This window comes from Rhineura floridana, chromosome 1 (assembly GCF_030035675.1).
Source record: "Rhineura floridana isolate rRhiFlo1 chromosome 1, rRhiFlo1.hap2, whole genome shotgun sequence".
In the NCBI taxonomy this organism is placed as follows: Eukaryota; Metazoa; Chordata; class Lepidosauria; order Squamata; family Rhineuridae; genus Rhineura; species Rhineura floridana.
This window is the reverse complement of record NC_084480.1, coordinates 218,851,525-218,923,613: the sequence shown is the minus strand read 5'-3', so window position 1 is coordinate 218,923,613 and position 72,089 is coordinate 218,851,525. Positions and strand designations below refer to the sequence as shown.

General features: G+C 40.3%; 1 protein-coding gene across 1 annotated transcript; it reads left to right on the top strand.

Moving 5' to 3' along the window:
- Nucleotides 1-19,202: 19,202 nt before the first annotated feature.
- Nucleotides 19,203-34,064, top strand: PRL (prolactin). The gene is made up of 5 exons (XM_061588483.1): nucleotides 19,203-19,236; nucleotides 20,931-21,112; nucleotides 28,785-28,892; nucleotides 31,349-31,528; nucleotides 33,639-34,064. The coding sequence occupies exons 1-5, from the start codon at nucleotides 19,209-19,211 to the stop codon at nucleotides 33,828-33,830; spliced, it is 690 nt and encodes a 229-aa protein (XP_061444467.1). The 5' UTR covers nucleotides 19,203-19,208; the 3' UTR covers nucleotides 33,831-34,064.
- The last annotated feature ends 38,025 nt before the right edge of the window (nucleotides 34,065-72,089 follow it).

Sequence of the window (72,089 nt, the reverse complement as noted above, 5' to 3'; positions counted from 1 at the left end):
TGAGCTTCTAGAAGGAAAAGCAGGATATATTTGTAATAAATGAATACATAATGCAGATCACAAACCTGTGAACAATGGGATGATATCTGATCAAGTCATATTCAGAGTGGACTCAGTGAAATTGATGGATTTAAATTAGACAATTATTATTATTATTATTATTATTATAAATATATTAATTACTTATATAATTAACAACAACAACAACAACATGCCCTTTATTACCCATAGGGTGGGTTACAACAGTTTAATATTAAATATTAAAAAATAATATTAAAAACAATTAAAACACTGGACTAGCTTAAGTCCATTGATTTCAATGGATCTACTTCAATGGTCGCCAAGGTGGTGCTCTCCCAGAAGTTGTTGGAGTATAACTCCCATCCTCACTGACCATTGGCCATGCTGGCTGGGGTTGATGGAAGCTGGAGTCCAACACCTGGAGGACACCACCTTAGCTACCCCATGCAAATTCATTCCGGTTACATGAGAATTTTCTCCAAATCTTATATTTACAGACTTCAAAATGCCTACGAGCGAGCCTTGAATGGAAAGCCTTGGGAAAGTGTCCATCCTTGCTACTTTTTTTACTAGACAGATATTTTTAAAAATTTCTCAGAGGCAAAACGGAAGTGTTTGGTCCGCAAAGCCATCCTGGATCTGGGATTTTTTTTATTTCTCTCTTTAAATGAGGATCTTGCTATAAAGGCTTCGACACAAGCAAGAAGCAAAACTGCTAAAGACCCCTTTCAAGGTTGGCTGCCCTTTTTGTGCTTGTCCTCTGCCTCTTCTCTCAGAAAAGTCTGGATCATTTGCATTCCAAAAGCAAGAGGAGGGAGTCGGCTGTTTGCACCTCTGACAACCTTGTCTTTGGTGACAGTCACAGGTGCAGGCAATAAACAAACCTGCCCCCAAGAATTGGCCCAGCAGGGTCCTCTTCACAAGACTGCAAAGGGACATCCTAAAACTCAGCTGGGTTACAAACAGAATTGAGGAAGGAGAGACCATTGCACCCTTTTTTCATTTTTCTCTTCCAGACCCCATTTTCTTGAATTGAGAAAACACACCGAAGTCACTTTGAAGTCAAAGTCACAGAGGATGCTTGAATTGGAACATTATTGATTTCCATACAGCTCTCCTTTTTCCGCAGTGCGGATGTGCATCTGTCAGAACTGCCTTTGATCTGTCTTGTTCACCAGAGCAATATATAGATTTAAAAAGCAATCGCTATATATGAACTTGGCTGGTGAAAAAGGATGGTTTGCCTGTCTCAAGACCGTGAACCAGTGTACATTCCTGAAAGCTCTTTTCAGCCTCTCTCTCAGCCAAAGCAGATTTCTGGAAGGGGGAAGTCAAAGGTCACCAACTGTCAAAACACAACAAAAATTGCATAGTGCTCCTGTGAGTTAACAAGAGAATAGATATTTTTCTCAAAACTGAACCCCTTAGAATAACTTACAAATTCTAAAGGGGTAGGGTTTTTCCCCCTTTAATTTTTAAATTCTTACAAGCCACAGAGCAAGCAACACAGAAAGCCTGATGCACATAAAAAACTCCAGGGTTGTGTTTTTTTTAAAATCTCCAGATCCTCAACTGCCAAAAAGCAAACTCTGTGCAAACCCCAGTTCTCCAGATGGTTTCATAAATGCAGAAATCCATAAATCTTCCTTTCATGTTTCCCGTTTCTGAAAGAGATTTATGTATTTATCTATCCTTTCATTCAGCTAGCCTTTGGGTATGGGGCTTGCAAACCCTTAACAATCTCTTTTTAGCTTGCAGTCTGTGCTTCTGTACATTCTGTTGGAAACAACCCATCTAGTCACCAGCAAGCTCCAAGCATGACTTCATCCTTCAGAACAAATTGCTGTGAAAAGAGCCTCACAGGAAGGAGGGCTGTATGTCTATTTTTAAACACACTGCCTGTCTCAGAGCTCTAAAGAGCAATAAGAAAAGTTCAGTCATTCAGGGCCTCTTAGTGTGTCCTCTCTCCCTTTTGACTAGGCTTCCAGGAGGCAATTCCTCTGTTAGGAGAAGGGGAAAAGAGACATAGAGGAATCCTGGGGAGGGGACAGACTCCATTTAAACTTAGTGGCCATAATCTAACACAGAAGAAGGCATGCCAAATTCTGTTTTCGGTTGGGCAATTCAAGCATCCAGGTGCTCACATCATCCAGGTCTGTCGCACATGGTGTTGCCTCAGAGTATAAAGCTGAGGGATTGCAGTATAGCAGGCTGGGAAAGCCTACAATTGGAAAGTGTCTTTCATAATCTCATTCCTAACATGTGTAAGCCAAAAATGGATCTTCTACACCAAAAGATTATGTCACTTTCACTTTTTGTAAAAATCACAAATAATACACTTAGGGCGGTATCCAATGCACTTGTTCCATTAGAGCAAGGATTTCCATTTGTGCAACAGAACTCTCCCCCCCCCCCGAGCTCACAGCCTGATCTCTCTCCAAATCTGCTCCGGAGGGTTGGGGGAACCCCAGGACAAATTTAGGGGGGCATGTGTGAGGCACAGGGAGAGGAGATGGAGGGGAAATCCCACTGCACAGCCAAAAGTCCTTGTGCTAACAGAAGAAGTACACCAGGTACCATCCATAGTTGCAAAAGTCAAAACATTTTGAACATGTGCACGTGGGAAGTCATTGCTCATAAAATGACTTCAGCTGATGCCTATGCAGAAGCGATGTTTTGGAACAAGGGGCAATGCTTTAAAATAAGTGGCATCCTTTAAGGCAGGGATGGGGAACGTGTGGCCTTCCAGTTGTTGCTGGACTCTAAATCCTGTCAGCCCCAGCCAATGGTCAGGAATGATGGGAGCTGTAGTCCAACAATATCTGGAGGACCACAGTTTCCCCAGCCCTGCTTTAAAGTTGAGGATATCTGGCAAAAGCTGGGGACTTGTTAAGAAACTCTAACTCATGGCACACAGTGTGAAATGCTGTCCAAAAAGCATATGATATTATTGAATTAAAATGTGCCCCATTTAAAATGGTAGAAAATATATACAATGCATATATTATTTTCAGATCAAGTACAATTTTAGGAGGTATTACCCAAAAGGAATGCTCCTTCTATGATGCCTCCTATGACATACACAAGCATCATCTAAAAATGAAGCACATTTTTTGCTCCAAAATAATTGTTCATATGCAAATGTATTCAAATTTAGGTGCCAATCCAATACATGTCTACTCAGAAGTAAGCTCCATTGGATTCAATGAGACTTACTCCCAGACAAGTGGGTATTGGGTTGCAGCCTTAAATCTATTATCCAATTAGATAAAACTTACACAATGTATTGATTAAGGCTACAATCCTAATCATGTCTCCCCAGTGGGGCTTACTTCCAGGTAAGTGGGGTTAAGACTGTAGCCTAAAATGTCTTTACCTGGAAACAAACCTACTATTCCATGAAAGATACAATTACAAAGAGTCTTGCACTATTTATATTGGAAAAGGAAAATCATCACTGACCACTTCTTGCCTAAAACAGCACATGAATTCACCACTGGAAAAGAAGATTACAAATTTTTAAAATGGCATGAGATGTTGTTTTGAAAAGGATAAAAATGTTTGTTTTCACACATTTTCAGTAAACAAGCATTTTGATATGTATGATTGAAAAGGGTCTGTGATAAGGAAATGGGCTAAAAAGAATTTTAACAGAATAACATTGTTAAAAGACTGTTTGCAAGGTAATGGAGAGGGTGCTTAGAAACCTAAGAGGCTATTTGGAAAAGACGGCTTCTGAATCCTTAAGCGAAACACAGACACATATGCTGTGTTATTTCTCTGCACCAGTTCACTCTCTGCCCACAGTAAACCCAGTCTACAGGTACCTACTTTTTACAGGGAATAATATTAGCAATGCCATTGTATTCTCTTTACTGCATCATGCTTTAACACTGCAAACTTGCCTATCCAAGTTCTCAGCAGAGGAGATATGAAATGTATAAAAAGGTTGTGAAGGTGAACAAGCCCTGGTTTGATGAGATGCAAAAACATTCATTAGAGAAGTGGCTGAAGAAAATGACACCTATTTAATGAATTTTTAAACTCAAAACTGTTAAGCAGCAATCCCTTTTTAATGTAATTGACCTTTAAAGCAGGAGCTAGCTCTGGGTTATGCTCTTGCTAAAAGGACATTGTGGAGCGTATCATTTCTGTGTCTCTTTAGCTGTGCATGAAGAGACATTCTTGCCTTAGATAGCAATTATGGACTCAGGGAAGCTTGGTTACAATTTGCAAGGCCCAGACTCTGGCCTGTAAGTTGCAGTGATTATTCTTTGTTAACAAAAAGATCAGGAAAACCTGGACCACACAGCTACTTCACTGAAAGAGCAGAGCATTCTCAGATCTGTCAACACTTGAAAAAGCAGACAAAATTGATTTAGATTTTTCCTTCTGACCTAGAGCGGGATCCAATTTCACATTGGGCAGTTGTTATAACTTTTTAAAGTTAGGTATGTTCTTTCTTTATAAGAGCCCTTTAATGCCTCCAGTCAAGCTTCTAAGTATAAACTCTTATTTCTTTACCCTTTTCTTTATAACCTGCCTTTGCATTTCTCTTGTATTGTACCTTTCCTTTTCAAAGTATGCCAGTCTTTAATGGCCTCAATAATGCAATATGAACCAACTGTAAGGCGTCAAGCCCCTGTTAGAGAAATCCTCTTCGGAGAATGACCGGAGTTTCCCGAGGTCAACATCACAGATGAGCAGCCCATGTCAAGGGATCACGAGGAAGAGCAGGGGGATCCAGAGCCCTCCGGGAACTCGGCAACCCAACCTCCTCCTCCTCAAGACATAGATACCACCACAGATTTGGAGGCGGAAACCAAGCACCTACCAATCCTAGGGAGTGCAGGTGCTTAAAGGTACAAGCTCACTAGACACCAAAGTGCCAAAGGGAGGAACAAGGACTCCTTGGGAGTAAAGGGATATTCATGAATAAGCCAGGATGGCCTGCAGTTTGCTCTGGGTGGGCTCTGAAGGCTCTGCCTTAAAAGCCTTCAGGTTCAGGCATAGAGCCCTGGAACAAACGTGTTTGCTCCAGCTCCCTGATTTGTGGATTCCTGTCTGCCTACCTGATTCCCCTTTGGAGTGAATGCCTTTGACCTTGCTTCTTGCCCCTGCGTTTGAACGTCAGACTGCTGTCAGGCTGTGATGCTGGTACTGTCCATTATTAACTTGCAGCTGCTCTGCCTGGGTGCCACCTGCAGCCGGACATAAATGGCATGCGCAAGGAACAAATGTTTAGCTTAGACAAGAACACTCGGCTGCTAGGAAAGAAGCAACATGAGCTTTATCACAAAGCTTGCAAAACAAAACTGCTTGAAGATGCAGGCCAAAGCCCAAGGTGCCAAATCTCACAGATGAAAGGAAGAGCACTTTTCCAGCCAGGCCCCTATAAGTGTGACCTCAGTCTGGAAGAACATGCCAGGATCAGCACATACCCAATCCCGGTGTTAGGAGACTGAGGCATCTCTGACAATGTGCTGGCAGCTTGCAGTCAAGATAACAAATAGTGGGAAAGAGGCTTGAGCACCTTATCCCGATAGCTGGGAGGGCAGAAGGCGGCATTTTGCAGGGGGGGGGAGTGAGAGAGAGAGAAAGAGAGAGAGAGATGCACGCACTCATTCAGTATGGAGGAGCATAGATTCCAGTGATATGTGCTCTTATGCACTAGCTGGCCTGTTCACATGTTATGTAGCTCCAGGTGGATGAATAGTTCAAGAGAGAAAGAGAACTCTGATTTTTCTGAACTATATTCAATAAACATGGTTTTGTTACTTTATCACCAGTAATTTGTTTGTTTGTTTGAGTTTGGGCTTTTTGCACAACACAGTCAGAAGAGCCACCACCATCCTTAGCTGAATCAAGGAAGTTCAAGAACTGCCTTCTTCCTCCCTTTCTCCTCTACAGTGATGCATTAGAGCAGAGTTGGGAAACCTGTGGCCTTTCAGATGTTTTTGAAACATTACATTTGAAACATTGACTATTAAATTTCTGTCCCACCCTTCCTACCAGAAGGAGCCCGGGGCGGCAAACAAGAGACAACACACTACAAACATCTTAAAAACAAAACATCTTAAAAACATCTTAAAAATAAAAAAGCTCTAATACTGATGACTATGGCTGATGGGAGTTGGAGTCCAACAACATCTAGAGGACCACAGGCTCCCCATCCTTGCAGCAGAGAGAGGCAGCCACAAAGAGCCAGGACCTGGAGCCTCTGCCCTCATTAGCACTGAGTGAAGAACTTATCAGTTTCTTCAACCGTTCTTTGATTAAGCCATCACCCTTGTCACTATGACACAGGCTTAGATAAAAAAGATTAGAAGTAAGACTATGGTAGAAAAAATCTACTACTAACTCTTAGCACTTGTGAAGTCAAGGCCATTTTGAAAAAAGGGTGATTCTAGGGGAATAAGAAAAGAGGCTGTCCAGCAGCTTAGAACATACAAAGAGTCCTATCTGATCAGACTGAAGGCACATCTCGCCTATCATTTCTGTTCTCACTGTGACCAATCAGGTGCCCCGGGGAATCCCACAAGCAGGACATGAATGCAACAGCACTCTCCCCACTTGCAATTCCCAGCAACTGGTATTCTGATGCATATAGTTTGTGATACTGTACATAGCCATCATGGCTAGTAGCCATTGATAGCCTTAAGGTAAAAGTAAAGGTGTCCCTGCACTTATAATGGGAGTCGTTTCCGACTCTTAGGGTGACATCTTGCGACATTTACTAGGCAGACCGTATATATGGGGTGGGATTGCCAGTTCCTTCCCCGGCCTTTCTTTACCCCTCCGGCATATGCCGGGTACTCATTTTACTGACCACGGATGGATGGAAGGCTGAGTGGACCTCGACCCCTTTTACTGGAGATTCGACTTCTTCCTTCCATTGGAATCGCACTCCGGCCATGAGCAGAGCTTTGGCTGTGTTACCGCCGCTTACCACTCTGCGCCACAGAGGGTCTTATTGATAGCCTTATCCTCCTTGTATTTGTCTAATTCTCTTTTAAAGCCATCCAAGTTGGTGGCCATCACTGTATCTCATGGGAGCGAATTCCATAGTTTAACTATGTGCTGTGTTATGTGCACCTGGTTGGCCACTGTGAGAACAGGATGCTGGACTAGATGGGCCACTGGCCTGATCCAGCAGGCTCTTCTTATGTTCTTATGTTTATGTTCTTATTTTCTTTCATCTCTCCTGAATCTTCCAACATTCAGCTTCATTGGATGACCCTGGACTCGGGTATTATGAAAGGAGAAAAACTCATCTCTATCCACTTTCTCCACACCATGCATAATTTTAAACACCTCTATCATGTCCCCCTTACTTGCTTTTTTGTAAATGAAAAAATAACAAATGTTTCTTTTTTTTATTTATTTAATATTTGTTTTATATCCCTCCTGTCCTCCCAGCAGGAGCCCAAGGCAGCAGACAAAAGGAATAAAAAACACTTTAAAACATAATAAAAACAAGACTTTAAAATACATTAAAGCTTTCAAGATATCTTTTTTTTAAAAAAGGTTAAAAACATATTGTTAAAAAATATTTTAAAACATATTAAAAAGCAATTCCAACACAGATGCAGACTGGGATAGGTCTCAACCTAAAGGGCTTGTTGAAAGAGGAAAGTCTTCAAAAGGCGCCAAAAAGATAGCAGAGATGGCACCTGCCTAGGGAGGGAATTCCACAGGGTAGGTGCTGCCACACTAAAGGTCAGTTTCCTATGTTGTACAGAATGGACCTCCTGATAAGATGGTATCTGCAGGAGGCCCTCACCTACAGAGCGCAGTGATCGACAGGGTATATAAGGTATCCTGGTCCCAAACTGTTTAGGGCTTTGTACACCAAAACTAGACCCTTGAACTTGGCCTGGTAGCAAATGGGCAGCCAGTGCAATTCTTTCAGCAGTGGGGTAACATGTTGGCGATACCCTGCTCCAGTGAGCAGTCTTGCTGCCGCATTTTGCACCAGCTGCAGCTTCCGGACCAACCTCGAGGGCAGCCCCACATAGAGTGCATTACAGTAATCCAGACTGGAGGTTAACAGTACATGGACAACAGTGGTCAGGCTATCCTGGTCCAGAAACGGCCACAGCTGTCTTACCAGCCGAAGCTGGTAAAAGTAGGGTTGCCATATTCCAGTTCCACAAATGCAGGCAGGCTAATTTGCATATTATTTGCATATTATGCAAATTATTTGCATATTAATATTTGGATTGTCCAGTTGTTTTGTTTTTGTGCCTAGGAATTACCACCAAAAACTGGGGAAAGATGTGAGAAATCTTTTTTTTAAAAGCAACATTTTCAGCCTTAAATGCCTAGACTCTAGTTTCCAACACTATGGAATATTTATTGATTGATTAAGAGGATTTATATCCTGCCCTTCTGCTGTTAAAAACAGAGCTCAGCACAGCTTACAAGTATAATAAAAACAATAAAAATACACAATCAATATAAAAACATAACAAAAACACAAAATAGCAGCAAACATAAAGTAAGTCAGGGCAGCAGTATGGTTAACCTTTGCTGGTCATTGACCAAAATAAACGTATTTACATTTTTTAGTATGGTTAACCATTACATATACGCTATATTTCAGAGATGTGGTGGGTGGAGAAAAACAAGAAGCCAAAATGTTAGGAAAAGGAGTCTTTCACACCACATGCTCAGTTCTAAATACTGTTGCAGCAAGTTTTACAAGTTCCTCCAGTATTCCACTGGTGCAGGCACTCAGACATTCAAAGTATCTGTATGTTTCTTAGGTTTTATAAAAGCAGAGCTTTGCTTAACTCAAAATTTCTTCTCCCTTTGATCAACCACATCTACACAGGTTCCACCTCCCTACTCAAAATGAAACTGGGCCTGGAAGTGTGCAACAACCCCACACATACCTTGCTAATTAGATTACCAATGCCAGGATGTCTGCCTTATTGACTACTCTCCTGCTCCCCCCCCCAATGGGCATCATGAAAGACCCAGTCCTGGGCTCAGAAAGAAAATAAATATCTGGTCCTCTTCAAAGTACTCATACGCCTCTTGTTTTAATTAAAATAATAATTATAAATTCTTGCTCTTATCACTAATGAGAGTTAATTACCTTGCATATGCTGCTGTTGCTTCTATGGCTGTAACGGAGTGAGGTTAAAGATAAGTGAAATGCAAATAGGAAAAAAACAACACAAAAGGCAGTAACACTTTCCTAAATGTAATACCATACCAACCGCAACAAGATTCCTATGAGAAAGGCAGAAAACTCAGCATCCCACAACCAGTCAGGATTCATAACCAAAAACCCAAACTAAAAAAATCCTAGCAGCCAGTCAGCCAAGGTCACAGAAATCCCCATGCAGCACAACCTGACCTGGGGACTGCAGTTAATGCAGAATGCTGCAGCACAATTGCTGACATGAGTGAGATCCTATCAGCACATAATACCTCTGCTCTGAAATCTGCATTGATTGCTGATTTGCTACCAGGCCAAGTTCAAGCTGTGTTTTCCATGTTATGGGTGCAACTTAGTACAGTACTTGTTCTGCTCTTGTAAGAAATCAGTCCTGTAAAGTGGCAGCACCTATGCTTTGGAACTCCTTGCCTATTGACATTAGGCAGACGCCTCTTTTCAGCACCTGCTAAAATCAGTTTTCTTGAGGCAAGCCTCTCCAGGCATGTGGAAGTTATTGTGTTTTTAAATCTGTTTTTAACTCATTGTTGGTTTTATTATTTTGAATGTTTTTAAGTATCTGTCCTTAACGCTTTTGCCAATAATTTTATTGTTTTAATTCTTTCTGTAAACCGCTTTGAGATTTTTTTTTACAATAAATCGGTATATAAATGTTGTAAATAAAAATACATAAATAAATGTTGGAGTCACTGTGGCCCTTGAGTCTCTTCCCACTTTTAGGAACCAAGGAATCTGCCTTATACTGATTCAGGCCATTTCGTACCATGATTTCTTAAATGCAACACCATACCAACCACAACAAGATTCCTATGAGTAAGGCAGAAAACTAAGCATCTCACAACCAGTCGGGATTCCTAACCAAAAACCAAAAATATGATAAATGAAGAAATATTTATATAAGCATGACTATCAAATATATTTATTATTTACACAAACTGTAAAGATATTTATAGTGCAATCCTAGGTTTATTTATTCAGAAGCAAGTCCCAGTGTATTCAGTGGGGCTTACTCAAACAGGGACAGAAATGCAACCTCAAGTGATAAGCAACTTTATTCACACAACCCAAAGTTCCAAATCATGCCACTTTACGCTGTTTTGCAACTGTTTATACTTGTTTTATGGTTATTGGATTTTAAATGGCTTTATTTCTTGTTGTGAGCTGCCTTGGTTTCCAACCCTACCTCACAGAGTTGTTGGAAACACTCCATACATGCACACGCACACACACTGCAGATGTATAAATAAATACAGCCCAAACCAGTTGGTCATTGCAGAAATATCAGTATTAGTTTTTTTAAAATAAGTATTAGTTTCCGACAGAATAAAAACTGTAATACCTAAGTAAGCCCTGACTACTTGCTTTAAAATAGGACTGGAGGGGAGGGGGACAGAAGGAGTTAGAACACAAACACAATTCTTTTTTACATTCACTCCAAAGTCCCATTGATTTTCAGCACATTCATAACCATGTCTACTCAAAAGTAAGTCCTATTGAATTCAATGGGATTTACTGTGGGCATATGGGATTAGCATTGCTTTTACAAAAGCAAGTATTGGGAAGCTTTTCAAAACACTGCCCAGGATCTGACTCCTGCACACAAGAGGAAAAAAAACTGAAATGTATATACTTACCCAATTTATGAGATTTTCAGATAAACGGGGGGAAACCACCATTTTCTTGCATTGCAATGAGGTTTTCTAGACACTGCCTCAGGTCAACCAAATGCAACCCTGGCTTCACTGATTGGCTGCAATCCTGAACGGGCGGGGTTAAAGCTACAAAGTGCTATGCAGTACTGTTTAAAAAAAGATTTAACCGTCGGGGGGCAGCTGACGTTTTTATGTATATCTCGAGAACCGGACCACCTAGAAACTTTTTTTTTAATTAAAGCTGAGAATCCGGGCCACCTAAGGGGCTAAATGGGCACCAGGTGGCATGCAAAGAATCTGGGTAAAACCCAGCTAACTGGGCAATATGACAACCCTAGGTAAAAGGCACTCGTAGCCACTGAGGTCACCTGGGCCTTTAGCAACAAAGATGGATCCAGGAGCACCCCCAGGCTATGGACCTGCTGTTTCAGAGGGAGTACAACCCCATCCAAAGAGGGCAACTGACCAATTATCTGAACTCGGGAGCCACCAACCCACAGTGCCTCCATCTTGCTAGGATTCAGACTCAGTTTATTGGCCCTCATCCAGCCCACCACAGAGTCCAGGCAGCAGTCCAGGGCTTGCACAGCCTTTCTCGATTCAGATGTTACGGAGCAATAGTGCTGGGTACCATCAGCGTACTGCTGACACCTCGCCCCAAATCTCCTGATGACTGCTCCCAAGGGTTTCATATAGTTGTTAAACAGCATTGGGAACAGGATGGTACCCTGCGGATCAATGCTGTGATCTTTCCTTGTCGAGGAATTGTTCAAGCCCCATTAACTTTTTGGTTGCCCATTGCTGAACCTTTTTCAGTTCTATAATATCCTTTTTGGGGTGTGGTGACCAGACCAGTGCACAGTATTTCACAGTACAGATGTCTATAGTAGCATTATCATACTGGCAGTTTTATTTTCAGTCCCTTTTCTAATGATTGGTAACATGGAATTCACAGCTGCCGCATACTGGGTAAATATTTTCACTAAGCTATTCACCATAACCCCAAGATTTTTCTTGGTCATTTTCCACCAGTTTAGACCCCAGAGGCATGGGGTGGGGAACCTTTTCAGCTTAGCAGGCTCGATCCTGAGCTCCCATACCCTGGTAGACCATTTTGTTTGGTGGGTGGGGGCTGCCCACCTGTCAGTCACCTAACATCACAATGATGTCATATGACCTGTTTTTCCTTTGTAGTGCAGCTTGAAATCAAGCTTCACTGGAAAGGAACTTTGGGAGCTCTCAGGTGGATACCCAATATCACTTACCCTTGCAGCGTCCATGCTGGTTCTTCTTTAGCCAGACCTGTCATTCTACAGGCTTGCTAATTCTATATTTAATAAAACTTTCCACCAGTATTCTCAGAACAGATGTTAAGCAGACTGAAATTTCCCAGGTGCCCCTTGGGTCTCTTTAAAAAAGAAATTATGGTACAGTGGTCACGTTCCAATCCTTAGGTATGGGGACAAGTTACCTATTTTTGTTAGAAAATCAACAGTTTCACATTTGAGTTCTTCTTGAGTTCTCTTGGACCTGTTGGCTTGTTTGTTTTTAATTTGTTGCTAAGGCCTAGAACCTGGTCTCTTCTCACCACTATTTGCTTCAGTCCCTCAGGCTCTCTCCCTGAGAATGTTAGTTCAGACAGCTCTACATCTTCCACTGTGAAGACAGATGCAAAGAATTCATTCAGCTACTCTGCACTGTCTTCCTCCTTCAGCGAACCCTTGTCATCCAAAAGTCTAACTGTATCTCTAGCCTGCTTCTACTATATTTGCTTTTGTTTGCCGTCCTGGGCTCCTGCTGGGTGGAAGGGCGGGATATAAATCAAATAATTAAGAAACAAACAAATTAATTTTTTTTAATAATTTTTGGACTTTATGTTTTTAGTATGTGTTACTGTATATTTATTCTTTTTTTCCCCTTTATTATCTGTTTGCATTTATTTTGCCAAAGTTTGTGTTTCTTTCTGTTTCCCACATTTGGACAAGATGTCCGTTTTCTGAAGGAAGCCTTCTTGCCACTAGTCGCATGCTTGGGTCTGCTCATTAGCTATGCTGGCATTCTCTTGGCCTTTGGGGTACCTTTCCTGATTTGAAGCATACATTCTACCTAAACTTTTATTATTATGGTTTTGAATATCCCTCAAGCATTCTGGAGGGATTTGACTCTTTTGACGTTCCTTTTCAGGTTTCTTTTTACCAATCCTCTTTCTTTTTTTGAAGTTTTCTCTTGAGAATCAAATATTGGCATATAAATTGAATTTTATCACACCATAGTTACTGTTCCTAGTCAGTTCCACAACACTTACACCTTGCACCAGGTTCTGGGCACCACTGAAGATTAATTCCAGGACTGCCTCTTCTCTGGTCGGTTCCATGCCCAATTGTTCTTAAGCACGCTCCTTCTTCCAAATCTTGTACAACCAAAGGCCTCACTTAGCTTGGCCAATAACAGTCTTCCTTGGTGGCTGCAAATCCTCAGCGTGATTTTCATGGCCTCAACCAATTTGACTGGAAGAGTTCTCAACCAATCAGGGCCCAGCAAATACTGCAATAAAGATGAAACCCTTCACTGGTGCTCTATGCTGGCTAAATGGTTGAAGCATCTGGTAGTTTAGGAGTGTTGGAACTCTCTTTCCCTGTAGTGAATGCAAAAGCCCTTGCAGCTGGTTGAATCCCATGTACTACATATGACAGTTTCAGCAATTGCCAAGAGCTTTGGCTATGGGGCGGTATGCAAGTATAATAAATAAATAAATAAATAAATACCTAAACATCAAGAGGAAATCTTTGAATATAATTTCTCAACCTCTTTTTAAAAAACAAAATCTAGCACAGCACTGTTTTTCCTTCCTTTAGGTTTTATCTGAATTATACCACTGACCTTTGTGTAGAGCAACCAAGTATTTATTTATTCTTTATCTCTCTGTTCTGACAGTCATTTTGAAAAAATACTCTTAAAATGTCAAGATCCTTTATATGGAGAGGGATAGGGGAAGAGCCACTTGCATTATTTACCAACACACATCCACGTGCATAAAAGAAATCAAACCACTCCCCCCCATTCATTTTTTATGAAAGTCCCAGATCTCAGAGATTATGGTGAGCAATTAGAACGGGAAGAAGCAGCTTCCATTCTAATTGACACAGCTGGAGTTGTTTTAGATAAAATCAAAGCAAAAAAAGCCAGTATACTGTATTATTTACCTGTTCAAAGTCTGTTGGTTACATGTAGAATTCTTTATTTTATATTTTTAATGCTAGCTATGTGGAAAGTTAATAAAGTAAGTAAATCAGTGATAAATCCAACATAAAGGCACAGATAATTGATCTTCTGTCCTATGAAATAAATTTTCAGAAATTCTGACTGGGAGAGCATAAATGGTAAAAGATCTAAGCTCTACTCATGCATAGGGCATTGCTCTCTAGTGTAGATATAGGGAGGAGTCTTTTAGGCTCAAACCCAACATCCCAGCTCCTTCCTCCCCAAACTGTATGGGGAAGAGGCCATTGGCCAGTGGTAGAACATCCGCTTTGCATGCTGTAGGTCCCTGGTTCAATCCCAACATCTCCACATAGAGCAGAGATAAAACCCCGTCTGAAGTCCTGAAGAGCTGCTGGCAGTCAGTGCAGTAATACTGAGCCAGATGAACCAATGGACCAAGGCCTATGTTCTTCCTATGTATGTTGTCTGCAGTTGTCTGCAAAGAAACTCCATTGCTCAAGATGTTGCTTGCACATCTGGGATCCACGCCATCGGGACTTCCAACAATGTCAGGGACAGATCTTGGATCTGCAGGATCTACAGCCACCAGATGTGCCCATGGATTGAGCTGACTTAGTGAATTTTCCTTCCATGGTAGTCTGTGGGAGAAAGAAAAACTCAAAAACAAAAAAGGAGCAAAATAAGCAAACGGAGCCCCTTGTCTCGTGCCCAAGAGCTGCCAGGGCTTGGGATGTGGTGGACAAATTGCTATGGTATCTGTCCCACCCCATGATAGGATTGCAGCTTCAGGTCACTTCTGTACAACCTGTATGTTGAACGTTCATTCTCATTTGTTTGCACAAAGTTTGTGGGGATATTATACAATGTTGACTGTTTATTGAGCATTCATTCTGATTTGTTTGCAGGGAAGTTTTACAACATTGCATCTAGCACTTGTTATCCTATACTTACCAGTACATTTCCCCATCACTTTCCTTACCACAGACGGTCTGATTTGGGAGAGGGGAGCAGATTTGTTGCATTAAGAGCACCAAATCCACTTTAATTGCGCAACCTTCATGTGCCACTATGGGACAGAATCCGATCCAAAAAACAGCAAGAATCTGGGAACAGCCTTAGCTAGTTTAGACACAAGCATAGAATTATACATTTTATTTTTCCATTTCTCAAACAGTAGGAATGGATGTTGTTCTCCATTTTACAGCAAAGTTTGCTCTGGCCAACATATGCATCAGGGATGGGAACCTGTGACCCTCCAGATGTCCTTGGAATCCAATTCCTATCAGCCTGTAGTCAGCACAGCCAATGGGCAAGGATGCCGGGAATTGTAGTCCAACAACATCTGAAGGGCCACAGATTCCCCATCCCTGATATTTGTGACAATTTCATGTTATTGAAAAGTTCCTTGAACAAGTTGACAAAAGTTAAACTTATTTGTATTATTGATTTATCGTACTTACTATTTTTAGCCAATACACCCTTGCTCATTCACAGTTCCACATATGAATATAGCTTCGTCACCATCTTTCATTCTAGAGTTTGGCCCTGGAGCATCACTATCTTCGCCCCTGAGCATTTGTTGTCATCTGCGGGGATTCATCTACCTACGCAAGCAGTTCTAAAATCACTAGGGATTCAGGGTTCCATGCACACCTGTTACGTAAGTTTGGAGGGAAATATTCATTAAATGAGCTGAAGTTCTGAAAATTAATTAAAATTATTCTGTATTCATTTGATTTCCAAATCTCTGTCATACGTATTGGTAAAGAAGATCTGGAAACTGGATGAGAGGCGTTGCTGGCTAATATATGCACACAGATGGCTCCCGCACATGAAGGATGCAGGAAGGGGAGGAGGAGGGATGGCATAAATGAGCTTCCACATCTGGCAACAAAATATAAAAATGTTCAAATAAGAACACAGGAAGCTGCCTTATACCAAGTCAGACAACTAGCCCATCTAGCTCAGTTCTATCTACACTGACTAGCAGCAGCTCTCCAGGGTTGGGGGCAGGGGTCTCTTCTGGTTCTACCTAGAGATGCCAGGGATTGAACCTGGGACCTTCTGCCTGCAAACCAGATGATTCACCACTGCACCATGGCCCTTCCCCAAATATTAGAGTGACAGGTTTTTTATTTGCTCTGGTTGGTTGTACTGCCTTCAAGTCGATCCCGACTTATGGGGTTTTCATAGTAAGCTGTATTCAGAGGGAGTTTACCATTGCCTTCCTCTGAGGCTGAGAGGCAGTGACTGACCCAAGGTCACCCAGTGAACTTCATGGCTGTGTGGGGATTCGAACCCTGCTCTCCCAGGTCGCATTCCAATACCTTAACCACTACACCACACTGGCTCTCATTTGCTCTAGCCCACCATAATATGAGAGCATGATCCAGGACAGTATTCTGAAGGACAAGGGTTGCTGAATGACCCATCTAAACTGTCCTGGCCTACCCTTGTGTCTTTACAGCAAAATGAGTTTTTTTTAAAAAATCAGTATATTTCATAGCAAAGTGGGTATAATCCCAATAAAGACCTTATTTTCTGACCATATTACACTGTTCTTGTTTAATTTGCACTGGCTTCTGATTCATTTCTGGCCCCAATCCATGGGGCTGGTTGTCATAATGATAATAATATTATGTTGATTTTGTCAGGAAAGTGACTCAAAGCAACTTACAGAAACAAACATTAAAAATAAGTATAAAACCAAGAGTAAAAAACAACCTAAAATGCTTACCAATAACATGTTGAAAAGGCCACTCCAACTCAACCCAAGCAGAAGAAGAGGCCACAAACATACTTCACCCCTCAAATTAAAGTCCAAAACCCAGGGTGAATAAAAATATTGATGCCTAGCGCCTAAAAACCGATAGTGATGGCACCAAGTAGGCCCTATTACTGATGAAGCTGGGGCCACAATATTTGAAGGCTTGCCTCCCAACACATGAGAGCTGCCCATCAGGTGACAGAGGCTGCAAGGCATGGCTTTTTCGGTGGCAGCTCCCCAACTGGGGAATTCCTCCCAAGCAAAATTAGACTGGCTCCTTCTGGATGGGCAGTAAAAACGTTTTCATTTTGCCCTGGCTTTTAATGTGTTTTTCAAGATATGTTTTTGTTTATATGTTTTATTGTGTCTTGAATGTTCTTTTTAAGTGTATTGATGTTTTATTGTGGTAAATCGCCTTGGGGGCTCTTTTAAAGCTAAAAGGCAGTACAGAAATGTACACACATACACAGAGTATGTATATATCTATAGGCACATCTGGTATAATATTAAACTTTTTTTTGAGTCTGCAAACAGTCCCTGACCCATTTTATGCATCCTGTCACCACCTAAAATTGCTCCATTCTTCTATTCCTTGAGAGTTCCTTCCTTCCTGTTCATTTCCTCTTTATTTTCCACAGCTTTTTAAAGTGGGTTTCCCTATTTCGATATTGTTTAATTTGAAAGGGACAATATTTCTATTTTTAAAAAATAATTTCTTTTTTACTTTTTTTCTAGTTGGGTAGCTCTGACCCCCCCATCTCTCTCTCTCTCTCTCTGTGGCACATTTCAAGTCAGAAAAGCATTACTTTTGCTTGTTTTTCCAAATTACTTCAACACACAAATTTGTTCTGGTTTTTTGTATGATGAAGGGTTCTTGTGAATGACCTAAGCTGTGTCTTAAACTGGCCTGATGCAACCTTTTTTCCCTCTAGGATTTTTCAGGAAGTGTTCATCGATCCAGCCAACCAGTTTAAGACATGCAAACCCACTGGAACTATGAAGCAATGTTGACATCAATGTGCAAATAGTAGTGGGCATCCCACCCACCCCATCCCCAGTGAACTGAATGAAGTTGATGATGTTTACATAGTTGTAACTCTGCACATGATATATTTAGCCTGTATGGAAATAAGAAAGGCCAGACCATTGAGCACTGATGTTGTGTGTTCCTGGTGACACTCCACCGTCTCCATCAAAAAGCAGATTGCCCTGCTGTGCACCAGCTGCAGTTTTGCAATGGACTTCAAGGGCAACCTCCTGCAGACATCATTGTGAAGGCTAAAAGCTCAAAGGCACAGATGATGGTTTCAAGGTGTGGTTGCAGAACAAGAGATTGGCCTTCTTACCACAAAAAACTCATGAAAAATACTTTACCTTTTCCATACCCTGAAGGTCCCTGGTGAATCCTGGTACATCCATCCCAAGCCACTGAGCACTTTTTTGGTTTTTATTAAAGTTAGACCTTTTTACCTGAATCTCATCTTCACCCTTTGTCAATTTCATTGAGCTCTCACACACCAGGATCCAAACTATAGCCAGAAGCAGCAAGTATGCACAATGAGTTGGATGATACCCTAGTAACACAAGTGCATCAGACACTAGCCAGGAATAAATTATTCCTTACTTCAAATTTCTTCCTGCTTATTCAGCTTTCACATGCAAATAATTATATCATTTTCTCTTCACTTTTTTTTAAAAAAAAACACTATCAAGAGATAAACTGTTCCACTGTTGTGTTAATCTTATAGTTCTATAAGCATTTTTCAGCATTTGGCTACAAAGATACTGGTAATCAAATTAAGATCTAAACACACTGTCAGTTCAGGTTCTTTTTCTTTCACTTTCCTTAGCAGAGAGTTAAACTTCACTGTTTAGTATACAGCACACCCTTTTTAAAAAAGATAACACACTTAGCTTAAAGAACATTCTTCGCATCTCTCATTCATAGATATTCTATATTCCCAATTTCATAATTTCCTTCTCCAGTCTTCTCTGATTGATTCTTGTAACCACATAAAATTTAAGGTGAATCAAGAGATATCCAGATCTGTTTATCATTTACAGGATTTTAACAGCAGAACTTGTCTACTGGCTCTTCTAGCCAACTTAATTAATTAGGATCCTTCCTAGAGCCCACAAAATCTTGCTGAATATGAATGGGCTAATAAGGGCCATTTGATGTTTGTAATTATGAACTTTAATCCTGTTGATGGGCAAAGTGACCCGCAAAGGGGGTGCAAAACCTGCTGCATTTATAGATGGGCACCAAAGTGTATATAAAGATGGAATCTAAAGGTGACAACAATTACATCTTCCATCTTCTGTTTGACAAAGCAAGTCAACAGTGATATTTCTTACCATGACCCACAAGAAGGCTTCATTGAAAGGTATGTGTTTGCCACTCTTATGGACTTTTTTTCATTTAGATTAAGCAGAAATTTTAAATTGAATAAGCACGGAGAAGCACAACATAAGTAGTTTGCACTCTGCAATGGCAGTACAGTATTGGGAATAAGAACACAGGGGGAAATCTCCTTAGAATTTCTGCAGAAATCCTACAAAAAGAACTGCACAAGATTACATTGTGCATTAGAGAACATCCTGGTGAATCATGGCCCATATAGGTTTTGACGCTATACCTTATGCATTCTGCACTACGGTGAGCATCAGTTATTCTCAGTTCTTATATCCAACAAAACATTAAAATGTAATTTGCTATAATTATGCTTTTTCATTAAATTTAATGGAATATAATGTACCCATTGTTCCTTCACCTTGCTGCAACCTGAGATCTGTTTCGCAACTCACAGAATCTAACCTAACTAACAGTGCACTCCTATGCATGCCTACTCAACTGAAGTCTCATTGAGTTCAGCTGGATTTACTCTTATGTAAGTGTACAAAGGATTGCTGCCTTACAATATGAAAACTGCAGACTCTGTGGTTTTCCTTCTCCTCAGCATTATCTTTCCCTTTTTTCTTTTCTTAACCGCAAAAAAAGATTTCTAGTGAGCTCAAACGTTTGCTCACTACTTTGTGGCATTATAATTGGTTGGTATCAATAAAGATATAGTGGCATTCTTGCTGTTTGGATCATAACTGTGCAGAGGATCATGGCCAATCAACCCCAGTAAAGGTCTTCCAGATCCAAATCTGACCAACTTCACACCAATAGCCAGAATGCAAAATGTTGAAAATTCACTATATATAGGGTTGTAGCCAATGCTAGCCCTAATCAGAGTAGACCTTAGTTGGCTATAACACTCTCTCTGTGTGTACAATAATATCAGTAGATATACATATTATTGAGTTCAGAGCATAGGAAGCCTAGTTGTTAATACTGGCCAGTATTGTATTGACTAGCGATGGCTCCCTAGAGTTCCCTGTATGTCACCTTTCTCCTGGCGGTCCCACGGACAGAACCCTGGACCTTCTGCATGTAAAGGATGTGCAGTAAGCCTGAGCTGTGGCTTTTCCTAAGAATGGACCCACATTTAAACATTTAAAATCAAAACATTTGCATTTAAGTGGTCAGTTTTTTGCTGCACTTCTTGTATAGCAAAGGTACGGGGGCCATTTATCATCAATGTACAGATTTATCAGGTACTAATTTTAAAGATTTTGTAATGGTGAAAATGTCTTAAAGTATAAGCAGTGCTTGCAGAACTGTTCTTCTGCATAAGTTCTCTTGAAGGAATTCCAGTCCACTACACTTTTTTGTAGGCCTGTTACATATGCAGAAGAGTTTAAACAGCAGAATTGCTGAAAATGTGCAGACAGAATCCCAGCACAATCAAAATCTCCCTCAAATTTAATTTAAACACCATATGTTTGCAGAGAAAAAAGCCACCCTTGGGAAAAGCCAGCAAGAAAGGGGCTCAACTTATTTTTCCACACTCTTACATTTATGCAAATATAATTATGTATCTATATTTACATTGTGAAAAAGTTAGTTTCTTCACATATGGTTGTTCAATGAAGTCAAGAATTAAAGTAGGCAGAAGAAATGTAGAATACTGATTTCCCATTTGCTTTTTTGACTTTCTGGACACCTAGTTTTTGCTTTCTTTTACCTTAACAGGTGTGTTGCTGGCCATCCTCCTGATGACTTATATGTTCCTGACAAGGAAGGGTGTAACTTCTTCACCTATCTGTCCCAATGGGTCTGACAGTTGCCAGGTCTCCCTTGGGGATCTTTTTGACCGTGCTGTTAAACTCTCACACTATATCCACTCTCTGTCTGCGGAAATGTTCAATGAATTTGTAAGTACCCAAGCCTTTAATTTAATACACCCTTCCATAGAATGTACTCTAATTTAAAGATGACATGAAGAAACAGCAAGCCCAATAGAAAAAACAAGTTTGGGCAAATTGCTATTAGTGATTGACTTTGTTTCATTTTGCCTCAGTTTCTGAATAGGAAATAATAAATGTATGGTGTACTTACTGAGTATGGTTGCATCTGTACCATACATTTAAAGTACTATTATTATATCACTCTAAACAGTCATGGTTTACCCCAACATGTCCTGGAAAATGTTGTTTCTTAAGGGTGCTGAGAGTTGTTAGGAGACTCTTATTCCACTCACAAAGCTACTGTATTCCCAGAGTTCCCTGGGAAGAGGGATTGATTGTTAGATGGTATCTGACTAAGTCATACTCAGAACAGACCCACTGAAATCAATGGGATTTATTGTATTTTCAGACCACCCTTCATCCTGTAGCATCCCAGAGTGATGTACAAATAATATCATAAATACAAATAACATGGTGTTAAATTAAAACAAGATAAAAAACCACAACATGGAGCCATAAAACTATTCAGCAGTAGATATAAAAATATACATTAAGAGTTGCACTTCCCACCCATCCCTCTCAAAATGCCTGTGTGAAGGTCATCAGTGAGGGATACAGGTATACCTCTAGAGGGAAGGAGTCACGACTAACTTACATTCACCAATTTCACTGATCCTCCTCCAGTGGTGACTGGTGCCCACTGGGACTGGTGGGGGCAGAAGGCAGGGATTCCAATAGTAGATGGAACCACAGCCAATTATAAGTGGAGCCAATGAATTTTAGTTTTGCCCCATCTCTTTCCTGCTGAGTTCTGCAAGGGCAACACTGAAACTAAGGGATTGGAAGCTGACAGACAGTGCCACCCCCTGGACTGGTTGTAAGTAAGAAGGCAGGCAAGTGGGAGTTGGCTGAGGTTGGTGGACCAGTGCCACATTAATTAATTAATTTTTATTTTTAACAAAAGGGGGAGAAAAGGATTATTAAAAAATGAAAAGAAAAATAACACTTTAATAATAAACCACCATCAACTCACATTAAGGATACAATAACCATCAGTACGTCCATCTTAAGTTAAACATATAAATTAATATAAGCCCCCCAGAAGTCCAAACAGGTATCTACACAAAATTGATGTCTTTAAGGAATAGGTTCAAATGTAGCCATGGGACTAAAGTTCTCAAGCCGTTGGTGATAGACAGTGGTCTCCTGTAAGAATGACTTAGCTGGATGCCACCCATTATCAAGAAAGTCCAATTGGATAAGACTGCCTTGAATGTAAACCGTCAATAGATCGTACCCATCTTGAGTAAAGATTCACAAACTATCTGTGTATCAGTCATCAAACCCCTATAAATAAATTGCTTTAAGTAAATATATCAATCTTTTTTTTCTCAATGCTTTATTTATTTATTGACTTCTGATTTGTCGTAGATCAGCTATACAAATATAATACTTATCAAACCTGTCCCTTGATACATTACAAAATTACTTTCCTCCATAAACTATCTTAATTATTTTGATTAATCATCAAATCCCATTATCATCATTTCATTTTGATCCTTCCGCAAAAAGTCCAAGAGATGCTTCCACTCTTTGAGAAATATGTCTATCAGTTTTTTTCTGAGTAAACATGTCAATTTATCCATCTCAACTAAGTCCATTAATTTCAATAACCATTCTTCCATTGTAGGTATTGCTTCCATCTTCCACTTTTGCGCATATAACAATCTTGCTGCTGTGATCATATATAATATTATCCTTCCATACTTCTTTTCTAGTTGTTTGTCCATAAAACCCAATGGGAAAAATTCTGGCTTTGATTGAATATTTATCTTTAGGATTTTTTGAATCATCCCCCCATCTGTGCCCAAAATAATTTCACCTGGTTACATAACCACCACATATGATAGAATGATCCTTCTTGATTCTTACATTTCCAGCAAATATTAGGAATATTATTATACATTTTTGATAACTTTTCTGGAGTCATATACCAACGGTACATCATTTTATAAAAATTTTCTTTAAGGTTATAACATAATGTAAATTTCAGCCCTTTTTTCCACATGTTTTCCCATTGTTCCATTTGTATATTATAACCAAAATGTTTAGCCCATTTCACCATACATTCTTTAACTTGTTCTTCCTCCATTTCCATTTGTAACAAAAATTTGTACATTTTTGCAATTATACGTTCATCATTTGTACATAAACATATTTCAAATTCTGATTTACTTGTTTCAAAACCATACATTTTCTTATCCATTTTATATGTTTCCAACAACTGGAAATATGTAAACCATTGCAGATTATATCCTTCTTCTATTAATTGTTCTCTCTGTTTCATTATACATTCTCCTTGTACAGTTTCTAGTAATTCTTGGTAAGTTAACCATTTATCTTTTCCTGGCATATCCCTTCTATCAAACGCTTCTTGACTTGAGACTCCTAATGGTATTTTAGAACAAAACCTTGTTTTATATCTATTCCATATTTTCAACAAAGGGCGTCTTATAAAATGATTATTAAAATCCGCATTAGCTTTTACTTTATCGTACCATAGATATCCATGCCATCCCCACTTCAATTTATAGCCCTCCAGATCTAATAATATTTTATTTCTTAATAAAATCCATTCCTTTATCCAAACTAAACCACAAGCGGCAAAATAAAGTCTCAAATTCGGTAATCCCAATCCTCCTCTTTCTTTAGAATCCTGTAGTAATTTAAATTTAATTCTTGGTTTTTTCCCCTGCCATACAAATTTAGAAATATCTTTTTGCCACTTTTTAAAAGGTAAGTCTGAGAGTATTATAGGTATCGTTTGAAACAAAAACATCATTCTCGGTAATACATTCATTTTTATCACCGATATTCTACCCATTAGTGACAACTGTAGTTTGCCCCATCTTCAGAGCTTGGAAAAGTTACTTTTTTGAACTACAACTCCCATGGCGCTGGCTGGGGCTGATGGGAGTTGTAGTTCAAAAAAGTAACTTTTCCAAACTCTGCTTTAACATATCTTTCTTGATCTCTGCCCATAATTTTTCATAATTATTATGAAACAACTTTGAATTTTTATTCGTCAAGGAAATACCTAAATATTTCACCTTTTTCTCTATTATAAATCCTGTCTGATCAATTAACTCCTTTTTTTCTTGCATAGATAAATTTTTCACCAACATCTTTGTTTTTTTATTGTTAATTTTAAAGCCTGCTAACGGTCCAAACTCTTTTAATTTATCCATTAGTACATTAATTCCTTCCACTGGGTTTTCTAATACAAGCATCAAATCATCAGCAAATGCTCTGAGTTTATATACTTCTTTTTTTATCTTTAACCCCAAAATTCTTTCATCTTGCCTTATATCCCTAAGCAAAACTTCAAAAACCAAAATAAACAAAAGGGGGATAGTGGACATCCCTGTCTTGTACCTTTTTGTATTTCACATGATTCCGTTAAGTTACCATTAATAATTATCTGAGCTTTCTGAGATGTATAGATCGACTTAATCCATTTAATAAAATTTTCTCCAAAATCCATTTGTTCCAGAACCTTAAACATAAATTTCCAATTCAGATTGTCAAACGCTTTTTCCGCGTCCAAAAAGATCAAAGCAGCTTTTTTATCATTTCGTTGTTCTAAATATTCCAGTACATTCAGAACATTCCTAATATTATCACGTAATTGTCTTTTGGGCAAGAAGCCTGATTGGTCTTCCTGAATAAATTGTTGCAATACTATTTTCATTCTTTCTGCCAAAATCTTTGTAAATAGTTTATAATCATTATTCAGTAGAGATATTGGTCTGTAATTTTTTTGTTATAGTTAAATCCTGTTCTTCTTTGGGTATTAGTGTTATGTTAGCATTTTTCCAACTCTCAGGTATTTTCCCCTTTTTCAGAATCGAATTCATTGTATGCTGTAGGGGTAATAAAAGCTCCTCTTCAAAACATTTATAATATCCTGCTGATAGTCCATCCGGTCCTGGTGACTTTCCTAATTTGACTTTACTTATGACTTCAGATAACTCTCTTAACATAATAGGATCATTAACAATTTGTCTCTGAAGATCTGTAACTTTAGGCAAATTCTGTTTAAATAAATACTCTTCTATCTTTTCAGAGGGAAGTTCTTGGCATTTATACAAAGTTGAATAGTATTGATGAAAAACCTTTAGAATTTTTACATTATCTGTCAACACCTTATCTCCTTCTTGTATCTTTAAAATAAGATTTTCCCCCCTTCTTTTCTTTTTTTTTTTTTTTCAATAATTTTTATTCAGATTTTCATAAAACATACAAGACAAAATCATAAAACATTCAAAGACAAAAAACAAAATCAAAAATAGTTAAACAAAAAGAAAAAAAGAAAAAAAAAAAAACAAAAATAAAAAATAAAGAGTAAAATATTGACTTCCCATTTGTCAAAGATCAAATCAGTTATAAGTCTATAATATATAACAATCCTGTCTCTTAAGTCATATTATAAAATCACTTTCCTCCAGTAGTTATCTTACTTAATCATCAAATCTCATAAACATTACTTTATTCTTTCCACAAAAAGTCAAAGAGAGGTTTCAATTCTTTAAGAAATATATCTATCAATTTTTTTTTCCAGATAAGCATATCGATTAATCCATCTCATTACTAATTATGATAATCTTATTGTCATAACCATAGTCAAAATAAACATTTCAATTAATCCATCACATCAGAATCTGTTAGGTTCAATAATTTCAGTAGCCATTGTTCTATTATCTCTATTAGTTCCATTTTCCATCTTCCATCTTCAGTAGTCTTGTTAAGTCCAGTAATTTCAATATCCAATCTTCCATTATCAGTATTCCATAATAATCTTGCTGTCAAAGCCATAGTCATATAGTAAGAGTCTGATGGGGATTACCTCTATCCCAAATATTTTCTTGCCATCCATTCTGAATAGGTTGCTGAAATACTGCTGTAAAATCATATCTCTGTTCTTTTTTTCAAAATACACTGGGTCATCTCTTAAAAGTTTTTCCATTGTCACATGGCTGCAGTTAATTCCATAGATTTTCTCTATATTGGGCTCCATCACATCATTCCAGTCCAGAAGATTATCCATGCCATTGATAACTTTATCTCTAGAATCTTCATTCATTTCTTCAGAGATAACATTGAGTTCCAAACAATAGATTTTATTTCCCCCCTTCTTTTCTTAATTTGTATGCCAACCACTTCCCTGGTTTATTTGCAAATTCAAAATTCCTTTGTTTGGCAAAAGTTATTTTTCTTTCAATTTCTCCCACTGTTAACATTGATATTTGATTCTGTAACATCTTAATTTGATTTACAATCGAAATATTAGTTGGGTATTTTTTCAGATCTTCCTCTTTTCATTTTATTTCATCCAGGATTAACTGCATTTTCTGTTGTTTCTTCTTTTTTATTTCAGAATTAAATTGAATAAAGTATCCTCTCATAAATGCTTTACTTGTGTCCCAAACAATAGCTTCATCTATTCCTTTATCTAAGTTATGTTCAAAAAACTCTTTTAATTTCTCTTTACATTTTTGTACTACTTTGTCATTCTGTAATAAAGACTCATTTAATCTCCATCTATACCCCAACTTCTTTTTTTGAAAAGTTAATATCATGGGGTTATGATCAGAAAAAATTTTTGGTAATACATCCATCTTAGAAATATCTTTCACTAAATTTTTAGACATCCAAATCATATCAATCCTCGAAAAGGTTTTATGTCTTTCTGAAAAATAAGTAAATTCCTTTGCATTATCATTTATATATCTCCAAGTATCTACCAGTTCTAAATTGTCCATTAGTTCAAAACATATCTTCGGAAGTTTCCCCTGTGTCTCTTTAATTTTTTTTTCAGAAAGTCTATCTATTTGTGGTGAGATTACCCCATTCCAATCACCCATAACACACCAGTGATCATATGAAAGGTCTAACAATTTTTCCATAAGCCCCCTATAAAACTTCTTTTTACTTTCATTTGGGTCATAAATACCCACTATCAACGACTTTATACCCTGTAAGGTAATTTCAACCCCCACAAATCTACCACTATCATCCGATAGTACCAATTTAGGAGACAGTTGAGGGTTGATATAAAGAACAACTCCATTTACTTTTTTCAGTCCAGCCGAGATAAATTCCTCCCCTAAATTTTTACAGATCAGATATTTAGAGTCTTTCTTCTTAATATGGGTTTCTTGTAAACAGATTATATCCAATTTTAGTTTTTTCAAATAGTAAAACACTTTCTTTCTCTTCTGCGGGGTATTAGCTCCATTTATATTCCAGGTTAGATATTTATAATCCATCTTTAAGCATGTAAAAGTAAATATATCAATCTTAACAATCTATTTTTTAAAAAACAACATTAAATATCAAGATGAAAGGTACACAAACTCATAGGTAGTTTACTAGAATTTAAGTTCAGCAAGAAGGCAGATGGGGGAAGGCAAGAATAAGGAATGACAGCTGGACACAGATCTCAGTAATTTATTTATTTATTTATTTATTGTATTTGTATAGCGCCCCATAGCCGAAGCTCTCTGGGCAGTTTACAGTAACTAAAAACATTAAAAACAAATATACAAATTTAAAACACATATTTTAAAAACAATTTAAAGCACAATTTAAAAAATTTAAAACAATTTAAAAAACACATGCTAAAATGCCTGGGAGAAGAGGAAAGTCTTGACCTGGCACCGAAAAGATAACAGTGATGGCGCCAGGCGCACCTCATCAGACAAACCATTCCATAATTTGGGGGCCACCACTGAGAAGGCCCTTTCCCTTGTTGCCACCCTCCCAGCTTCCCTCGGAGTAGGCACCCAGAGGACGGCCTTAGATGTTGAGCATAGTGTACGGGTGGGTTCGTATCGGGAGAGGCGTTCCATCAGGTATTGTGGTCCCAAGCTGTGTAAGGCTTTATAGGTTAAAACCAGCACCTTGAATCGAGCTCGGAAAGGTAGCCAATGCAAGCGGGCCAGAATGAAACTACCACACTTCTAATTGTATCAAAAGTGGCATTTCTACACATCTTAGAACACAAGTTTAGGAAGTGGGACGAAGGCAGATTATTAGGTCTGATGATTAGGCCCTGCATACCAAAGGAAGAGAGGCCCTTAGGAAGCACAACAGCAACAGATGGAGTGTAGGAAGGAAAACACTGCCATTTATACATAGAAGTCATGTAGTAAAGGAGCAAAGTACAAAATAACAAAGGGTTTTATTAGCAGAATGCTTTGTAGGAGAGAAGACATTAAAAGACCCATGCAATGGAGTTGCTTTGGAGTTTGGCACCTTAAGAGAAGGAAAAAATCATTCCATACTACTTGGTGGGATCACAGAATGTAGATAGCTTTACAAAACAGAGAAGCTCTTATTCATAAGCAGATTATGAAGAAACCTGATCCCAAAAGTGATTTCTTTCCAAGTACAGTTTAAAGCAAATTATATTTGATATAGTCGTTGAGGTGCATGTAATAAGGCTCTGATACAAAATTAAAATTCTGCATAACTCAAGGATATATTTCACATAAGCAGCAAATGCAAAGATGAATCTTCTTCTTCTTCTGTAAACTTGGTTATCTAATGTACTAAGTGTGATTTTTCTTATCTTCAGGATGAACGCTATGCTCAGGGCCGAGGGTTTATTGCAAAAGCCATTAACAGCTGCCACACCTCTTCCCTAACCACTCCTGATGACAAGGAGCAAGCTCAGCAAATTCACGTGAGTTGTACCTGTTTGGATGCAGAGAGAACCAGGAACAAGCACACAAGTAGCAAAGATTACAAGATAAACAGAAAGAAAGGAGGACACCTAAAATGGTCACAGGAAGCTTGATGAAAACCTTTAGAAGCATCTAATTACAGACATGCTGGGTTGGATCCAGTTCCAGGATTATTTTAATTTAGTCCCCACTGAAATCACTATGACAAATTAGTTGTACCTTTGGTGGTGGGGCCAGAGGCATAAAGTGGGTGGAGCAACTGTGTGATGCTTAACTTTGTACAGCAGGCTACATTCCAGCCATGTCTCCATCCTGCATCCAAACAAGCAAGATTTATTGTCACAGTTCATGGGCAGAGGCAAAAGTGCTCGAGGAGGATATGGAGCAGAGCTGGTGAGGGGTGTGACCCGGGGTGGAAGTGTGGCCTGAGGAAAGTACCAAGGGCCAGATGAGAGACCTGGACAGCCACATTCCCCAATCCTGATCTATTTCAAGGAGAGAGGTGTGTCTTTCACATAGGCCGGAGGGAATAACATACCTGACAATGGGTGTGGGTGTGTTGTACGCACAAGCACAAGGCTAGGACCCTATCGAAAGTATATATTGTGTCTTAATTTTTTCTGCAATTTGTCACCTTCTGAAATTAAAAGTATCTTATTAAAAGAATCTAATTTTTAAAATAGGTTTCTAGTCCATACACTTGTCAAGGAAATTAGAATTTGTGGAAAATTTCTGAAGTATTTGTAATGCTACAGAGGCACTTGGCACCAAATTCATATTGATTCCCAGGTAACAGTTTTCATTTATCCACTAAATAATCTGCCTCCTATAAAACCAAACGATGAGACACAGACGTCTCTATTTGTATTGGATAGATAGCTGATGTGTGAGCATTTGAACTTAGCAGCATTGCAGTTCTTCCAGTCTAAGGAGCAGGAAAGGGTTGAGCCGCAGGGTACATGTTTTTGCCACAGTAAGCAAAGTGAAAAGTGTTGGTGTCAACATCAGAGAGGTCTCGAGGGCAGCAAAATGTCTAGGAGGATCCCAGGAAAGCAAAAAGCCTTTTGATCTTCCAGCTCACCCCAAGCAGTGGCAAAGTTTCAAAAGAAATCTCCCCAGAAGCAAAACACTTCAAAGAGGAATCAGACCTATGCCTGGGCATGTTTGCCATGCTGTATGTAGACATTAGGAAAGCTTTGGATAAGGTATTAAGTGGCCTACCACAGATTTCATCTTCTATTATGCTTCCAAATATTTTCCAGATCCCGTATTTCTAAAACTGTCTCCTTAATACTCAAGCTAATCATTAGAGTAACTGGCATTCTGTTCAACAAGGCTGAACAGAGTGGTGCCTACCTGCACATAATAATGCAAGGAGAGCTTATTGATAATGTGTATTTAGGGGATTATTTCATCTAAATAGCAAAAAAAAAAAGAACAATATTTATATACCACACTCTCATAAAATATCAGGGTGGTATACAACAATATGTATGCAATAAAATATAAACACCATTAAAAACAGAACAAAGTAATAATTAAAGTGACTGGCTAGTCAAAAGGTTTTAAGCAGCTGCATAGACCTCCCAGCATAAAAAAGTATTCAGGAGATGCCTGAAGGTCAAAAGCAAGGATGCCTGCTGAATCTTGCTGGAAGAGTGATCCACAGCATGGGACCAGCAACACTTAATGCCCAACATCTGGAAATATTCTGTAAATTCTTTCCAAAGTTTGATTAATGGATTTCACAACACCACCTCGCAGTATCTAGAAGACAAACAACTGAAAAAACTAAAAACATTAAAAATACGTAAAACAGTCACATACCCTCACAGGTTTCAAGGTTGCCAGGAAGTTATTTTCAACCATCAAATGTCTGGGTAAACAGGAACATTTTAAAGTTATTCCTGAAGTTAATAATGAGGGAAAGAGACACACCTCATCAGGGAGGGCATTCCACTAATGGGGACATACCACTGAGAAGGCCTTATCACAGGTTAGTGCCCAACCAGGCAGCACCCAACTGTGGGATCACCAACAGGGCCTTCTCAGCCAGTCATAGGACCCGAGGTGGTTGATATTGGGGGAGATGCTAAGTCTCAAGCTGTTTGGGATTTGCACTCTAATTCTAACATCTTGAATTGGGCTCAGTAGCTCAACAGCAGCCAGTGCAGCACTTTCAGGACCTGCAACACATAGTCCCATCAGGCTGCTCTATTTACACCCTAGCAGCTGCATTCTGCAGTAGTTGCAGTCTCCAGACCATCTTCAAGGGCAGCTCCACATAGAGTACAGTGCAATATTCCAGGAAGGAGGTCACCAGAGCATGGACAACTGAGGCCAGGCTAGAAGGCTGTAACAAGAAAGTTTAAAAATGACTTACTGTGATGTTAAGTGCCTCCTGTGTAAGTTTTGTGGCACCATTTAACTACACCATTTTGTTGCTAATGAGCAGCATGAAGACCTGCTAAACTTAGTGCTGAGTGTTCTCCGTTCCTGGAATGACCCTCTACTCCATCTGGTCTCGGAGGTCCAACGAATCAAAGAAGCTCCTGATACCATTCTCTGGAAGGCCATGGAGATTGAGGAGCAAAACAAAAGGCTTCTGGAGGGGATGGAGAAAATCGTTGGAAGGGTAAGTAGAAAGGACCCCGAAATTCTTCCAGCTGGGTAGTGCAGTACTCTTCAGCACCCAGGGTTCTATATCACGCAAGGAGCCTGCACAAATAAAGGAGATCCCCTTCTTCAGACAGTCACCCCCCATGAATTGGAAGGTGGCAGAAATTATGACAAGGCGCGTAGAATGAGTGGACTCATCACTTCCCCCATCTCGCATGCCTTCTTAACCCTTAATGATTATGCCTGTAGCAGGTTACTACCTGTCCTAGAATTAACAGCCATTTGCCACATCCAGCAGTTAGCAAAGGTTGTGGCATATCTAGCATAGTCCTTATAATGGATAATAGAAGATTAGCCAGCATCCTACTTTTGTGCATTTATTAGAAGAAATCCTGTCTCTTCATGGTCCATACTTCTTTATTATCTGAATGCTTTTAGACTTACAGTTTGGTCCGATGCATGCTCACTTAGCGGTAAATCCCACTGAGTACAGTGAGGCTTATTCCCAACCAGAGGCACAGAGAATTGCATCCTTATTACCTTACTTTACATAAGGTTTGCCTATGTAAACATATATTTAACATATATTTAAGCCGTAATTATCACTGGCTGTAATTTTTATATTTAATTGCCATTCAACTCCCATCTTGTACGTCTCTCTTTTATATACTTGCCAACTAAGATGTTTCACTTCATGCATCTGACAAAGTGGACTTGAATCCACAAAACCTTATGCCACAATAAATTTGGTAGTCTTTAAGGTGCCACAAGACTCTGTTGTTTTTTGCTGCAAGAGACCAACACAGCTATACCTCTTTTTATCTTTTATAAGAATAAAACATATAGGCAGTGCTGCCGGTGTTATTTCTGCAATATCAGCTGCTGTTCCATTTCTGCAATATCAGCAGCTGCCCATGGAAAACCTGGGCATCCACAAATTGTACAGTATTTTTAAAAAGTTAATTGCATTCTGAGTACACTGTACTTGGAGCTTGTGCCCCACTCCATCAGTGGAACCTCTGGGAGCAGACGGCTAGGATTGCTCCCTCCATTTAGTGACATTAGAAAAAGCATGCATGTGAGTACTTCATGTTATCATTCACTGATTATGCTTGACCAGCTGTCATAAGTCCTAGATTGCTTATGTCTAAATGAGGACCTGACAAGTTCTCTCATTCATTCTATCAGTGAAGTGGACTTTTTAAAATAAAGTTCCTTCCCCCTTAAACTAATTAAACAATATCAGATGGAGCTCTACAGCAATCTTATTCTTTCCATTCTAGGGAAGAACATACCCCACTATTCTATAATTAACATGCTGTTTTGAATTTTCTTTCTTTTTTTCTTTGGTTACTAAATCGGGGGGGGGGGTTAGCTCATGTCCATTGCAGTGCTAAATTTGGAAACAGGCTATACAAGTTGATTGTAACTTCTAGATCAGGGGGCCCTCCATATGTTGTTGGACTCAAACTCCCATCAGCCCCACCACTCCAGATATTGGTTCCAATCCAACACAGTTAAGCTTGTTTAAGCCTATAGATTTCAGGAAATCAGGAAAGTTACACACGTTTGTGTGCAGGAAAGCTGCTATTTCTGAAAGAAAAGAAAGTCAGTGTGCTTTTCAAAACAACTCAGCTATGCTTTGGAGAAGAGGGGACAAAGAAATTCAAACTTGAGCACTATATTTAAAGTTCTGTTCTCATACCTGAGTACTTCCATATCACGCAGGGAATCACTGTTTCATAATGAAAGCCAATAGTAAGACGTTTTGCATTCTGTTTACATATGGAAAGCACTTTTGCACAGCAGAGCTGCAGTGTAAATAAGTAATAATCAGGGTGAAGATCAACGCAAATACTTGAGGCATGAGATGCTTCTATCTTCTTTCACAGTCAGAAGGCAAATATATTGTTCTCCCTGTCAATTTGCTTTTTTTTCTCCATTAAGTTTGGCTTTTTCAAACTGTAAGCAAGGATCCTCTCATGTCGCACTAATGCTGGATAAATATTCAAGTGTTAATGTTATAATTCTCTAACTATTGTTCTGATATAGATCACTGTTGATCTGTTATAAACATTGTCATAGTGATGCTTGCTAACTATATTAATTTTTCTCTTTTTCATTAGGTTCACCCAGGTGACACAGGCAATGACGTCTATTCTAGATGGTCAGGGCTCCCATCCCTCCAACTGGCTGATGAAGATTCTCGCCTCTTTGCCTTCTACAACCTACTGCATTGCTTGCGTAGGGACTCCCACAAAATTGACAACTATCTGAAACTCTTGAAGTGCCGCCTCATTCATGATAGTAACTGTTGAGCAACATGGGTCTCACTTCATTAAAATGCTAGCGCCAAACCTCTTCAAAATGACCTGCTTTTAGCCCCATTGCTTTTCACTGCACATTGGTATTCCTTATGCAACATTTCATCCTGTGGTACAAGATTTATGGCCATGTTTTGGGGATTCAAACAGTTGTTCTAGTGTCTGAAAACTCTAAGATAAGCTATTCTTTTCTGTTAAAAGTACTTTACTGTATGCTGTATGGGCATCATGACGATATTCAAATCATGCAATAAAAATTTAAAAATATATATACTTACAAAAATGTGGTTGTTTTAATGTTGGGTTTGGTTTTAAACTGTTGGACTGCTTTCGCCTTTAGTTACCAACATCATGGGACTTGCAGCCAGAGCTTGTGTGCTACTGATGATCCCCTCAGCCAAGAAGGCCCTGTGGGGCCTATACTCAGGTGACTGGACCCTGCTTCCAGTCTCCATCTCTGTGTTGGCCATGGCAGGGGATGGGCAGCATTTTGACCTTTCACTAACTGAACAAAACGTCTACAGCTCACAACTGATATTGTGCCTGCGTCTGGTCTTGGAGAAGAAATGGGCTGGTCAGATACCGTTGCTGGTAGGTGGCTGGAACATTATCTTTCCCCAAAGCCTCCAGAGTCTTTGCAAATATGATTAGCACTAGCCATGCATAGTATACTTCAGCTATCCCATAAGTGAAGGCCTAAGGGGTAGGCAGAAGATATATTCAGTGGTGACCAGGCTTCTGATTTGACCAACAAGGCTGCCTTGTACTTCTATAACCCACCACCACCACCTAAGGCAGGAGTGTGCCAATGTCATTGCAGAAATGCATACAAAGCAACCTCAGTCATGTGCTGGAAACAGTTTTACTAAGAGCTATGCAAACGGCTACATTTAGTTTAAAGGAGCTTTAAGCATGCAAGCACTCTAAGTAATTCTTAATGAGACCATTGTAAAGATCTTATGCCTCTACCTAGATTACCTAGCTCTGATAAAGCTAAAACCTAGCCCAAATATTTGGGCCAAACCTTAATCTGCATCCTCTCTTAAATACCAGAGAGTTTGCCAGGCTTTCCATTTCTGCAAGCTTTGCACGTCCTTCTGCTTTCAGAAGCGCCAAATGATCAATAATGACTAAAAAGGTATTCTTATAGTGCTTCTCTCATGGCTAGGAGCTGGAAGTCCTGATAATCTTACCAGAGAGTGAGAGGCCCTGTTCTTGGAAATCTCTGGCCTGTTTTGTACAAACAGACTTGTGGTAGCTGAGACCAAAAGTCTAGGTGCTTAATCATCCCAGTCCTGCCCTTTGGATGGTTTTAAAGTGCATGCATCATTTCAAGGTAGCATATGCCAGTATGCACTGCAAAGGCTGTTTAATTAATTTGTCTGCCTATGGTACATGGCAGCAGAACCAGTGGGCTGTACGGATTCTGGTCTCTTTGCCTGGCCTATTGCCAAGAAAGCCAGGCAGGAAACCTTATTTAAAAGCAGACTCGGTAGCATTTAAGTTCAGCATGGTTGATCATTTTGTTCCCTGCTGTATCAAAAGGATGAAATGGGGGGGGGGGCAGGAGAATAAGAATTTGCTCTTTGTTATATTTGTCCTCTAACCTATCAGAAAAGACTATTTATTAGGTACCGCAGGAGCACAGAAAGTACAGAATGACTTTTGAGTTTTCTGAAAAGTGTGTGTGTGAGAGAGAGATGGATGGTACTAGGAAAATGTGCATGGAATTATGTGGATTGAGTTGATTTTTCATCAGAGACTCCTCCAGGTCAATGTAATGTAATCCAAAAGTAATCCAGGTAATTGCAATCCAAAGCAGGAAACAAGTTCAGATGTACTTATTTTTAGCAGGTGTTGGATAACAATATGATGCCAGTAGTCCTGCATTTCATCAGGAGGAGAAAGAGGAAAATTGTGTCAACATGTAACTGGCTGGGTGGGCAACATGACATCCAAAAATGTTTTACCTAAATGGGTTTTGCCATAGCAACAATGGGTTCAAAGTGAAAGTATCACATACAATTCTCATGGCTGGCATTTCCCAGAAGTGAAGACAGCTGGTGAGGAAAATGGATATGGTAGATAGGGTTGTCAGGTCTCTGTTTTTCACCTGGAGAATCCTGATTTTGGGGGGCTTCTCCAGGTCTCTGGGTGAATCACCCAATCTCCAGACTCTTAGCTTTCATTTTTTTTAATTAAGTTTCTAGGTGGTGTGGTTCAAGAGATATACACCAAAATGTCAGGGGGGGGCGGCCACAACTTCTGTAAGAAGTTGGCTGCTCTAATCCCACCCTTTCAGATTTTTAGTCAATAAGTAAAGTCAGGGTTGTGATTGACAAGAGATTTGCTGACCTCCAGGCAATAGCTAGAACCCATTGCAAATCCTGAAAAGAAGCTTCCCTTTTCTGCTTGTCTGCATAACAGAGGTTGTGTGATTGTATAACTTTCAGCAATAGCAAGATTGCATTTCTCTCTACAACAATATAGCAGAAAATCTAGAACTGAAGATCGCAGCTACGTCTTGGTAGGCACTGCAAGGTAAACAATTTCAGTTATGAATAAAGGAGTACATGCAGGGTTTTTTTAATTACTTGCAAAAAATAGCATATACATTTTGACTTTCAAATAATTTTGGAACAGAAATTTGAAAAAGTGCACATGATGCAGGTTATGATGACATTACAATACATTATTCTTTTCTAATTACAAGGAGTCGAACAAGTTTATATTTTCCTGGGCTGTTGAAGAGGGCAGTTTATTTGTCTAATTCATACCCTGTTTTGAAAGCCTATCCAGTGTGAACCTTTAATCCTATACTCACTTTTCTGGGAGTAAAGCTGCAATGCTAATCCCACACGCCCGAGAGTAAACCCCATTGAATTCAGTAGGACTTACTTTTGAGTAGACATGGTTAGGATTGTGCTGAAAATCAATTGGACTTTTAAGTGAACATAGCAAAGGATTGTGTTGTAAATCTTTCTTCCTCCTGCCAATCCTTTTTCCCCCCAAAGCTATTAGGCAGGGCTTACTTAGGTGTCCCTGCTTTTATTTGGTAAGAAATTAATACTAATTAAAAAAAAAGTTCTGCAATTACCAACTGGTTTTGACAATAAACTATTATATGGCATATATGTATTTCTACATCTCCAGTGTGTGTATATATGGAATCTTTCCAACAACCCTGTGAGTTAGGGTTGAAAACCAAGGCAGCTCACAACAAGAAAAAAATCCATTTAAAATCCAATAACCATAAAAACAAGTATAAAACAGTTGCAATACAGCTTAAAGTAGCATGATTTTGAATTTTGGGTTGGGTAAGTGAAGTTCCTTATCATTTGAGGTTGCAGTCCTGTGCAGGCTTCCCTATTTGAGTAAGCCCCACTGAATACATTGGGACTTGCTTCTGCATAAACATACATAGGATTGCACTACAAATATCTTTACAGGTTGTATAAATAATTCACTAATAGGCAAAAAAGCCTTGTGGTTTACAAACGTACCTATCACCCACAGATATTTCTATCAAACTTTAAAAAGCAGGGAAATTGGGTGGCTGTAGTGAATGCACCAGGGGAGCAGGAGACCTGACCTCCTCTTGGAGATATTGTACTGCCCTACAAATTTGTAAAAATGCAAACACAATTTGGGTTGGTTTTTCACAACCTTCTTCCTTAGGGTGGTCATGGTCCCCCTCTGCTGTTTTCATCCTGAGGGGCAGATTAGGCTGAGAGACGGTGAGTAGCCCATGGTCACCAAGTAAACTTTGTAGCTGATTTCCATTTTAAAAATTAATTAAAACATTTTATATGCAGGCAAAGTTTATGAAATAGTACAGATCCACACAATACATTTAAAACACATCCAACTCGCATTTAAAGGTCATTATTTCCCCCCAAGAATCCTGGGAAGTGTAGTTTCTCCCTCAGAGTTATAGTTCTCACCACCCTTGAAAAAATGACAGTTCCCATGGTTCCATGGTGGGATTCATGCATGTTGAATGTGCTTTAAATGCATAGTGTGGATCTGCCCTAAGTATGTTGTACATTCATTAGTGAATTGAAAAGAACTACTTTTAAAATATTTTTAAACAGGGAAAAGGCTGTAGCTCAGTGATAGGGCACATGCTTTGCATGCAAAGGTCCAAAATTCAATCTCTGGAAAAGACTATTGCCTGAGATCCAGAAGAGCCAATGCTAGACCATGTCATCAGTACTGAGCTAGACAGTAATGGCCTGAGTCAGTATAAGGCAGATTCCTTTGTTCCTAAAAGAGGAAAGAGACCCAAGCGCCACAGTGACTCTGAAATTTATGTATTTATTTACATTTATATACCACTTTATTGTAAAAAAACAACCCTCAAAGCAGTTTACAGACGGAATTAAAACAATAAAATTATTGGCAAAAACAGTTAAAAACAGATATTAAAACATTCAAATTAATAAAGCCAACAATGAGTTAAAAATAGATAAAAAGCATAATAGCTTTTACATGCCTGGGTAGGCTTGCCTAAAAAAAAAAATGTTTTTAGAAGGTGCTGGAAATATCAATAGGCAGGGAGTTCCAAAGCGTAGGTGCTGCCACACTAAAGCATCAATTTCTTACAAGAGCAGAACAAGTACTATGTGGTACACATAACATGGAAATCACACCTTGAACTTGGCCTGGTAGCAAATCAGCAACCAGTGCAGATTTCAGAGCCAGAGGTATTATGTGCTGAGAGGGTCTCACTCATGTCAGGAATTGTGCTGCAGCATTCTGCATTAACTGCAGTCCCTGGGTCAGGTTGTGCTGCATGGGGCTATCTGTAATCTTGGCTAACTGGCTGCCAGGATTTGTTTAGTTTTGGTTAGGAACCCTGACTGGTTGTGGGATGCTGAGTTTTCTGCCTTACTCACAGGAATCTTGTTGCGGTTGGTATGGTATTGCATTCAAGAAATGATTACTGTCTTTTGTTTTACTTTTTCTATTTGTACTTCATTTACCTCTGACCTTACTCCTTTACATCCATAGAAGCAACAACAGTGGTTCCATGCCCTCTACTCAACTCCCTTAAACCCTACTGATGATTCACCTTGTTGTTTGTAGGTGGTTTGTTTCTTGCCCAATAGTGGTAAAAGAGAATTCACATACTGGGAAGTGTGGCTTCAATTGCTGTTGTTCCCAAGTTACTGCCTGTGAAGGTAGATTAAACCATATGCGTTTTCTCTCCGTCAATTATTACTCACTGGAATTGGGTTGGCTGTCAAAGTGAGTTTATAGCAGCCCACAGGGTAGGCAGGAAAGGGTAAAGAATCTTCTTAACTCTTACTCATTTCTCAAACCTCTCTCTGCAGTGAAGGGTCAAGTCTGTAAAGAAGCTTGGAGCCAGTAGTGTAGTGGCAGATTCAAAAGTGTTGGGTCCCTTCATGTTAGTCACAGCCATGCCCCCCTTTTTTGCTGCAGGGTTAAGAATTAGATCCTTTTTAAAGCTTCTCCCACAACAACAGATATCCCTAGAAGTCAATAAGCATGAAAGAGAAGACAGCTGCTGAGAAGAGACTTCTCAGTGGCTGACTCACCTCCTTTCACTCTGATTGGCTCCAATCAGCAGGAAAAGATAAGGAAGCATGTTAGAAGAGTCTTCTCAGTAGCTAACACACTCCCCTTTCATGCTGATTGTCTCATAGGATGCTGGAGATGCAGGGACCCTGCTCTGAAAAAAGTAAGGGGTCTAAGAGCCCCTGAGACCCTGGATGGCCACACCCCTGCTTGGAGTAGCCATGTTAAAAGGCAGGCAGGGCATTCCAGACGTGCCAAAACAACTATTGATGTTGGCTGTAATTTCACCAGCAGCAAACAGTAATTTGCCCTGTGGCATTGACTTGGCATATAAAATAATTGCAGTCTCATTATTGTCTCCCAAGTTCATCTCTGTCCATGGAAATAAATCACAGCATCCCAAGACTCTGTGTTCTGAAATCGTGAGCACTCTCTTACACAAGCAGACCTGATAAGGGACCTGACCACTGACAGCCAATGCTGACAAAACATGCTTCCTGCTGTTGGGAACCACTGTTGCATGAAAGGAAGGGCTGAGCTCAGGGACGGAGTAGCTGCTTTGCATGCACTAGGCCCAAGTTCAGTAACACCAATCTACATCCACTTCAAAGCCCCTGCTTCACTTCTTCCCTACTCCTGCAGGGGACAAACAAAGCAGAGGCTGGCATCATGTTGTATGTGAACCAGCGCTCCTGCTTTGTTTCTCCTGAAAAATACACAAGTGGTAAGCCAAACAGAAAGTTTGCATTGTGCTCATGAGCACTGGTTTGCACATAATGCAAAGCCAGCTTTTGGTTTGTTTCCTCCACAGGCCAGCAAGGAGTGGGATAGAGGCAAAGCAAGGACTTTTACACAGCATTCACCAGCACACTGCTCATTCATGTTAAATAATAGTTTATTTTTAACTATGGATTAATGTGATGTCCAGACAACTCCAATGTAAATATATCAAAATATCACTAAAAACATCACTAAAAAGCAAACTTGCTGCACCTGCTCCTTGAAATGGAAATGGACTGCCTTCAAGTCGATTCTGAATAGGGTTTACATGGTAAGCAGTAATCAGAGGTGGTTTTACCATTGCCTTCCTTTGAGGCTGAGAGGCAGTGAGTGGCCCAAGGTCACCCAGTGAGCTTCATGGCTGTGTGGGGATTCGAACCCTGGTCTCCCAAGATGTAGTCCAACACCTTAACCACTACACCACACTGTATTTATTAGGGCTATGCAACTGCATTGGCCAAATCACAAATCATGAACAGAGCCAATATGGGCCTAATTGGGACCACTCCAGATCGAGTCAAGGCAGCTCCGGAACAGTCTGGAATAGGGATGGGGGAGAAATTAGAGTCAGTTCACATTTAAAGGAAAATCTATCGAATTCACACTTTTGAATTTTATGAGAATTTTTAAAAAAATACAAACTGCAGAAATGTGGGGAACCGAATTAAAGGCTAGAAAAATGAGAAACTAAGAGAACCAAATTGACAGATCATTTCATCACTACTCTGGAGTGAGTTGGGTCCACCTAGAGTGATCCAGAGTGCTCTGGAGCAATCCAGAGCTCAAAACACTCTGTGAGAAAGCCAGACAGCATGTTTCCAAAGTATTAATTACAACACCATATAAAGAGAATGCCAGAGTGGGGAAAGAGTGAGGAGAGGAGCTAGACTTTTCTCACTGATAGTTATAGCTTCCAATCCAGGGCTAGAATCTCACTCAACACTCTCCAGTCACAGAGCTTTAAACAGAGCTTGGAATATTACTTTTAAAAAGGAATAAATTACAATTACTGTTACATGGCCCCAAAAAGGAATAAATTACCACTACAATTTCTCTGAAAGGAACTGATTACTTTACCATTACCCAAAAGTAATCAGTACAATTACACTTAAGTAACTTTTTTTTAAAAAATGGAGTGCATACAAGGTGCTGGCCTAGGCTGCTGCACATCTAAGTAGCCTAAAACAATATTAAAAATAAACACACACATACAGAAAGTAGAATTTTTTTTTTATCCATAAAATTAACAGAATGGCATAACAGAATCTCACATCCCCCACCCCCCAGCAATGATGATACACCAACACACATACAATTTTTCATTTGAAATCAAATTTTACACTTGAAATGCTGCTTTTGCAATACATTTCTGTTATGTCTCAAAAGAACAAGATGCTCAAAGAGCACGTCAGATAAGGAATGTCTTTTTACAGTCATTACGTTGCCACTGGTACTGAACAGGCGTTCTACTGCGGCGTTTGAAGGCATGCTGTGTTGTGCTGCAAAACACACCACAGCACACATGGAAAGCAATGGAGTGATGACACTTCCCTGCTGGGAGAGCTCAGGTACCTCAAAAATTCCTCATCGGCAATGTCCACTGCTGATCTCTTGCCCTGTGGCTGAATGTTAAAGAAGTCATCTTCCAAGTCATCTCCTTCCTGGTCTTTGGCTGAAGACTGATCACTGTCCTCATTAAGTGCACCCATCTTTATTTCAGCTTTCAACAAGGCTTCCATTGTTTATCTAAGAATGAGAGAGGATATATTAACAATTCTGTTATGTTAATATCTACCTGTCTGCAATTTGGTAGGGTTAATCCCCTCTTGAGGGGCTACCCTGTCTCCAAGTTACATGCACTTATGTGACTCAACAAGAAAGTCACAGACATTTTACTTTTAAAAAAATATTTTCCTTTTTGGACTCCCCCCCCCCAAACTTTAAAGGTGGCTAGCACAAAACTTAGCTTTAAACTTAGTTGACAGAGAACCAGAAGAACTATGGAGTGAAGTCAGAGACATTATCAGGGAAGAATGCAAAAAGACAATACCTCTAGTTCATCTCGGTCAGTCAGTGTGTTTGCCTGTTGATTATTCAACATCTCTACTAGTGGTTTAAATTTCCCTTTCATTTCTCTAATCTTTTGGAATAGAGCTCTTGTTCTACCCTTTCTGTTGTCCTCTTCTATTTCTATACAATAACTATTGTAATAGTTCTCCTTGTCCCTACGTACTAGTTGCTGTATTGTTGCATTTAGGGTTCTGACTGTGTTTCTGTCTCCTTTTGCTCTGGCTTTCCTTCTCTCTTTAACCATGTTAAGAGTTTCTTTGGTCATCCATTGAGGTCTTTCTCTCTTTTTAAGAACTAGAAAAGGTCCTCAAATGCAAAGATGGATCTCTGAACACTGAAGTCAGGATCATTCAGGCCATGGTATTCCTGATCTCTATGTATGGATGTGAAAGTTGGACAGTGAAAAAAGTGGATAAGAGAAAAATCAGCTCATTTGAAATGTGGTGTTGGAGGAGAGCTTTGTACATACCATGGACCGCAAAAAAGACAAATAATTGGGTGTTGGAACAAATTAAACCAGAACTATCACCAGAAGCTAAAATGATGAAACTGAGGTTATCATACTTTGGACACATCATGAGAAGACGTGATTCACTAGAAAAGACAATAATGCTGGGAAAAACAGCAGGGAGTAGAAAAAGAGGAAGGCCAAAGAAGAGATGGCTTGATTCCATAAAGGAAGTCACAGACCTGAACTTACAAGATCTGAACAGGGTGGTTCACGACAGATGCTCTTGGAGGTCACTGATTCATAGGGTCACCATAAGTCGTAATCGACTTGAAGGCACATAAACAACAACAAGAAGCACAAAAAAACCCTAGACCAACCATTCTGCAATTTGGTAGGGTTAAACAGCTCTGGGGAGACTACCATACCTCCAAATTCCATATAAAAGAACAACAAGAAGTTATGGCCATTTTGGTTTCCCAATGCAAGTGAGCGGGAGTACCAAAGATCTTGATTTTCAGATTACAGTTTGGATCTTGGATTCTATTGAATGCTAGTTCTACTCAGAGTGGACCCATTGAAGTTATTTAGGCATTACTAACTTGGGTTCATTAATTTCAATGGATCTACTCATTAAATGCAACCCTGCAGTCTGGATTGGGTCCAGACTAATCCAAGCAGAACTGGACCCCGAATCAGATTGGGGGTAGGAGCTTGCATAACCCTAGTATTTATTTAAAAAACTCTTTCCCCATAACTTACAGCTAAATGAAACAAAGTAAGTGATTTAAAATGAGCTTTACATCCTTGTTTCAGACTGTGGATCCATATTAGTTAGGCCTGAGACTTAAGAAAGGAGTTTAGAAAGATTTAGGCCAAAGGAAAGCAGGAATGAATGACCCAATAGCTGCAGAAATGTTTACTTCTTGGACTTTTACTGCTTTTAATGTCCTAAACAGCTTAAGGTGAGCATGTCTCCTCATCATAGTCTTTAAATCTATCAGGAGTATGTTCTTAACAGAATACCATCTATGTGCCAAGATGGCTAGGATATATAAAGATACAGTTTGATTTTATTGTAGAATGCCATTGTCATGAAGAATCACCAAGGCATAAACATTGTTCAGAAGGACTAGGTTGCCATTTTATGTAGGTGGACTGGCACAAGGTTTGAGAAGGCAGTGTTGGTCAGGATTATGCATTAGTTATGTTTAGAGATATTCACATGTTTTATTTCATTTTAACATGTAAGGAAGGCTACAAATTTAAATAAATACTATTTTTGTTATCATGGCTGGTATTCAATGCTTGTCCTACTTAATAGGCATGACTAACTTAGGTTCATACATTTTAATGGGTCTAGGAGTCAGTTGAATACCACCCTACATTATTGACAATTTTCTTGTAGTTACCTCAAAAATATCACTGCATTATACTTCTGCATTACTCTCTGCTGAGATCCAAGAAGCAACTGAGTAGCTTGGACTGTAGAATAGTGCAGTCAGTAGCTGAGAAGCAAGAGGTTTTGTCAATCCCCAAAGTCTGCCAACAGAAACAAGGAAGGGGGCAGTCCTAAAAGCCTGGAACCAGAATACCTCAAAGACTGCCTTCTTCTTTATGAACCTGCCAGAGCATTGCGATTGGCATCAGATGCTGTGCTCTCTGCTAGAAGTATGACAGGCAAGATCAAGAGACAGGGCCTCAAAGCTTTGGAATGCATTTCTCCTTTTCCACTTTTAGGTGGACGCTGAAAGCCTACCTTTTTAGACAGGGGCTTCCTGTTTTAAGGATAATGTTTTTATTGCTACACCTCTGTTCCTCCCTTCCTTTATAGATCGCCAAGCCTCTGTCCCCCTGCCCCCGCTTTATACCTTCTCCCAAGAGGAGGAGGAAAGCAGAGGAGGGAGATGGAGGCAGGCAGCAGAAGTGGGCCACACAGCAACACTCAGGACAGGCCGAGGCAGCTCCAAAGCAACTGTCCTGCTCTCCCACCACCCACAGCTTACTTCCTCTTGCTGATGAGGCTGAAAGAGTGGTGTTGGTGAGGTGGGCAGGGGCAACAGCAGAGTAGAACTGTTGCTGAGGAACTGCCCTGGCGTATCATGACCATGCATCTGCATCTCACCTGAGCCCTCAGATGCTGCTACAATGGCCAGACAGCATTTAGAAGGGCTGTTGTCACACTGTAGCTCACAGCACCATCTGTTGGCAGTGTGACAACTGCCTTAGAAAAATATGTAATAGAAAAAGATTCTCATGAAAATTCATCGTCTTAGTGCAAATTTCTCCCAATAAACACATTTTATATGCAATTTTGACTAATACACACATTTTTGCAAGCAATTTCCCCTACTATAATGCATTTTGTATGTTATTCTCACCAAGATATCAATTTTTATGCATACACCACCCTAATATATGCATTTTGTACATGGTTGGAGAACTGCATCGCAAGATTTGGAGAAGTGTGAATTTCACACAGTAACAGTGTTACAGGTCACATATTGACACGTGTGTGTGAATTAGGTCATTTCTCATTAAAATGCAAACAAAACTTAATTTCTTCTCCACCCCTACTTCCTATTCAAAGTAGAATAGTTGGCAAACTTATAGGTACAATTCAGTCTTCTGTCCAATGTGAATTTCTTTTTCTAGACACTACGCAAATAGCATCCTGCATTTTAGAAGACTTATGTTAATGTTCTTTACTTGAGAAGATCATGTTATGTGTGTATTCCACTATGGGCTCACAGAAGTAGAAGAACATGGGTGAAGCATTTCTGTCTGGACTCACAGTCTGTCCCCTTAACTCAGAAAGTGCATATTTTTCCTCGGCATAAGTGAGTGCACATCAGCTGTCAAAAATGCCCCCCCTTCAGGGCCCCATTTGCGGTCCACAAAAATTGAACAGCATTTTCAAAAATGACTATGGAAGGAAGGAAAGGAGAAATGCTTAAGGGGCTTCTCTTGACAAGGTGTAGTTGTGTGACCATGCCTAGATTCCCCGTGAAGGCATCTGCATCACAGTGCACAGTCATTTCTGAGGCATGAGGTGTGGAGAGAAGATGGCTGACAAGTCCAGGCCACCATCTTTTACACATACACACAAATAAACACACTGCAAAATAAGACTGTATTGTGATGTAGAGGCCTTCCAAAGGGATGTAGGGGAAATAGCGCCCTGTAGGCATGACAATTGTTATCCCTATCACCATAAGAAGCACATGTACACACAAATGCTGCCACCATCACCGCTCATCCAGGGACAATCTTTTCAAGAATTTATCTGCCCCCCATCCCCCCATTGCTTGTTTTCTTCTTTATCCTTTTCTTATCTTCATCTTATTTTTTCAGGAACAGAAAAAAACCATACTGAGAAATTTGATACAGTTCTACAGTACAGAACATGGATGTTGAATCGACACACAATTATTTTTCTCCTTTAAATCTCAAGCAGATGTAGTTGTGGATGTATTGAACCGGTGCCTGGTTTCAGTAATGGACTGGATGAGAGCCCATAAACTGAAGCTCAAGCCAGACAAAACTGAGACACTGTTAATGGGTAGTTTCTCAGATTGGATGAATCCTGCTGTGGGTGCAGGTGTGTAGCTTTGGGGTTCTTTTGGGTCTAACATTGCCATTGGAGGCCAAGGTGGCAGCTACCTTCTGCCAGCTTTGGCTGGTAACCCAGCTGTGATAATCTCTGGATAGGGATAGTTTAGCTTCAGTTGTCTATGTCCTGGTAACCTCTAGGCTGGATTACTGCAATGCCTTTGAAAACAGTTGCAAACTTCAGTTAGTGCAGAATATAGCAGCCAATTAATAAAAATAGGAGGTGCAAACATATAACACTGTTTCTGGCCTGACTGCACTGGCTGCCAATTAGTTTCTGGGTTCAATTCAAAGTGCTGGTTTTGACCTATAAAGCCCTATATGGCTCAGGACTTCAATACCTAAAGGGCCAACTCTTTTCACTTGAACATGCCTGGACCTGCTAAACACTTTGCCGATAAAATCGAGCATCTGAAGAGCATGATTCCGTACGCTGTGGAGACAGGAAGCGAGCCAGAGCCGACCAGTTGCATTCCGGTCTGGTGGGATTGGTTTCAGCCTCTTCCCTCTGAGGAAGTGGACAAGGTGCTCTCTACTGTGAAGCCAACCATCTGTCTGCTGGATCCTTGCCCCTCATGGCTCATTATGAGCTGCAAAGAGAGACTGAGCGAAGGGATCAAGGCAATAGTAAATGCATCCTTGGAAGAGGGTGCAATGCCATTAGCCCTCAAGGAGGCAGTTATAAAGCCCATCTTGAAAAAGCCCTCCTTGGATCCCCAAGAGTTGAATAACTTCCGCCCAGTCTCTAATTTACCATTTCTGGGCAAGGTGATTGAGCGAGTGTGGCCAAACAGTTACAGACACACTTGGATGAAGCGGGTTATCTAGATCCATTCCAATCGGGCTTCAGGACTGGACATGAAACTGAAACAGCCTTGGTCGCCCTAGTGGAGGGCGTTGGATAGGGGAGAATATACCTTCCTCGTCCTCCTGGATCTCTCAGCGGCCTTCGATACCGTCGACCACGGTATCCTGTTGTATCGCCTGGAAGGATTAGGAATAGGGGGCACTGTTCTACGGTGGCTCCGTTCCTATCTCTCAGACAGATGCCAACGGGTGGCATTGGGGGATGAGGTCTCAGACCCTTGGCCTCTCAATTGCAGAGTGCCAAAGGGTTCTATCCTCTCCCCCATGCTATTCAACATCTATGTAAAGCCGCTGGGGGCCATCATCAGGAGATTTGGGCTGCGGTGCCACCAATATGCGGATGACACTCAGCTCTATCTCTCGTTTAAGTCCTCACCAGAGTTGGCTGTGGATACCATGTCCAAGTGCCTGGAATCCGTAAGTGAATGGATGGGAAGGAATAGGCTGAAACTAAATCCCAACAAGACCGAGGTGTTGCTCGTGGGAGATAGGGGCAGGTTGGGGGATATAGACCTGGTGTTCAATGGGGTAAGATTACCCTTAAAAGACCAGGTCCGCAGCCTCAGGGTCATTCTTGACTCCCAGCTGTCCATGGAGGCTCAGGTCTTGGCAGTGAGCCGGGCAGCTTGGTATCAATTACATCTGATAAGGAGGCTGCAACCCTACCTTCCTGCCCATCTGCTCCCACGGGTGATACATGCCCTGGTCTTCTCCCGCTTAGACTACTGTAATGCGCTCTACGTGGGGTTACCCTTGAAAACGGTCCGGAAATTACAACTGATACAGAATGCGGCGGCACGTTTGATTAAGAACAGCCGTCGCCATGATCATATCACTCTGGTGTTAATAGATCTACACTGGCTACCAGTTGTTTACCGGGCCCAATTCAAGGTGTTGGTGTTGACCTTTAAAGCCCTATACGGTTTCGCCCCAGTTTATCTGAAGGAGCCCCTCCAGCATCACCAATTATGCCGCCTAACGAGGTCAGCCACACAAGATCTTCTCTCGGTCCCACCAGTTAAGATAGCGAGGCTGGTGCGGACCAGAGAGAAGGCATTTTCGGTTGTGGCCCCCACCCTCTGGAACTCCCTTCCTTTTGACCTCCGCCATGCCCGTTCCTTGATAGGTTTCCGCCGGGCCTTAAAGACCTGGCTGTTGAGGCAGGCCTACGGGACCTCTGGGGTGGGTTAGTTTTTAATATGGTAATATTATTATTGTTGTGGTCCTCATTGGCTTTTATTGTATTTTTACTGTGAAGTTGTACGTCGCCTAGAGTGGCCATTAATTCGGCCAGATAGGCGACTCACAAATAAAATTTTATTATTATTATTATTATTATGGACACTGCAATCATCATCTGAGACCCTTCTCTGTGCCCCATGTCCAAAAGAAGTATGCAGGGTGGCAAGCAGAGAATGGGTCTTCTCTGTAATAGCCCCCCATTTTGAAACCCCCTCCCCAGGGAGACACACCTGGCACCCTTTACTATCTTTTTGGCACTAGGTAAAAATATACTTATTCTCCCAGGCATATGAGCAGCTTTAATTATATTAACTAATAGGCAAAACACCTTGTGGTTTAAGAATGTACCTATAGCCCCAGATATTACTATCAAACTTTAAAAAGCAGGGAAATTGGGCAGCTATAGTGAACGCATCAGGGGAGCAGGAGACCTGAACTCCTCTCTGAGATATTGTACTGTACCTACTAATGTTTCTACAGAGATCTAATCTAGAAAATTTTATTTCCCTCATTATTCATCTTAGAAATCTGTGTCAAATTTATTTTTATTAATTTCAAAGCCTTTTTATTGGTCAATGTCATATGATGGTGAAGACAGCCTTTTGTATTTCAAATTGGAGGTTATGTTCTATTTCTATTTTGGGTGCATTAACAGTTGAATCTGAAACTGCACTTTGATGTAAAATCAGACTGATTTAATATGTTGCTATTTCAGCAATGACGCTAGCTTTGGAAAAAAGAGGATGCATGTTTTCAGCCTGCTATGTTTAAACCACTTCATTTAAGGCAAGGTGGCATGGTCAATTAAAAACATAGAGCACACCTAGCATTTTGCTAGAATATATTTCACCTCTCACTGCTTTATCTTGTGCAAATTGAGACACTCCTGATGTCCACGGGAGACTATTCTGCAGAATAGTCAGTGCCATAATTCCACAATTATTTTTAGAGATTTTAGTGTAAATTTTGCAAAATGTTGCTGTACTTCACACATTCACAGAAATAGAAACAAAGGAAAATGATTTCCTATAGGAAACTTCACTAAAATTGCAAAGGAAATCAGACATATTCAAAGTGACCATCTGAACTATATCAACCATCTTAATAATTTATTTATTTTTATTTATTTAATTAAGCTTATATACCGCCCGACTAGCAACAGCTCTCTGGGCGGTGAACATTAAAAATACAATAAAAATAACACAAAACTGTACACAAAACTGTACAGTCTAAAATCAAAATATAATAATTTAGAATTAACAGGAATTAAAATGCCTCAGAGAAGAGAAAGGTTTTAACCTGGCGCCGAAAAGATGATAGTGTCGGCGCCAGGTGCACCTCCTCGGAGAAACCATTCCATAGTTCGGGGGACACCACTGAGAAGGCCCTAGATCTTGTCACCACTCTCCGGGCTTCCCTATGAGTCGGAACCCGGAGGAGGGCCTTCGTAGTAGACCGTAGTGTACGGGCCGGTTCATATCGGGAGAGGCGTTCCGACAGATATCGTGGTCCCGCGCCGTATAAGGCTTTATAGGTAAGTACCAACACTTTGAATCTGGCCCGGAAGCATATTGGAAGCCAGTGCAAACGGGCTAGCACAGGTGTTATATGCTCAGACCGCTTAGTTCTTGTTAGCAGTCTGGCTGCCGCATTTTGCACTAGCTGTAGCTTCCGAATAGTCTTCAAAGGTAGCCCTACGTAAAGCGCATTGCAGTAGTCCAGACGCGAGGTTACCATAGCATGTACCACTGATGAGAGGTCCTCCTTACTCAGATAGGGACGTAGCTGGGCTACCAACCGAAGTTGGTAGAACGCATTCCGGGCCACCAAGGCTACATGAGCCTCAAGTGTGAGGGAAGAGTCTAAGATGACTCCCAGACTACGCACCTGTTCCTTTAGGGGGAGTGTAACCCCATCCAGGACAGGGTATATATCCACCATCCGATCAGAGAAACCATCCACCAACAGCATCTCAGTCTTGTCAGGACTGAGTCTCAGTTTGTTAGTTCTCATCCAGTCCATTGTCGCAGCCAGGCAACGGTTCAGCACGTCGACTGCCTCACCTGAAGAAGATGTTGCTCCCTCCCTGCTAAAATAAGATCAGCACAGCACGTCTTCTTTCTATTCTTTGGGCTGATTGCAGATGTTGCCACTACTCACCATATGCTCAGAGGCACGTTACCAAATTCTTCCAAGCTACACAGGAAGTGAATTGGACTGTGAAAGACCAACCCAAATTGTGTTTGCATTTTGACCAATTTGTAGGGCAGTTCAATATCTCAGAGAGGAGTTCAGGTCTCCTGCTCCCCTGGTGCATTCACTATAGCTGCCCAATTTCCTTGCTTTTTTAAAGTTTGATAGAAATATCTGTGGGCTTATCTTCTTAAACCGCAAGGTGTTTTGCCTATTAGTTAATTTCTCTGCTTTTTAATCTGGGAAGTAAGAAATGGGATCCTGTGCATGTTTGCTGAGAATGGATTGATCATTTGCATGCTTATTGCGTTCAATGGGATTTACTCCTATGCAATCATGGTTAGGATAGGTAAAACTGACCATGGAGGAGGAGGAGGTGGAAGGGAAAGGAGCAGATTGGAGGGGGGCAAAGGAAGGGGGAGGGGAGAGCAGGTTTGATCACTTGCATGCTTATAGAGTTCAATGGTATTTACTCCTGTGCAATCATGCTTAAGATAGGTAAAACTGGCCATGGGGATGAGGAAGGGGAGGGGGAGGAGGGAGAAAGATAGGATTGGAAGAGTATGGGGATGGGGAGGGAGGGGCAAAGAAAGGTGGAGGGAAGGGGCAAGAGGGAGGCGATAGGAGGGAGAAGGGAGGGTGGGTTTGATCATTTGTATACTTTTTGAGTTCAGTGGGATTCATTTCTGTGCAATCATGTTTGAAAATGGAAATGGACTGCCTTCAAGTCGATCCCAACTTATGGTGACCCTATGAATAGGGTTTTCATGGTAAACGGTATACAGAGGTGGTTTTACCATTGCCTTCTTCTGAGGCTGAGAGGCAGTGGCTGGCCCAGGGTCACCCAGTGAGCTTCATGGCTGTGTGGGGATTCGAACCCTGGTCTCCCAGGTCGTAGTTTAACACTGGTCCAGGGGAGGGGCAGGGAGGGTAGGAGGAGGGGGAGAGGGAGAGGGGAGGAGCTTGGCTGGGTGGGCACTGGGCAGAGGGGAAGCCCCTTTTCTTTCCAAAAAGAAAACATTGTGAACAGTATAATTGCTTTTCAGCATTTCCCCTCACTAGAAAAGACAATGATGCTGGGAAAAACAGACGGGAGTAGAAAAAGAGGAAGGCCAAACAAGATGGATTGATTCCATAAAGGAAGCCACAGACACGAATTTACAAGATCTGAACAGGGTGGTTCACGACAGATGCTGTTGGAGGTCGCTGATTCATAGGCTCACCATAAGTCATAGTAGACTTGAAGGCATATAACAACAACAACAACAGCATTTCCCCCACCATTTTATTCTACAGCAGGCACATGTAGCCTCCCACCCAAATTTAAACCAAAGCTGTCCCTGGCCACATCCACACCAGACTGTTCTTTCACTTTAGACAGTCATGGCTTCTCTGAAAGAATCCTGGGAAGTGTAGTTAGTGAAGGGTGCTCAGAGTTGCTAAGAGACGCCCTGTTCCCCTCACAGACCTTCAATCAGAGTGGCTGACTGTTAAACCATTCTGGCCACTGGAGCTCTGTCCGTGGGAATAGGAGTCTCCTCTCAGCACCCTTCAGAAACTACACTTCCCAAGATTCTTTGAGGGAAGCCATGACTGTCTCACATGAAATCAAAGTCTAGTGTGGGTGTGACCCCCTGATTAGCCAAGTGAAGCAGCTGTTAGTCTGGCTTTTAGAACACTGACATCTGGTTCTTACTGAGCATGCCCAACATTATCATTCAGTTCAATGCAAAATTTATTCAATTAATTAAAAATCAGCCAGGCATTTTTTTTAACTTTTAAAATGCAGAAGATGGTCAGAGTATGGGGCAAGGTCAGTAATAGGATTCCAGGTACTCTGTGAACATAGCTGATTTTTAATGAATTTCAACAGATTATGAGAACTCCGACAGAAAAAAGTCCAAAAGGCCTCTGGGTTTTTTCCATCTCTTTTTAGACTTTGAACTCTCTATTCTCTCTTGACTGTTTTGTGTATCGCCATGAAAATTTAGGGGGCTCTTAAGCAAGCGTTTCTGAGTTCAGGACTATAAGTTTTGTAAGGTTTTGTTTTGAAATGAGCTTATGGGAAGCACCAGAATGGCATGGGGGGTATTTTCAATTTAACATTGCAGAATGTGAAAAATCCATGCTGGCTACAGTATACAGCCACTCTCGTGGCTGTATAATTGTTGTTGTGGGGGTGTTTTTTTACTATTATTGTTCTAACATTATGTATTGTTTTAATAATGCTTTCTTGTATTATAAATACCATAAATTGCTTTGACATTTTTTTTTGGTATAAAGCAATATACAAGTCTAATGAAATCAAATTGATACAAAGACAGTTTTGCTACAGTTATGAGGCTGGAATCAAAGATGGGTTTCAAAGTTGTGTGTCTGCGCCATCCATTGTTCCTACAAAGTAAAATTTTTATGAAATCTTCAGAAGATGCTAAGCAAAATATGGTTAGATGACACATGCAATTGTAAACCTTCACAAGTTCATCATTCTGCAAACATTTCAACATTTATCTCCTCATACCAGATGCCTGAGGGACCAAATTTGATCAGCCTGCTCCCGCAACCTACCGACTAAAGATGGAAGAGGAAAACATAGAGTGTAAAAGCCTGGTTAAAGATTAACACAAACAGCTATAAGAAGGTTCTTAGGAAAGAATCAGGACAGCTGCAGCTGTATCTCTACTACCTGCTGAGGGTTGCTAAGCAACTCAGGCCTGCCACTGCCCCAAGGGCCTTTTATTTTACAATTAGGATATTTGAAGGGTTTTGTTGCTGTTGTTGTTGTTTTAAGGATTTTCACTCAGACTATTGAGATGTGAATATACATTCCTGTTTTTAAATCAAGGGAAAATGGGAGTCAGCCAGGACTGTCTAATATCTAACATTTGCTGTGTATGGGATTTTCTTATAGAACTGACACAATCTGGAAACAATGTTCACTTTTAAAATTGTGACATTTTGACTCCATGGGAGGAATTATTTGCTATTTGTTTTGAACAGAACCTTAGTTCATGTCAGAAATGAACCTCCAGACAATCATTAGTTTAAACTGCCTGCTATGTGTTCAAAATTTTCAGTCAATTTAAAACTGATCTGAATTGCAAATGTGATGGTAATAAGCCATTAGGGAGCAAGCTACATATCTCTTTTCTCACACTTGCAACTATCTTCTTTAAGGGGCCTTTGGTGCACTGAAATAAAAACATGCCTGTTCAACCCTGCACATTGTCAACAGACAGAAAGAGGGGTGAGTGAAGCTTAGCAGTGGATAAACTAATCCACTTAGCCTAGAACAAACTGGAAAATGGAACAAGAGCAGAAGTTGTATGTGCTTTCTCTCCCAAAACAATCAGGCATGTTTGTAATAAAAATTAATCTGTTTCTGCAATCTGATTGTAGTTAAGTTGTCTTTGTTTTTTGGAGTCAAGGAATGGCTTAGCTGAAACATTTGGGAGAAAGCACTCTAGAGGTCCCATTCGGGGAACTACATATTTCAAGATTTTCATTCTTTCTTATTCAAATTATTCTTACACAAAAGAACTAATTCAACTTTCCATAGCATTGTTGAAGCAACTATAGCACTCTCACAGAAGTGAATGTTCCAGAATGTCACTTCTCATAACTTTTAATTTCATAATGTCTACAGCTGGAGCTGTGATGGGGCACATTGACTGATAAAGCCAGGCATCTGCTGAATTCAGTCAGGATAATCCTGATGGCACTGGATTTCACTTAAGACCTGGAGCAGCTCAACTGTCATGTATAATATATGGAAACCATCAAGTAAGTGTGTGTGTGTGTGTGTGCAATGCTACAACCTAATTCCTGCAACTCTGTGTTCATTCTCTACACGTATAGAGGGAGAATGTGACCATGCTTGCTATCCCCCACCTTTGCCTGCACATTCACTGCCTGCTCATCACATATTCAGAAGGCTACCAGAAAGGAGGGCCTATGTGCATACACCAGAATATGTGTGGGCTGTCCACCTAATTGAGAACCCTGCACATTCTGCTTTCCCAGTCCATTGGAGAGCTTACAAATGGACAGCTTTGCCTGGTCCAGCTGTCCCTCCTTATGTCTTTGCTATATATGCACAGACAATATTATGAGCATCCCTTATCTTTTCCAAAATCGTTATAATCATCTCTGAGCATGTGTGCACTGATAGGAACACAGAAGTATGAATACACAAACACTTTATAAACTAGGACTAAGCAATCATTGTGATGTGTCTCCCAGCATATATGGCTGTCCAATTCTGTATTAATCGGAGCATTTCTGAACTGGGGTTGCTTTGTTCAAATCCCATACATAGGTATGAAATTCCTGGGATGACCCCAGGCCACTAACAATTACTCAGTATATCTCACAAGATTGTTGTGAGAATAAAAAGGAGTAAACATGCATATGTTGCCTTAAGCCTCTTGGAGGCAAGATAGGATACAAATGTGATACAAAATGCAAAGCGTTCAAGAATTCCTGCTCAGATACTGTGTTTTTATGTCTTAGCTCCTTCTTGAAAATAGATGCAAGAGTTGAGTAGATATTATACTTCAAACAAAGCATTATATTGTAAACATACATGCAAACCTTCATTCTTTTTTATTTTCAAAATAAACAAAATATAAACATAACCAACAAAATTAACCCAAAATATTACACCATGTAGATCATAATCATATTGCTTATAAATATTACATTTTGATTATCCATAGTGAATTATTAACACAATTTTAATTCATACATTAATACTGTTTCTTTTTCTTTCCTGCAGGATTTTTGAATATCATTCCTATCCTTTCATTCATTAGACCATTAAATAATAGTGCCATATCCATGTGTATGCCATTGGCAGAGGGATCCTTATATCTTCTAGATTTATATAATTAATAAAATCATACCATACTAAAATGAAGTTAGTTCCTTTACTTTGTCCTCTTTAAATTATCTGTTAGTTTTTTGAGTAGAACTATGTCCCAAACTGTTTTATACCAATAATCTGTATTTGCTCCTTTAAGGTCTTTCAAAGCTCGTACAACAGTAATCCTTGTTGCTGCTAACAAAAAACTTACTAACTTCTTATTTTTAATACCAAGGTCTTCATTCAGAAATAAATTCAATATTGCTAATTGTGGTGTCAGTGTAGCTTTTTGTTGGGTTATCTGTTCAATCTCCTTGATCACAGATGCCCAAAATCTGTGATTTTTTTGACACTCCCACCCCATATGTATATATGTACTGATTCTTTGACACCCCCTCCAGCATAGTGAAGATGTTCCTGGATTCATCAATGCTATTTTTCTAGGTGTCAGATACCACTGATATATGATTTTCAGAGACAATTCTCTGTGTTTACCTGCTATTGTTCGGTGTGGTGGCTTATTCCATTGTATTACCCACTCTGTCCTATCTATTTAAATTCCAGGTTCCCTTTCCTACCACAATTTTAATACTGATGTGTCTCCTCCTATGTAATCAACCAAGATTATATATGTATTGGATGTCAGGCCCTTTGAATCCTCTGAATATGCTAATATTAATTTCTCAAATCTGGTAAATCTGCATGTTGCAGTTTATTTTACTTCTCAAATCTTCATTCTGATATCTCAATGCTCAAGGAATATGTTGTATTACAATATATCTTGCATCTTTTCAGGTCGCCTAGAAAGTGACAGTGAAACAAAGAAATGTGTCCTGAACTTGTACACCAACTTAATTCCGATTATTTCACCTTGAAAATGGAGTTTGAACTTAAAGAATAAGTAAGGTATGCTGAACATATATACCACGTTACACAACAAAATGTCAAGGTATCTCAGTAACATCACTTTGCCTGAACAATAAATGTCCCAGTCTATTCACTGGAACTCAATACGTTTTGTATCATTATGAGTTTGGGCAGGTTAGATTTTGGTGAATGCATGTAGCATTATTTTGCCTGAAATGTAGCCTGATAGGAGTCAGATATTTAAACAAAAGATTGCTAATATTACCAGAGAGCTGATAATCTGCACAATATAATACCCATCAAAATATGAGTTAAGGGTACGGACACAGAAATAGCAGGGCCAGTCTTGCCATTAGACAGAGTGAAGCAGCCATTTCAGACAGTTGATTTTTGGTGTCATGAAAGGGAAGAAATATGCTTCTTTTTCATTTATTGTTATGGCATTGTTACTCCTAGGGAGAGGCACTTGCAGGATTTTCTCTCTCAGGTATCAATAGAATTTGGCCATCCTGGGGTACAACGCAGCTTGTTTGGGGGGCCTTGGGTAGTACAATGCCTCAGACCAGCCCTTTGAAGCAGCTTAGAAGCAGTTATTCCATCTTTTTAATTTGAGAGAAAGTGAAGGCTAAGCCATCAGCATCTCTCAGAGGTGAGCCAGCAGCCAGGAACCAAGAGCAAGGACTTGGACCAACTGGGACCAAGCCTGAGAGTCAGATCCAGGGAACACACAGAGATACACCAGAGCTAGGGAGGCCTTGTTAATCAGACAAGGTCCTCAATCAAACAGGAAGCCCTTCACAGCCTTTCCTACCCAAGAATACCCAATCACACCAGCCTGGATGAGAAAGGCCCAAAAATACTTTGCTGCCAGACTGCAGTAATGATATCTCACCACCACAAAGAGCAGCACACACAGGACTGAAACAACTCCTGACACGGGAGAGAGAATACTCTGGATATTTCTAGCTGGGGTCAGCTGAAATAGGGATGCAGCCTGAGGAGAGCCACATAATCTGATCTCTAGGAATATAATGCAGGGTGAGTGGATTTCCTGTTGTCAGGGTGTTGATTTGCTTACAAAGAGCTCTGCTTTTATATTTGTAAATAAAACAAAGGTTGCAAAAAAATCAAATACACATTTATTTTACTCCATGGGTTTATACTCCACATTTCAATCAAATGATTCTCAAGGTGGCTCACAGCATGCATACACACAACCCAGCAACCTTTAATCTTCTGGCTGATGAGATAGGACCAGAGCAGGCTTCCCTTTGATTCTGCAGGCTTAAGGCAACTGGCAGTTGCAGCTCTGCCAGTGAGTGGGAAGCAAACTCTGTGCAACTGCTCCTTCCCTGTCTGATATATGACCACAGGAGAAACCAATGTGGTGCCCTGCAGATAGATGTTCTTGGAATTCAACTCACATCATCCCTGATTGTTGGCCATGCTGGGAAGCTTGGTTTCTTGCACATGCCCGAAGACTCTGTGTGTGTAATTTGGCCTGGTTTGGAGCAATGAGAGTATCATTGTGGCAGACACCGTTATTGAGCAAGTCAGTAATAATCCCAGGATATGCAAATCACCAGCAGAATGTTCACCTTGCCTCAATTAATTCCAGGATTCAGTACCACATCTAATGCAAGTAGCATCTTTAATTCAGCCAGTAATCCCCCACTGGGAATCAATGAGTATCAACCAACAAGTATACCCCACTTTAATTAAATCACATATCCATTTGCATTTCCTGAAACTGCAAGTCCATTCCCTCTTTCACAAGGAGAACAAATTGCTAACAGACTATGTTAGTTAGGTCAAGAGTATTCCCTTTTGCATTTCCTGAGAACTTCATCCTGTGGCAGATTCAGGGTGAGGTTGCATGATAAGTGGTGGCTGCTCAGCTCCAAGTTTTCCTGGATGAATTGGACCAGACCCTTTTCAATCAGGCTTCAGGCCTGGTCATGGGACAGAGGCTGCCTTGGTCACACTGCTTGATGACCTACACCGGGCATCAGACAGGGGGAGTGCATCCCTGTTAGTGCTGCTAGACCTCTCGGCAGCTTTTGATACCATCGACCATGGTATCCTTCTGGGCCGTCTAGCTGGGATGGGATTGGGAGGCACTGTTTCACAGTGGCTCCAGTCCTACCTGATGGACAGGACCCAGAAAAGTGGTGCTGGGAGACTACTGCTTGACCCCCTGGCTGCTGCCTATGGGGTCCCACAGGGTTCCATTCTGTCTCCCATGCTCTTAACACTTATGTGAAACTGCTGGGAGAGGTCAACCGGAGATTTGGAGTACAATGTCATCAATATGCTGATGACACTCAGTTCTATCTCTCCATACCATCTGATTGCAGGGAGGAGGTGCTCATCCTAAACAGGTGCCTGGAGGCTGTGAAGGGCTGGATGTGGGCTAACAAACTGAAACTTAATCCAGACAAGATGGAAGTGTTGCTGGTCAAGGGGAAAACTGTGCCAGGGATAGGGTTGCAACCTATTCAGGATGGGGTTGCACTCCCCTTGAAGGAGGAGGAAGTACTCCTGGATCCTGCCCTGCTACTTGAATATCAGGTGGCTGTGGCAGCCAGGAGTGCTTTTGGCCAACTCAGACTGGTCTACCAGCTGTGTGCACTCCTGGAAGCAGTTGACTTAGCCACTGTGACACATGCATTGGTGACATCAAGGCTTGACTACTGTAATGTGCTCTATGTGGGGCTGCCTTTGCAAACGGTTCAGAAATTACAGTTGGTTCAAAATGCAGCAGCCAGAATGTTAACTGGAGCACGGCACAGGGAGCATATCACACCTGTGCTTTATCAACTCCACAGGCTCCCAAAATGTTTCTGGGCCCAATTCAAAGTGCTGGTTTTGACCTTTAAAGCCCTGAACGGCCTTGGACCAGTGTACCTGAGGGATCGCTTACACCTGTATGTACCTGCCCAGGATTTAAGATCATCTGCCTCTGGTCTCCTCTACGTGCCTGGAATAAAAGATGTTAAGACTGACAGGCATGCAGGAGAGAGCCTTTTCAGCTGTGGCCCCTAAGCTCTGGAATAATCTACCCCAATAAGCCTGCTCTGCTCCCTCCCTGATGCTTTTCTGGATACTTTTGAAAGCCATCTTATTCCAGAGAGCCTTTGGGAGGGACTGATGGGAGAGCCTGAGACTATTTTTACGCTTTTTATTTTAATTTTTACCTTTTTAGTCCCTTTAGTACCACTCCCCTATTATGTATATGTATATGTGTGTATATATTGTATTTTATGCATTTTAATTTATTTTGTGTTCTTTATTGTGTACGATTTTATTATGCATGTGTGCAATTTTATTGTAAGCTGCCCTGAGTGCAATATTATATGGTAGAAGGGCGGAATAGAAATATTTTAAATAAATAAATAAGTCTTCCCTTTGACTGGATGCACAAGGCATCCCCAATTTATTCAGCTTTTTGAGATGCTTTCAGGAGTCTAATCCATGCCACTCTTTTTCTAGATGCACTTCTAGGATGGACTTCTCTCTTTACTTAGGCTTTAACTAGACCCCTTTCCTTGTCTCCACCCTCCTGTGTTTCCATGCCTTTAAGCTGAGTTTGTTATTTTGTTTTCAGGACTAGTCAGGAGATCCTTGTAGAGAGGTACCTCTATTGGGGGAAAGATTTTCTATATTTGAACTAACCTAGCAGGGTTCAGAGAACCCAATTGCACTTTGATTCAAGGACCACCCTATTGGTCATCTGATCACTGTCTGAAAAGATTTATTGGAAAAATTCTGTTGTCAAGGAACTAGATATGTAACAGAGTCTGAGACACTTGGTGCGTGTTAGGCAAAGAGAGACAAATGAACCAGAATGTTACTGTTTTAAGGGTTAAAATCAGACATATTGTGCTGGCACATGCTCATGCAATTAACCTATTCATTCAGCTTATGCATGTTCAAGATAATACCTAAATACACATGCCTCCTTTTTATTCATACAATGGCTTCTATAATTAGAATTAGACTTTTCATCAGTAACTCCTGCTATGTTTTATTGAAGCTCATGACCACACATATTTACCCATCTATCAGATTTCTATTAAAATAGTTTTACACATCACAAAACAGCAGAATTAGAAAGTTAGCAAATATACTTCTCTAGCTTTCTTCTTTCCTTAAGGAGAGAAAAGGATGTGGTGAGATTAGCTCAAGTAACAAACTGCCTTCCTGCAGTTGTTCCTATGTTAAACAAAAATGCTATCCAGCATTTCCAAAAAAAATTTAAATACAGACTGAAAAATATGACAGTCAGAACAGTTAATTAGCTGACTTGATTATGCAAATCCTTTTTTAGATGCACAAGCCATATTTTTCTAAAGAGGTAAGTGCCAACAGGAGTTTCAGATGTACAGTATCCTTAAACTTTTTCAAATCTTGTCAAAATTATAACTGCACTTAGAGGAAATTAGCTGGATTTGAAGTAAAAAATATATAACTTCCTTTGGTACAAAGACAGATGTCACATCTTTGAATGGGATAATTGAGACTATTTCTCATGTTTTAATTTATTGTAAATTATATGATCAGATTAGGAATGATATTTTACTCCCAATTCTTTTAAAATACCCAGGCCGATCCAAACATATAATATTAATAATTTTACTACAAGGTCAAGATGTAACAATTACTTTGGCAGTTGCCAAATTTATAAATCAGGCCATACAGATTAGGAAGGACTTTTGTGGGTCCTGATTATGATGGATATTAAAATGGTATGTAGACATGTAGATATATGTATAAATTTTATTTGTTGTATTGTTGTTGATTCTTGTTGATGTTTGCTGAGGTCTATGGATCGTGCAATAAACTATTGATTGATTGAATGGGGTAATGCAAGAACCTAAAGAGATGTGTGGCCTTTGTCTCAAATGTGTGACTTCATTTACCACAATAAGTAGCACATAATAAGGAAAGAGATAACTGGTTGCATCCATATATGAGAGATAACTGGCTGCATTTATATCTAACACCAAACCATGGCTTAGCCACAGAGGTACAGGGTCCTTTCATGATAGTCACAGCTGCATCCCCTTACAACCACTCCCCTTTCTAAAATTATACAACCTTCTAAAATTAAATAATAATCTGGCCAGGCTTGAATACTGCTTTCTGCTTCTCTATCAATGTCGCCATTTGACCGTTCTTTCTCACTGTCAGAGAAAATGCTTGAATTACTGAATTCAGTGTCTACACATTTATCTCCTCATGCTACCAAACTGCTTGATTATGTAAATGGAATGCTATCATCCGGATTCACTATCTCTTCTTCTGCTGTTACAGAATTCTCACTCTCCACAACTTGCATCTTGGCTTTTTGTAGTAGGAATATATGCTTGCTAGCAATTGACACTCATTGGGACTCTCCTCAATTGCTAGCATACTTCCCTTTCATGATGATTGGCCCGTAGGACACTGGAGACATAGGGACCCAGATGGGACCCGGGTCCAAAAAAAGTAAGAGGTCTAAGACTAACCAGGATCCTAGATGCTAATGTACTACTTTCTCCCCCTCAATCTTCCCTTTGCCTATCAGTCAATACATTTAATTCAAAAACCATTGCAGAACAGAACTGAATACAAAACCTTAAAACATTAAAAGACTTGCATACAATGTCAATAATAATAATTAAAATTAATAAATAAAATATATGCCTTATATGTAGAGCTTTACTTGTAAAACAGGTAAACATCGCAATAACAGGAAATACAATGATATTTAACATTTAATATCATGTCAGAGAGCATTTTATGCACTCATATCTCCAAATCTCTATGACACTTTACAGAGATGGAATCCAGGAATTTTCTCTGCATCTAGCAGCCTTCACGGCAAATGCAGCAACCCTCCAGATTATATACCGATATGCTGTTTGTAACAGAAAACCGAGTTTCTCTTTCACACCCCAATCTTTGCCTATCATGATCTATGACTTCTGATCCTGGTTGACCAGCAAACAATAAGTTTGCCTCAAAGTCCAAACAGTCAATCTATGGCTTACATTAGTCTGCAAATCAGGCTAATCAGGGTTGTTTAAAGATACAAATCAGTGGTTGAACCTGGTTTGCAAATAAGCACAAATTATAGTGAGGCAGGGGAAATTATGGCAAAACATGGATTACCACTAAATTAGGAACTGAAGTCCTGGACTGCTGCCTACAAAGGGAAGAGATGGCATGTCATCTGTGTTTTTGGATGCTACTTTTCCACAGAATTGTGCAACGAGTGGCTCACACCATAGCAAGTAAGCAATTAGTGTAACAATTCGGAAGCGTATTGGGAACAATTATAAATCATAGTATCAATAAGCACAAAAGGTTCAGTCACTACAACATTGTCAAAAGCAATACAAATAATTTACCCTAATTTAACAGGTTAGACTGATCAACACTGTATAAAACAATAAAGCTAGCCTAATTAAATAAATGAAACAAAATTAAGAGAAAATAATACCAATACAAAAAGAGAATAGTAGCATACAAATCACCAGACAATGCACATGTATCCAATGGTTTGGTTCTGAGATTCAGTCTCCAGCATCCAAAGACCCCACACCATCTTCTGCCTGGGGTAGTGAAGACACTCCCGACCCTGACTCTCTGGATATTCCTCAGGGCTTGTTCCCATAGCACCAAACAATTGTTTGGCATTATGTGTGGATGCAACCACTGTATAGATCAAAGCTCATCTTCTCATCAGTGTGTGACTTTCATCAGAGAACACTCAGGCCATGCTGAATTCTATCCCTAGCAATACATGTTAAGATGGTCATGGGACTGCTACCAGAGCATGATGGATCCTGCACATTTAGCATACCACAGCGGCTAGAAATAAGTGACCACTTGAAGTAGCACGCTTAATGCCAATCTGCATCGATGTCAGCACTGCCAAACAGTAAAATAAAACAGACACACACTCTCAGCGTGTTGAGTAGTAGCCTTGGACTGCAGAGGGGTATATTTGTGAACTTGCCCACACCTCATATGGCCACATTCTAAGGATGTTCAGAAAAGTCTGACAACAAACGCATAATCATGGTAATAAGGAGACAAGAGAAAATAAGGGGTTTTCAATGGCATAAGAACATAAGAAGAGCCTGCTGGGTCAGGCCAGTGGCCCATCTAGTCCAGCACCCTGTTCACACAGTGGCCAACCAGATGCCCAAGCAGGACCTGAGTACAAGAGCAAGAAAGGTATGCCTTATGGCTGTCTCACTTATCTGAGATGGGATGTTCCTTTAAAATTTTAGAGTACATAACTCTATGTGGACAAGTGCTAAGGTAAGACACAGAATTAAACTGAACAGCATTCTCTCCCATTTATCTTTAATGTCACCATATCAGAATGCAAATCAAATCTTTATTGTTATGGTCAATGACCAGCATAAAACAGAGACATAAAACTCTCATAAGAGATTATCCTAATATACAGAGGAATAAAATGGGATAAGAAAATACAAGATAAAATAAATGGTATTGTATGATAAGATTGTTAAGATATAAGATTATGACATTCCAAGGGGAGATGGAATGGTTACATAATGGCTAGGCTCAGTTCCTGGCGAGCTTTACTCGCTGCAGTGAAAAATTTGGCAACCCTAAAAGTAATAAATGTATTTTGGTCAGAAAGGAGTAAAGAAACATAGAATGCCTCTGATCATCCTGGGGATTTCAGTAGGAGAGGTTCAATTAGAGTTCTGTGTAAATCATGATAGAATGAACAGTACAGGAGAACATAGGTCACCGTTTCCACCTCTCCAGAGTCATAAGGGCACTTATGGTCATGGTAAGGGATTTTTTGATATCTTCGCTCCATAACTGCTGAAGGGAGGACATTAAAATGTGCCATTGTAAAAGCTCTGTGATGTTTTTGAACCAAGAGTGCAAAAAGGTAGTTTGCGGGTTATTAGGCTGGAGTACATATATCTTATCATTAAGTATATTTTGGTTTGCTGAATCATTTAATTGGCAGGTGCCAGGTCCTGATTGTCTTGAGAATTCTTAATTTTTGAGCATGTCCAAGCATGTTTTTGAAACAACCTTCTCAGTCACAATGAAGAATTTGCTGTGTTGCAGGGAAATATGCCAACGCAATTCATCAGCACTTGACAATGAGATCAGTGTGAAAAACTTCTTTGTTGTAGCTAAAAAAATGGAGAGGGGAGAGAGGGAATCATTCAACCAATCAAAAATTAACTTAAAAGTGGGACCAGAATGTAATTCTGCATGACATATGAACTGTATACCTTGCACTACAGGAAGAAATATCACCTTGAACAACAAGAATTTTGGGTAACATCACTGAAGGCCATTTTCTCAAAGCTAAATGAAATCCAGCTCCACATTTCCAGGGGGTCAGATTTCCCATTTCACTTTCCTTTCCTTTTCTCCTAATAAAAGAAGTGATATATGCTGGTGCTTCTGAAAGAGAACAGCATTTCCCAGTTTTAAATTTATTGCTTGCTAACAGATGTAATGTTATATTTATCATACGAAAAAGATTTTCTTGTTTGCTGTGATATTTGCTATTATGTTAGTTTTATTATTTTGTTATTATGAAATTGTTCTTGTAATTGCTGTTAACTTTGTTGCAAGCCGCTTTGGGTGCAATTTTTTTGTGGAAAGAAGGCATACAAATAAAATGATGATGATGATTTATTTATTAAATTTATATCCCCTAAATGCAGAAAGAAAAATACTATGCTTGGCAGGAGCAGATGTAAAAGCATGCTGAAAAGGAAAAAAAACCCTGTGTTATGATGGACATGTCAGAAAACCTCAAAACGCCAAGCCTAACAAAAGAGAGTATCAGCACAAAGAAGATTCTGACCAAAAAGTGCACCCCTTACCTGGAATGATACATCGTTATGAAATATATATTATTACTAGTATGTGTGTTCTAATTGTTGTACATTTATTTCTAAGGTGTGGAACTACTTTTGTTATTTTACATTTAGTAGTTGTGGAAGGCTAAAAATCATGATCTCCGTAACTGTGTCTATAATGAAGGTTTTCTTTATTGGCAGAACAGGAAAAGGGTTTGTGTCTGGCTAACAGACAAGATTTAATATTCAGATGATAGTATACTTTTGTCAGTCTATCTCACTCAGCCATTCATGTTTACTGTTGTGTGATAAGTGACATTAATAGTTAAGGTGCCACTTCCTTTTGCTGGAAATCCCTCTCTAGGCAACACTAATAGCCACACTCCAATTTTTCAACAAGAAAGCTGCTTTGTTATTTAGGAAGGTGGCTTGCCTCACGGGTAGTTAATAATGGATAGCCCACCTTTAGCTTCCCCATGCCAGGGTGACTGTACTCTTCTATTTCTACATGTGAGAACTGCATGGGACATTACCCATTTTAGTTGAAGCCAGTGGTGGCTCCCATGTAAGTGAAGTAGTGGAATCCACTCCAGGTTTTAATCTCAACTTTCAAGGAGCTGTCCAAGGGAGAGCTAAATGAAGGTAGTAAGGTGTGAGTGAACCCTCCAGGTGTTGGTGGATTACAACTCTCATCATCGCTGACCATTGGCCATACTGGCAGGGGCTGATGTGATTTGGAGTCCAACATCATCTGCAGAGTGTCAGGTTCCCCATCCCTGGATTACAGTTTGGTCTGTCATCTTTGGCTTTTCAGACTTCCTAACTAACCACCTCCAATATCCCACTGGAGTTGAATATTGATTTAAGGTGATGTCTTTAAACCCTAGGGTCTGATCCATCCTAGAGCAGTTCTTCCTGGTACCTGCATCTGGGGGAAGGATCAACAGACTCCCTTCCCTTCCTCAGTGTGTGAATCCTGCAATGCCTAGGCCATTATCAAGAATGGAGGTTCATGGGTTCTCCATCACTGATATAACCTACTCGCATTTCAGATGTACCAAATAAGAAGTCCATCTTCTGTGCTCAGCTCCATCACTGTCAACTGAGGCCTCCAGTTAACTGGTAGGAGAGCCGAAATATCCAAGAAAATTCAAAACATATTTTCTTTACAGCTTTAAAGAATAGATGCAAAAATATTTTTTAAAAGTACAAACTTTGACAATTATGGTTAGGCAGGCATAGCCGGTGGCTTGCTCCAAACAGGCCTTAATACCACTGTCCACATACTCCTTCCTTACCTTTGTCTCACCACCATCCCTATGGATCATATTAGAATTGGATCACATGGGGTTGAAATAAGTTACTCAGCCATCTAGAAATTGAAAATTATCCCAGCCCTACTGAAAATCATATGACAAGTGCATTATATTTCAAACTCCCAGAAACCATATGAACAATGTGCCAGGGCAATACACCATCCTTCATTTTGTATATGATGGCATTCTTCCTTCCTGCTTGTAGGAAGATGCTATGCCTGTTTATAGTAAGGATTCTTACACTAGTGAGGGCAAGGGATCAAAGCATGGCCATAGGGACAAGGCTGTATCCTATTCAGGGCAGGCCCACGCCTAAGTAAGTCATGTCCACTAACATCAATGGATCTACTCTGAGTAGGACTAGCACTGGATGCAACCCATGAAAATGTGTAGATGAGTGCAATGACAGTTTTGCTGTGGGGTTAGAAGCAGCAGCAACTTCAGAATTTGACAAATAAGTGTGTCAGATATAAATGTGCAGGTATTTGTCTTGAGCAGGAGAGCTGACCCTGAACAATTAATGTGCTGTGTGTGCACATACATTTACCAAAAGTCCCCAGGGGAATCCATCACTCATCCTTAATCCTTTTTTAATCTGTAGCATAAAGATGGTGCTTTTTCAGACCAACACTTTACAGTATGTATATTAGTTATAGACAATGATTCTTTAGTCAAAGAAAAATGTAAAAATCAGTATATTCATAGCAGTAATAGGGTACCTAAGGCAAAAATTAAGCAGGAAGCCTTTAAGAAATTAGCTTCTTCAAGAGCAGGAACACTATGCCACACAAGGTAAATGGAATGATATAGATTATTAGACCAGCTATTTGTTTAGAGTGTTGCAAGCTTTCAACTTATTCATCCTTCTTCATGGAATCTTAGCTCAAAGCAAAAATAAATCTTGTTATATGGCCAGGCTGACAGTTCTGTAAGTGGAGGTGGAAAGGTAAGAGCAGACTACAAGCTGATTTGGGCATGATGAAAAGGACTGGGCTTTCCTTCTGACTGCTGCTCCACCATATAGACTGGTGATTTTGTGAAGTACAATACTGTACCTTTTCTCCATCACATTTCTGGCCTACAGTGCCATAGTAAGAAAGTCTAGAGGCCCTGTATAGTGGAGGCAGGGAGAAACACTTTGTAGGTTCTACGTTAATTAGTTTGCCGGTTGTTAGGCGGGGAAAAAATGAGGCATAACCCAACCAAGGTTAAGAACTTTGAACACGTCAGTGGAACATAGTACTTTAGTGACTGTACCCATTCTAATAGTCTCCAATATCCCCTGAGAGCATCAAAAAAGAACAATTGCCCTCTGTGCATAAAAACAGATATGTTGCTCTATTACAAGTCTGTTCAAATAGTTGAACTTATTTCAAATTTCTATAAGCTGAAACTCTGCTGTGTAGTATAGCATAATGTATTCAAGCAAGGGATTCCAATTTTTTGTTAATGTTGAAACCAAGCTCCAGGACAGTCCTTTGAATTAGCCTTGGAAGCTCTTAAAGAGTTTAATTTGAAACAGTTTTGCATCAACACATCATGCTTTGTTCCAGACGTTACAGAGAAGAGAGGGGGAGGGAGTAAAGAGAGAAGGCTTTGAAGTTCCTAATAACTAAAAATGAATATAGGCAAGATTTTCTAAACATTAAAACTGGAAACACTTAAATATAGAATGAGATTTCTCTCACTGGCACTGGGACAAATGAAAAGTGGGTCTGCGTCTTCACCCCCACTCCTATCCCTGGTAGAGAACTTCATGTCTAGATGTGTTTAGAAGAGATAATTCATTTTATAACAATAAAAAAGAAAAACTGGATAAAGGTAGAGTGTAAAGAAATTAAGAAAGGATGGGCACCTGTCTTTCAAGCTTAATTCCTCTTGGCCTCCATTTGGGTGGCGTAGGCATTTCCATATCGATTAAGCATACAGCCTGTGAAATTTCACAGCTGAGATGGAGTTTGGAATGGGCTGAAAGGAAGATCTAGGCCACTGTCCCATTCCCTTTTTATTCCATCCCTTTTCTCATCCCTCCTTCCCACTGTGCTCTGCTCTTTCCTTCCCCTTTAAAAATGTTATTGTATTGATTTTAGACTGTATTATTTTGTATTATATTGTGTCATTTATTATATTTCCTATGTTATTGTATTTCTATGTTCACCGCCCAGAGAGCTATTGCTAGTCGGGCGGTATATAAATTTAATAAATAATAATAATAATAAATAATAATAATAATTGTTGGCAAACCGCATGCCATAGATACTAGGAAACTTATCTTCTCACCTGTCGGCACAGCAATCTTGGGACCTGGCTCTAGATGCCTGTGACAGCACTCCAGCTGCACCTTGGGTCCCATGCTGCATGGCGAAGGGAGTCCCCAGCCAACCACAGCGTACTTCTCTGCTTGCCCACCCTTTTCTTTAGACCTTTCTACTGCCACCAGGTGAAATAATGCATTTCCCCCCCCCCGGCGGCTGCCTTCTACCACACAGCCTAAAACCTTTCCTTGTGTCTCCTGCAACCACCTCAAAGTAGTATGGAGCTTGGCTAAGATGTGGGGTGGTATATTAAATAAGAGAGACTACAAGTTTTTGAATTAAGTGTAGAAGTTTACTAAAAAGAAAAAAATAATTCTTAGGAAAAAGAATTAACATAGGAACAGTTACAGAAAACCAGCATATCCCACCAATGGAGGAAAAATGTAGTCAAATTAAACTAGACTTTAAAGATGGTCCTCCTGTGCCTCCTCTAGACAATCCCTAGAATTAAAAGCTTACTACAGTCCTGGCATGTAGTTCCTTTCTATCCTGAGATTCCATTGTGAATCTGCCCTGTCCCAAAACCAGACACTGCAGATATAGTTTAGGTTATACCCCACCTTCCAGCTTGAGCATGGACAGGTCCAGGTTACATTTTAACCCTGGACAGGTCACGTTTAACAAGTTAACCCCATAATCCCCAAACAAACTTGCATGCAAGATGTATATATTTATAATTGAAACAGTCCATTTCCTTCAAACAATCCATTTCTTTCACAGCGCCAAAGCACACACTTTGTTTTCTCTAGCATGTGCAATCCTAGCAAAGCAACTATTTTAGGAATGGAAGGCTATTGGTAATACTGTTACCCAGCCAAGGAAGTAAGTTGGCAGCTGCTGTGGCTGCACATGGTGATGGTGGGAGCTGATCCCTGCCAAAGCAGGAACTGCACATCAGCTGACTGGTTGCGGCTGAGATCAGCAACGCCTGAGAACCGCCAAAGTGGGGGTTGCAGCTGGCACCAATCAACTGAGGAATGGTGCCTGCAAAACCCATCTTGGCAGACATCTTCCTTTGCAGCCCAACTTGAACTCAAGGAAAGAATCAGGAGTGCACTCCTGATTCTTCCCTTTGAGGTTAGGTCACCTGGTATCATGGTGATGTCAGGTGATCTAAGTGGCCCACAGGGCATGTGAGTGCTCAGGATCCAGCCCGCCCATGACACAGATATTTATTTTTATATTTATATCCCATCTTTCCTCCCTATGGCAGCAGATATTGAGGGGTGGCAGTTATGGCAATTTTCTGGGGTCAAGTTGCTTTTGCTTCACACTGGGTCTCAGCTGCAGATGCTTGATGAATTAATTCTTTGCAAACTCAAATATGGACTGACCTGACCTACACCTTCTAGACTAATGAGCAGATCAGACCAGTTATCCTTTAGATTTCAGACTTCTCCAAAGTTCTGTGATGAAGTATTCGGCTCAATTACCGTACCAAAATGGGCATAAAATTGGTATTTTAGGATAGCATTTGTTTAGAAATGCATGCTTTGTGAAAAAATAATTCAAAAATATGCACTTAAATATGAATTTTCATGCAGATTTTTTAAAAACTGCAGATTAATACATAAATGGGATGAAACAGACTCTTGAATAAATGCATGTGAAACTGACGTAGCCTGAAAATAGACTGATCCATCCATTCATAGTCTTAGTGCAGTTGTACATAAAACACTTTATCTGCAGATAAACATAGGCAAGTAACTGAAGGGAAGCCTGTTGAAGAGAATTCTTCCTACTTTAGAGTCTTATCATAACTGTTATTTTTATGCTTTTATCATCTTCAGCATTCTTTTTCAAAATGCCATCCCTTCTAAGTGACCTTTAGTGTCAATGGCCCTTCGTCATTCATTTGCGTACTTTAGTAGGAGAAAAAAAATGTAGATGGCTCATTTGATTCTTATGCTTTAATCAAATCTCTCCGTCTCCTTTGATTCCTGGCAGGCCTCTAGCTGCTCCTGCACCATCAGCCTTCCTTGAAGATGTGATTTTTCTTTAGTAAAGTTGGCATAGCAGCTCAGTAGCTCCTGAAGGACATTTCCACCTCATAACTAAGGGGATATCACTGGATTTATCTAGACCTTTTCAGTTCCACTTATTAAATTTTAGTTCTGACTGGCTTCTCTTGTGTTTCCCCACTTGATCTCTCCGCAAAACATAGCTACAAAAAAACTGTACATTAACCTCTAGCATGAGTGAGTGTTATGCCTTAGGAGAGGGCACTACACATTTGCTGGGTCTTTAAAATGAATGCATCTTTTGCTTCCTGAGCATTTTGGATGAGCTCCTGCATGAACAAAACACACTAGCAGTCAAGCAATGCAACTAGCAATTTCAGCATGGAGAGCAAGTTCCTCCAGGCTAACCATTGTGAGGAGTCACTGGTAAAACCTTTGATGATGCTGAAATTCTCACTCTTCAGATTACTGTTTCTACTCAGATTCTTGTGCCACAACCAACAACACCCTGCTGGCCACTCCCTCCAGATCAGTGGCAATTAGCCACAGTCGAATGCTTCCAGTTTTCTTCTCCCTCGCCAGCAGTACTGCATGGCTGCATGTGATTTATTGTGCAGGGGTGTCACTACCGGGGTGCGGGGGGTGCGGATCGCACCCGGGTGACACCATGAGGAGGGTGACACCCAGAGCCGCACCCGCCCTGCACTCCCGCTAGTGATGCCGCTGCCCACTGGCACCTGGTCCAGTGCACACCGAAAGCAGGCACCTGCTCGCTGGCGGTGAAGCCTGGATGGGCCTTCCACCATCAGCGTGGAGCGCGGCGAGCGACCAGCCACCCCTGTCCATGCCCCTGGGAGGGTGCGTGCCGGAGGTCCACACCCCCCCGCACTCCCGCTAGTGACGCCGCTGTTATTGTGGCTACCAGAGCATGGCCAATCAGCAACTGTAATGGTGGCACTGCTGCTAGCCTGCTGACTCCACCAAGGTACTGAGCAAGCTAATATCTGGCTTTCATCAACCATCTTGAAAACATGCTTACTTATTCCACCCTGAAAAGAAAACAATCACAATTTGATGCTATGCATCACTTAACCTTAAATTTAGTACTTCACAATTTTAAAATAAGTACTTCAAGTAATTGTCAGTATATTCCATGGCCTTTGATGCCCAGATTGTGTGAAGCAGAATACCTACCTCTCGATTTTAGCTTAGAGACACACTTACTGTTGTGCCAGTTCCAGTGTGTCTCCACCTCTGTTATCTTTTTGGCACCTACTGAAGACTTCCAACAAGCCTTTTAAGTCAAGACCTTATCCCAG

What these genes read in the sequence shown, in the direction of transcription:
- PRL (XM_061588483.1), top strand. Translation starts at nt 19,209, where the DNA reads ATGACCCACAAGAAGGCTTCATTGAAAG. An exon ending in CAAGAAGGCTTCATTGAAAG is followed by an intron (nt 19,237 to 20,930) that starts GTATGTGTTTGC and finishes TTACCTTAACAG; the next exon opens with GTGTGTTGCTGGCCATCCTC. An exon ending in CGGAAATGTTCAATGAATTT is followed by an intron (nt 21,113 to 28,784) that starts GTAAGTACCCAA and finishes TCTTATCTTCAG; the next exon opens with GATGAACGCTATGCTCAGGG.